General features: G+C 46.9%; 7 protein-coding genes across 7 annotated transcripts; 3 read left to right on the top strand and 4 right to left on the bottom strand.

Annotated features, from left to right (window-relative positions):
• Positions 1-2,155: 2,155 nt before the first annotated feature.
• On the bottom strand, positions 2,156-4,415 carry LOC120952764 (uncharacterized). The gene is made up of 3 exons (XM_040372253.2): positions 4,399-4,415; positions 3,208-3,298; positions 2,156-3,127 (listed from the first exon to the last, which is right to left on the bottom strand). The coding sequence occupies exons 1-3, from the start codon at positions 4,413-4,415 to the stop codon at positions 2,696-2,698; spliced, it is 540 nt and encodes a 179-aa protein (XP_040228187.1). The 3' UTR covers positions 2,156-2,695.
• A 31,648-nt stretch (positions 4,416-36,063) lies between these two features.
• Positions 36,064-41,837, bottom strand: LOC120947842 (uncharacterized). Its single transcript, XM_040363607.2, has 3 exons — positions 41,339-41,837; positions 36,910-36,961; positions 36,064-36,697 (listed from the first exon to the last, which is right to left on the bottom strand). Exons 1-3 carry the CDS (start codon positions 41,687-41,689, stop codon positions 36,483-36,485), a joined length of 618 nt encoding a protein of 205 aa, XP_040219541.2. The 5' UTR covers positions 41,690-41,837; the 3' UTR covers positions 36,064-36,482.
• LOC120947840 (tubulin alpha chain-like) lies at positions 41,830-44,045 on the bottom strand. Its single transcript, XM_040363605.2, has 3 exons — positions 43,394-44,045; positions 42,039-43,257; positions 41,830-41,928 (listed from the first exon to the last, which is right to left on the bottom strand). Exons 1-3 carry the CDS (start codon positions 43,403-43,405, stop codon positions 41,849-41,851), a joined length of 1,311 nt encoding a protein of 436 aa, XP_040219539.1. The 5' UTR covers positions 43,406-44,045; the 3' UTR covers positions 41,830-41,848.
• Positions 44,046-45,845: 1,800 nt separating this feature from the next.
• Positions 45,846-52,520, top strand: LOC120952753 (uncharacterized). The gene is made up of 7 exons (XM_049607247.1): positions 45,846-46,278; positions 46,417-46,592; positions 46,696-47,147; positions 47,246-47,383; positions 47,451-47,500; positions 51,493-51,693; positions 51,880-52,520. Exons 1-7 carry the CDS (start codon positions 46,182-46,184, stop codon positions 52,518-52,520), a joined length of 1,755 nt encoding a protein of 584 aa, XP_049463204.1. The 5' UTR covers positions 45,846-46,181.
• Positions 52,521-54,762: 2,242 nt separating this feature from the next.
• LOC125906471 (fatty acid hydroxylase domain-containing protein 2-like) lies at positions 54,763-61,304 on the top strand. Its single transcript, XM_049605272.1, has 3 exons — positions 54,763-57,711; positions 57,812-58,448; positions 60,484-61,304. The coding sequence occupies exons 1-3, from the start codon at positions 57,597-57,599 to the stop codon at positions 60,623-60,625; spliced, it is 894 nt and encodes a 297-aa protein (XP_049461229.1). The 5' UTR covers positions 54,763-57,596; the 3' UTR covers positions 60,626-61,304.
• A 2,393-nt stretch (positions 61,305-63,697) lies between these two features.
• Positions 63,698-67,060, top strand: LOC120952741 (uncharacterized). The gene is made up of 5 exons (XM_049607244.1): positions 63,698-64,024; positions 64,150-64,786; positions 65,317-65,453; positions 65,919-66,122; positions 66,206-67,060. The coding sequence occupies exons 1-5, from the start codon at positions 63,895-63,897 to the stop codon at positions 66,847-66,849; spliced, it is 1,752 nt and encodes a 583-aa protein (XP_049463201.1). The 5' UTR covers positions 63,698-63,894; the 3' UTR covers positions 66,850-67,060.
• Positions 67,061-68,212: 1,152 nt separating this feature from the next.
• On the bottom strand, positions 68,213-70,008 carry LOC120947839 (uncharacterized). Its single transcript, XM_040363604.2, has 2 exons — positions 69,851-70,008; positions 68,213-69,777 (listed from the first exon to the last, which is right to left on the bottom strand). Exons 1-2 carry the CDS (start codon positions 69,872-69,874, stop codon positions 68,422-68,424), a joined length of 1,380 nt encoding a protein of 459 aa, XP_040219538.2. The 5' UTR covers positions 69,875-70,008; the 3' UTR covers positions 68,213-68,421.
• Positions 70,009-70,386: the final 378 nt, after the last annotated feature.

Here is a 70,386-nt window from a genome sequence, read left to right as displayed (position 1 = left end):
CCTTTCAAAGCTCCTTTATCCTTTCTGATTGAGCTGTATCGGTGGCGATGAGAGCACTCACTCAGAGCAATCTCGGTGCCGATGCACTTCACTCCCCCGCGGAATAACTGTGCGGACAGTGGGAGTCCCCTCTCTTGTGATGGGAATTTGATACCTCGATGGATACCCGAGTTAAGCCGCTGCATTTTCAACCCCGCAAGGCTCGTTGGTGCGTCCCAAGGCTAAGGAACGGCTCTGAGTGACATCCGTCACTAATCTTTGCCTTAAGGTAATCATTTTATTGGCCAATCTTTTCGGGCCACTTCAGGCTACTAACGGACTGTTGTTTTACTGCTTTCCGAACGGTATATGAGATTTGTGGAGTTTTGTGCCCGATCGGTGGCTTATTTTTCTTTCGCTCTCTCTCTGAACCAACAACCGTTTTGATGCGGTCTTGTCGCCATTTGTCTTTGTTCGTTTGTTTTTTTTCGGATGGCTTCGCGAGCTTGATTGACCAATGCAGGGGGAAAGAAAATGGGGAGAAAGAATGGGCTAAGAACACTTCATCGAAAGCGTCGATCGTTGATGTCGGTACCGGAACACATAGTTGGAGATGAATGAAGTAGAATGCATTCGGCGATCAAAAACCCCTAACCCTACCAAAATATCAATGTTTTTTGTGGCCAATGTGTGTTTTAGTTTTTTTTTTTTTTTTTTTCATTGTCTCATGCACCTAAACGCCGAACCACCTTTTTGCTTTGTAGATGCTTCGTTTCTACAAACCATATCAAAGACATTCATTGGAAACAATACCAATGCCTTTTCACTCCAACCTTCCCCCGAAACGTAAGCGATGGGGCTCCAAATTCAACAACGATACAACATCTCAATCACGGTCGTCAAGAAAACTGTTGGCATACACGGGGGTAGAGAAACGGTTCGTTTTGCGTTAAACATGCCTGCATATAACACTCGGAACAGCCGTTCCCGTTCCCCGTTGTTGTTGATCCTTTTTTTTACGTGATGTCATAAATTTTTCTTACGACATAAATGCCTTCCCTTGCCAAGTGAGTGAAGCTGATCGAAACACGACCTTAAACAGCACACACACAAACAGCGGGACAAAAACAAAGCAAACGCTTCACCCAAATGCACTTCCACGATGCACGATGCAGTGTTTATACGCGATTGTAGGAGGGGAAACGAAAGAAAAGGAAAGAAAGCCAGTGTATTTGTGTGTGCAGTGCATATGGGAAGGCAATGTGGTTAAGGTGCGTGATGCTAATTAATTTGCATACAATTGTGGCTTTTGCTTAATTCAATACACATTCGATTCGAAATTGGCTAAGTGGCGTTGTGCAATTGGAGCGCGCAAAGTATAAGGTGCGCAAAAGCGCAATTGTGCACGTGCCGAATGAGGACGCTTTTGCTTTTATTTACAACGACGTTGGATTTTTGTTGTTTGTGGGAATTGAAAACGTTTAATCACTTTGTTTTCTTCCCCCCAAAACGATACTTGAAACAACCTTTACTCTTCTTCAGTCTACATTCACTCAAAACTCCTCGTCAGTGTAAAGTTTAAGCATTTGTTTGTATGATTTATTACATTTTCGGCATGGCGCTGTCACGTTATTTGTACTATTATTTGTAACGTTTCATAACGAACCGTCCATACGGTTGGTCCTTCATTTTCCACCACCAACACCAGCAACAGCATGTTAGGGTGCGTACCAGGGTTAAGAAACCATTACGAACCTTCGACCGGTTACCCTGGGGCCCCCGTGTCGGGGATGTCAGATATCGGAGCAATCGGAGCAGCGCAAGAACGACATTCGATATACAGCAACAGAAACAGTCTTCCCATTCTCGAACGCGAAACCCGAATGTTACGCATCGGACAAAAAACGCACAAAAAAAGGTAAAAAAGGGATGGAAGAGATTAAACCCTTACTCTTTCCACACGACCCGCCGGCACTGCTAAATGCTAAAAATGAGCTTTTCGTCCGTTCGGAGCAAACCAACCCCGATGCGAAGGCACAAACCCGAGTAAAGAGGAAATGCTTTTAAAACGCAAAACGTATAAAACCCCCGCTAACATTGTGCGAGAGGGGTGTGGGGGCTCATTGCGGGCTGCTGCTGAAAACGGGGGGGGAACAATTTTCGTTACTCAGTTTTATGATTATTTATTATTTGCATATACGATGTTGATTTCTGTGTTTAAAATGTGTATAAATAAAAACAGCGTACATAAATAATATTCATTAAAATTCACTTCATCGTGTTTTATTGCGGGCTATCATCTTGCTTTCGGGGCAGAGCCACGAATGTAGCACGCTCCGGGGACGAGGGCACTTTTCAGCTGCTCGGGATTTGCGGATTCCGATTTGCGAGAAGTCGGTGGGTGAAAGAAGGAGGAAGAGGAGGGATTGCAACCAATTCTGTATGTTCTGAGATTGCGGCAAAACCAATCTCGACCGTGGCTACCCTGTTCAGCAAGTGTCCTTTCCGGTCGGTATTTCGATTTCACATTTTCACCGTCCGTGCTGAACGATTACGACCGTGCGTCTGCACCGGTTCCGCCGCGTCCGCAAGAATTCCTGCTGAGTTTTATTTAGATTAGATTACGTACTTTCGGTTTCGGTTATGAGCTTCTGTATTTTTAGGGGAGGCTTTAAATGTTACGTTTTTAATTCAGTTTTTGGTCTGCCGAAAGCGCTTAACCAAACGCGGCAGCCCTGGCTAAGGCACGTTCGATCGCTTGCTGCCGTACTTGATCACGGTATTGGGCTCGTAGTCCGGCCTCAACGCTCGTCGTGCCGGTGCTTGAAGAGTCAGCAGTGGTTTCGGATGCCGCGGTAGTGGTAGCCGCTGCTTCCGTCGTCGTCGAGTTGTCCGAGCTGGAAGTCGTTTGGGCCTCGGTGGTAGTCGTTGCTTCGGCAGTCGTCGTTGTGTTGTCGCTGTCGGAAGCTTGTGTCGTAGATGCAGCAGCAGTAGTAGTAGCCTCACTAGTAGTTGCTGCGCTAGTAGTTGCTGCGGTCGTAGTTGCTGCGCTAGTGGTCGCCACTGTTACGCCGTAACGTTGTTGAATGCGCTGTTGGGCTATTTGGGCCCGCAGCTCCTGAATGGTTAGTGCATCTGCAACAAATGTCTAACGGAGAGATAATCGCTAATATTAGACTGCAATTGTTGGAATAAGAAAATTATCTTCAACTTAGTCCTAATTCGTACCAGGCACAATAGAACCACGACCACTGTAGGTGTCAATTTGCGACGGAACATTTCACCTCTTGTTGTTGTCTGCTTCAATGCTTCAAATAGACTGAATCATTGCTAGCCGGTTTAAATGTATTTTATAGAACACCAACAAAACAACTGAACAAATAAAACGCTTCACAAACGTCACAAAGTGCTCAAACCCATTCGAATAAGGCACTATGAATAATAATGAACAAAACACAACATCTTCTTAAACACGTGCACTGGAATGTGATGAAAAACAACCAACCATGCTAACAAGTGCTCTGAATGCAGCAGAAACGGAATCGTTACTCTTGCAGCCATCAGAACGAGCTGAGCTTATTAGCACCTTTACCGTTGCGCCGTTCATTTACCAAAAAACTACCCAATATTCCAATGTCCCATAAAGTTCGCTGCCATTTTCCGCCACTAAAACAAACAAAGTGCATCGTAAATTTAATCAACCACAATACGGCAATCATTCCCGGCTGCATCGCGAGCTGCTTAATGCCACGATTGCTTCCCCCTTGTGAGACGCGCTGGCCCCAATCCTAAACTAACGAATCTAATGGCCGGGACAGTTTTGGTGCAGCTTTGGCTTCTTCGGTTTGGGGTTAAATTATTCCACAAATAAAACAAATAGCTGCTTCCCCTTTGCGTCGCAGCAAAGGACCCGGTACCCCGTTCCGCCCGCTAAAGACCTGGCGAACAAACGATAACGATAACTTGCAGCATTCAAGCACGACCGAAAACATGCATTTCTGGTCGATTTTGCGTAATTATATCGAAATAAAATACAGCCCCGTTGCCCAAGTTGCAGGACGGTCCAGAACGGAACGCACTAAAGTCGGGGCCGGGCCAGACCGAAGCCGATCGAAATATTTTCGATGATCATCGAAATCCCAATAAAACAACAGACAACAACGGCAGTTATCGCCGGTAACAACCGATAACGCAAGCGCGCGCGGTACGGGTTTGACCGCTTTTTCTCCACTCCTCCTCCTGGCGTTGCGTGAAGGAGGTGCGGGAGGAGGTGCGGTGGCAAGCACCGGAGGAATTCGGATCCCGCGGGGTTCATTAACATTTCGTCATCTAATTACGGCGACGATTAGTATGCAAATTTGGGTGATGTTTTACCCGTCGACGGCACTTTTGCCTTCCAATGGTTACAGCGCAGCTTACCGAGCGGTACGGTGCATCTTCACCCCCTCCACACAAGACAGCGACAATCGACGGATCCGGGAATGCTGGGATCTGCTCCAGAACGGTAAAGCAAACCAAAGTACAAACCTCTGCGTAGACGCGTAGAGCAGCCTGTCAGCATTCGTTTGATGGTCGTTCGACAGCTATTTGGCAGCTTGTCCCTGGGGTAGAGCCACATCAACACCGAGCCTGTGGCCTCAGACAGGCCGGCAGGTGTGTTGATTATTTGAAAACATTGATTGTCTGCCGGTCTGGCTCGCGCCTGCTTGTTTGTTTCTTCTTTTATTTCGTGGCCCGAAGCCATCAAACGGTCGTATTATAAGTGGAGAGGTAGGAATGCATAATGAAAACGAAACACAAACTCACAATCAAACACAGTGCCCGATCGTTCGCTGCAAACCGCAACAAGCCGTAAATTATGTCATAATTAGCCCGGGACGTGCATAACGTGCACCGCAGCACCACACTCTAACACGCCGCCAAAAACGTCGAAATGCTTGTTACGGTTCCAAATTAAAGCCCCATCTCACCTTGAAGGGGACGCATCGTGCCGCAAGAGTCAACGTTGTCACCCTTTCCGGGAGGGCTGCAAGGACTAATCCTTCAGCACAAAATGGGTTGTTTTCGATCAGATCTCTTATCCGAGCAGGCTATCTTGTAACCGCGTCCGATCATCAAACTTAGCCGTGTCGTGCGAGTATTTTATTTTCACTTGTTTCACGGAAACGATTGGGTTTGATCTATAATCGATCATCTTGCGACATCGATGCCCTATCGGGTCGGGTTTTGTTTCATCTTTTTCCCCCCTATCGACCAAAATCAAGGGCTTAATGGGCCCGAAACTACAAACACTCCGTCGCTGTAAGTCTCTTTTATCTTTTTGGAGGGGGGTGGGACCGTTTGCCGCTTGTCCCTAAAAACTGTCCCCGCAAGATCGTTCGCTTACGATAAGCAACAGTTGGCACCGCACGTTCCGTCACGCGATCCATATCTCAATGTGTCGTTTGCTCACCTTCTTTTCCTACCACCAGTTCCATCCCCAGCGATTGCCCAATCCCGTATCGTGAATCAACTGGACTAATAACACAATTTGACTGTTTTTAATTGGCTTTAAATGAGCTGAAATTTTTCATAAAACTGCTGATTCTGGCACTCCGGCACACTGGCAATCCTGGCGGTTAGCTAGCCGTAAAAGGCAGAGAAGGAAAAACGACACCAACGCCGCGGCCCGCTGATAAGCAGATGTTGGATGCGGTTTCGCTTGGATTGCCTCGAAAGTGTCTCCAGGGGGTCTCTTCGGGTCCCCAATGTCCAAGGGACCAATGTTCGCTGCCCATTCAATCGGGAACGGATGTCGGATTGGGGCTTTTTTGGGGTGTATATGTTTTCGTCCCCCCCCCCCCCTGTTTCCAATGCACCCATTGGTTTTATGTCGCAACATTGGTTTGGTTGTTTTTCATTCTTCTTTCATTATTATTATATGAGCTACCTGTGGTGCTAACGAATTGTTTCAAGGCGTCTAGCTGTTTATTGCTTTCGACGTGAAGACCGCAAAAGACGTTCGCGGTTTGTGAACCGCTTGTTTGTTTAGTGGATGCTCATGGTTGGTCCAGTCGAAATTGGAACTTCATAGAAAAACAGGACCAATGCCAACCATTCCAATCAATTGAGTCACAGGTGGTTCAATGTTACATCTTTCCCCAACAAGAGTAAGCTTATAGAGTCCCCCAAAAGCTTTGCCGACCTCTCCACACACTCAATAAACTACATTCAAGCAGCAGAAGAAAACACACATTCACCTGGCGGACTAAAACAAACCAACTCAACCGAGCCATAAAACGATGACAACCATCAACCGGGTCGTCGAGCGGGTGTAAAATGATTTTTAATAAGCACATATACCGACCGGCAGTCGGGCCGGAACTAACGATTTCAGCTCCCAGTAGGACATTTGCCGCTCGTTTCGGCTGTGCGTGCAGAGTTAACCCGTGCCCGTGCATTAATTTGTCTAATCTTTGTTTTTCGCTGCTTTCCTTTAATCAAAACTCGGCCGCTTTACGACACGGCCGCACCAAAGCCACTGCCGGATACCTATCGGGACCTGCTGGACAATCTTCCGCAACGGCGGTGATTGGATGTTTTTGTTGTTTTTTTTTTTTGTTAATTCTATCACACTGGTCCACCGTTTTTATTGGTTGGAATGCATTTTTACCGAAATTATTACTGCACACAGCGCCAGCTAGAGATGGTGCTCGTTAACGCAGGCTCCACAGGACATTGTTATGCGGCCGTTTGACAACTTGTTGGCTCCATGTTGGTTAATCAAAAATACTTTTACCAGCCGTCCGAATAACAGACACATTCCATATTTAATACAGCTCAAAATTATCTCTATTTGACATTTCAGTTCTTTAATTGTATACGTACATGTGGTCTTAACCTTAAATTTGCTGAAAACCTTCAAAGTCATGCAACATTTTGCCATAAATAAAGATATATATTTGTATAAATATAAAGCCACCCGTAAATATAGATAGAACCCCTTAGTATCTTAATGTCTAGAGGAGTGCATTGATAGTTAGATTGTAAAAATAACATTTTCATACTAAATACATGCTATCTTGATATTATAACCCCATTTGGCAGTGTCTAAATTTATGAATGCCCAATATTTGTTTGTGTGCTTACACTATCTCAACCATTATCGTCGACGAGAACTATCAATACTCTTAGAATCTATTCTTTTCCCCCAGTTTCCGCATTTAGCCACTTTTCCGGAATACTATAGCGGTTCCATTTTGAAGAACGATTATCCCTTTAGTTTATTTTTATCCTTCAAACCCCGATCTGACTTACTTCCTGCCTATGGGATGAACTAAGTAATTGCCTCGTAATTACTTACGTCTCGGGTCGAAGCGAAAGGGACATAGGTACTTACGTCACAGGGTAAGCAGATCTACGAATACAGAGCTTTTCCCGGTATAAAGGTACACAGAAACACACGGCTAAACGGCTCAGCAGGCCTACCGGCCGGTCCAGAGTCCCTGGACGTATCCCTGAACTTGAGCCCTTTTGCGCAGTCTCGCCGTCCAGGATTTTGTACATGGTTCACGTACGTGCGTGTGTGCAAGTTCTTGATGGTTCCATATCAACAAGTAGCAATGACCTTGGCAAGCATTGTAGGCCTCTATGTGTTTGTGTTAATGCACAATATGTATGATACGAAAACTCGCAACTCCCCTCAACTCAACGATGTTCGATATGGGACGGGACAGGAGATTAGTGGTAAAAAAGCTACAGAGGGGAAAAATCGATATTTCATTCTTCAATTTCAAGTCGTACGGTTTGACTAGCGAAGACAGCGGACAGCGTGAGTGGTGCGAAAAGGAGCGTAGACGCCTGGTGCTGAAACCCAGTACGTTCTAGAGACGCATGCCTTCGACTGCTCCACCACTACCACCAGCGAATATACTGAACTTTTGGGGTCGGCCATTTTATTGACGTCATTTGGTTCGCCAAACACGGTGCCGCTTACGCTCGTGCTTGTAGTTGTGTGCTTTCGTGTACGCATAGACTTGCGGAGGGGTAAATACGAACCTTCCTAAAGCAAACACTACTCCGCTCCGACACTCACGGTACAGCACACTGATACAAGGGGTATCAGAATTTATGAATGAACCCACACACTACAACACAGCCGGCCGGGATACCCAGACGCGCTCGTTCGGTCCGGAACAGGCCTCTCCCGGTCGCTGCCTTCTCACCCTCGTCACGCCAGGCATAAAAGGTTCTCGAGCCGCGGCGGCCATCACACACAGTTGCACTTGACATGCCCGAAACCCTGACCGTGACGAAGACTACACGTACCTTACCCCTGCTGCCTTCCGGGAAAAGGATGCAATTTAGAAAGTGCTTGCCCGCTCCGCAATCACCGCTCACCGGCCGCACCCCATGTGGGAACGTGTTGCACGATGCAGCGAGAGCATCTTACACGCGAGCCGGCCTGTGGCGGTCGATTGACGTCATCGGGTGGAAAACACACAAGGACTCGTGCCGGATAGTGCGGAAAAACGCCGCCTGATTGCTCTGGACATCGGCACGTTTTGTACCTGCATGGTTGTCGTTCTGGTTGTTATTATTGGCACAAGAGGCAAGATGGAACGCAAGCGCCATTCATCGGTTTTCGAGCGTGTGCTGACGACGATGACGGCGACGACGGAATGGGTAAGTGATTAAACCAGCCACAGCCAGCCTAATGGACCACAGGGGTAAACCGAAAATAAACACACGGAACAAGCTCGCTAAAAACGTGACCGGAGTAAAGATTCGATGGAAGCGATACGGGATGTAATTTGGGCAATCGAGTTTAAGTATTAATAGTACACGTCAGCGTCATTGACCGTGCTCGATTCTATTCCGGCACAACGGCACAACGGCGCTAGACGTAATGGCAAAGTGTAGCAAATGGATATTACTGGCTATTTTGACGTCATCCCTCCGCACTATCACGTGGTGGAGGATCGTTTGTTTTGAATGCATCATGTCTGGTGCCTTTATAAGAATTGACTTCTTTGTATTCGAAATCAATGAAAATAATTACACTTTTTTTTTAAATAAAATAAATCAATAATTTAAAACGCTTCAGGCGCACAACCGCAGCACAACAATTCTTCAATTACTTAAATTTAAACTCAATTAGAGAAAAACTAACACAGCTTTTACCTTCGTGCCGGTAGGCCAAAAGCTCGGCTAAAACTTCACACAACGTTTATTACCTGCATAATATTCAATAATACGTCGAAATTACATCCCTCCGAACATCACCAAAGCGGTCCATAATAAGCTCTTAAGTGTCACTGGTTTATGACGCTTGTTCACTTATCCTTTCCGCACGCCTGCTCCTCCTTCGCCCCATCCTATCCCTTCCTCATTTACATCTGCATTTGCCATGTTCCCCAAACCAGTTCTAAACGATCTCTCCCCATACTCGCTGGAGTGTCGCCCGAGGGACAAATTTTAACACATCATGTGCTCCACTGCCACCACCGCCTCCAGCATTACCCGGGCAGAATCTACCCCTACTGTCCACGTGTCCACGAAATGAAAAGTAATTGACATCCGAAGCGCATGCTCGTCGGGTTGTGGCAACACAGGCCGGCCCGGGCAGCCGGTCGGGACCCGACGGGTAGCAAATGGAATTAAGACAAAAACCCCTTCCTTCTGAACAAAACCCCTAGCCTGTGCTGTAGCGCTGTGAGGAACTTTAAAACGGAGTACAGGGTATGCATCGCCTTCGGCCAGATAAGCTGCACAAGATGCATCGCAACAGTTTCCCCATCGTTGCTCCTACCACCACGGTTGGGCGATCTTCTTCGTCTGCTGCAACCGGGGCAACAGTGACACTTGAAATCGAAGCAAGCCGGAACGAAATTTGTTCCCCCCTCGCGCTTGTGCACAACCAACTCACCAAAGGCATTTGGTAATCAATCTTTCCACTGCCGACCCGCAGGAACTCGATGGTAATAACAGGGAAGGAAGGCAAAAAAAAGGAATCCCGCGTCTCGGGACGCTAACGGAATACTGGCTCGCGTTCCAGCGCCTTCGGCAGCGGCAGTAAAAGTGTCATCTGATGCGCACGGGCACCCGAAAAGATTGAACAGTTCGTTATGAATATTGACAGGTTGATAGATTTACACGCGCAGCTACAAAGTTGTCATTCCTGTACCGCGCCGGACCGCATCATTAACCGGTGCATATTAATGAATGCTAGCACACACACAGGCTGATCGCGGACGTTCAATCGCGATTGCTTGGAAAGCAAACGTCCAGCGATGAGCCGTGGTTTATCTTGCTGCCCAGTAGCCCTTACATCAGCTGCTGCAGTGTACGGCACGGAATGGTCACCACCGGTCACTTTCCCGTGGACCGTAGCAACAAAACAGTGCAGATTGAATTTATTGCCAGCAGGGCCGCTGACCAAAGCGGGGAGAGGGTTAACGGTGGTATGGATGATTTATTGTGTCGATTTTCCAGCCTCAACCCTGATTGCGAGCAGATTAGAATACTATGTTTAACTGACCGGCTTCTCGTGCGTGGCACTTTAACGAACCCGGCCACAAGGTACGCTAACGGGTAGCATTCTTTACATTCTTAGTCGGAAAGATAATGCTGTGTTTGTTACATTATGCACACATTAGCAGAAACGCTAATCCATGCCAAACGGTTGTGTTTTTGCTTCATTACGCAAAGGAATCCAAAGTCTGGTAGTAAACCTGCGGGACTAATTACAATCACGGCTTCCAAACGGGAGATTGAATTTGCTCTAAATCGAGGTGTCAGTTACAATCCGCCACTAATCTAACCTTCTAGGGGAGGGGGGGACTGTGTGGCCGGTTATATTATGCACACATCAGATAAAGCTTTCTAATGCCCTTGTACAGGCATGTAATCCGGTTTTCGTCCCGTGCTACGGGCGACCGTACGACAGGTCCCTCACGGCACACGACATTGGGTGAAATGAGCGACCGACAGAGATAGCAAAACAAGGCCCCAAGCGAAGGGTAGAAATTAATTAAAATTTTTCATCGTACAGCACACCCTCACGCCCAGGTACAACAAATCTCAGCCACCATGCGAGATCCCAACTAGCCCCACTTGTCGTCAGATGGGAGGAACCCAAAATCTAGCCACGGGCCAAAAGCCACGCTTTTCAATTCCTTCTGTGTCTGACGGAACAGAGATGGGGTTGCTTCGAATACCCAAAACGATGATTGATGCCTTTCAAAGCGATCCTCCACGGTATGCTAATTAGCGTTCTTGGCTAACGTGGAGCAGTGGGGGAGAGCAGTGCGGGACCACATCCAGAAAGAGCCCAGTCCCAGTCCAAAAACATCTCGCCGAGGTAGTACGAGGTGATCGATTTAGCAGTTGGCGATAGGTTGCCGTGCGCGTTCGGAAGAGCCTGGGATAGGTCCGTTTTGACGGGAGCGTTAGCTAGCTCGCGCTTTCAGCTACCTTGCTATCAGGTTTCATCTCACGCATGTATTTAAGTCTTCATCTTACCCCCACCCCCGCCCAAGCAGCGACGTCTCGCTGTTGCTAAACCCCGAAGTGAACCCAAAATCACTACCGATCAACTTTACCTACGGACCGCTCTCAGATACATCCCGTTTGTGGTAACCGTCAAAACCCACCGATGGATAGATTGATGTGCTTCGCTGTGTGTGCCGGGCAGGAGGAGGAGGCGACACATACGGGCACCCAACGGACAGGGTGTGGGAATTGACGAGCTCACTCGCAAACAAGTCCATTAGAGCACACGTAGCAGCGGCATGCTTTCGGTTCGGTTTGGGCGGCTCCATCGGAAACGGTTCCACGAAAAAAAAAACACTACCACGAGGTGCTTTTCGACCCAAGCCCTGGGCTGGTAATTATTCATTCCGTGCCCCGTTTGTTGAAATATCATAATTGCGATAATTGATTGATTGATTTCCTAATGAGCGTTTTAAGATCTTTATCCCGAAACGCAACCGTGCGTGCGCTAATCGATCGTGAAACGAGATCTCGGCGTGCCCGGTCGGGGAAAGTGGACAACAGGGGAAGCGTCATGGTTCGCACCTCGGACGAGCGATAGAGCGATCAGCGATAAAGATCTCGTTGCGGTCTTGATCGTCGTTGATTGGATGCAGTTTTACTGCCGCCTGTTGCCCGAACACAAATCGGCGCTTAATGATCGTGTACGTGATTGTACAGGCAATGTTCAGCAATAACAATTTGGCACCACAATGCAGCAAATGAGCAGGGAACGGTGGAAAAAACCCACTAATTGGCAGCATTACTTCGCAAGTTTCGGGCTGCATTCCATCGCATAGTGTTCGGATGCAACTGCACATTCTAGTAGACTGACCGCTTTCCGTAGCTCCCGGCACAAACAGGAAGCCACCGTCTGTACGTACGGGTAGAATAAGATACGACACGCCCCTTCGATTGGTAGCCGACAGCGACATCAAATGTGAAAGATCGCACTCGGCATCTCGGAGATCGTACGAGTTGCAGAACTTATTGATCTCGCTGATCTCGTGCACGGTACGCACGGATAATGGACGCTAAGCAACCAGCGAATCAAGATGGACGTGTGCTATCTCGGGCCCAAGATTCTGAAGACTGACTGATCGATCGGAAGATAGGAAGAGCGGCGTAGAGCGCGAACCCGCTGACTCATCCGAACGCTGCAAGATTTGAGCTTTGCGCAGCAGCATCAAGCGACGAACCGACCGGCTTGTTGCCAATTTCAAACCCTGCTCGACGTACGGCATGAAGTTAGGCTGAAGGAAAAATCATTAATAATTCACCAGTCACACAAACAAACAAAAAACGAAACAACTTCAGCTTATGCTGCCGTACCGTTTGCTGCGGTCGTTTGTGATACGGAGACCGTGAATATTGTGACTTTTGTTCACACATATTTGTTGTTGTTTTTTTTCATTCCTCGCTTTATTCATTCTCGATGAATCGCCTCTCCCATTGCCCCCCCTTGCTCGATGAAGTCCTTGGGTTGCCTGGTTGGACATTTTATTCGTTTCGCACGCGGGGCGTCCTATTTATTCCCGACATCTCACAACCATCATCATCATCATCGCCGTCGTCGTCATTCCTTTACTATCAATTCTTTTTACGCTCGGGTTTTGTCTACAATCTTTGTTGCGCTGCTTCGCGACCGTACGATCGAAACGGAGAAATATCAGACATAAAATATTGTAATTTGATTTGACAACAATTTCCGGTTGATATAATGGCTCGGATCGGGCCCGCATACACCTTTCCCGCACTTTCAGGGTGTGCCCCCGTGACGGGCACGGCACGGAGCCAGCTGAGCTTTTGGAGTTGGAAAGCCATTCCCAGCACAACGGCGCATCATCGGAGAGGGAGATGGGATGCTGCTTCAGTCTGGGGCTGGCAATCATTTGTCGTTTTTATTTATTTATATTGCAGCCCGCGCGGAAGAACATCGCTCCGATCACGCTTTTACACGCTTTGTTTCTTTACTAATTGTCTTCGCGGTGCTTGTGGTTACCATTGTTTAGCGCATAATGCATAATTTGTTTACATTATTAATTGCCGATAGCGAAGCGCTATTAATCAATAAGCATACAATTTACAAACAAAAATGCAGCTATCTTTCAAACTGAAGAAGAATATCAAACGCTTGGAGCTGTGTTTCGCGCTTAAGCGTATCGTTCCCACACTTTAAGTTTGCGTTAAAAGATTAATCCTGCCCAAACTTCATCACTCGTTCATCAGCTTAAGTATTTCCTTCCACACATACAAATTAACCAATTCTGCAACAATCCTTTTCACTGACATTTGGCCTGCCGGTGTCTATCATTATCGCACCCTAATGGTTTGTTTGCTCACGGCGGGAACGGATCTAATTTCACGCCTTTCACACACATCAACGCCTTGCAATCCTTTCTAACGCTGCCAAAATGCTCTAAACTCACATACAAATTACATTTCGGTAAGTGTTCTTGAGCAGAGCAAAACAATCTTAACGTACGTAATGGTACTGCCCTTCCCATGCCCCAATGAAAAAAGGCGCAAATTAAAAAAAAAAAACATGTACCCTTTAATCCCAAAAGCAAATAGCGACAATTGCGGTGTTTGTTTAGGCAACAAAATCACCGAAACAAATAGCACATTATTAACGATGCTTTTGATGCTTTGATGAGGCTGCAGTTCATGTGATCAGTACAACGTTCAAACACATGGTTCATGGTGCGTTTTGGTGTTTTTGCTATCAAGCGTGTTATGTTGCACAATTTGCTGTGCAGTGAATTTAGCTGGTGGTTTACCTTACGCATCAGCGAACGATCGTGATGGATTGATGAGCAAACAAAGCACGATTGCTGGATGGAGCGAGAGCGGAACAGGATAATGCGCGAAAAATAAATGTTATATAATTACACATATGATCTCGTGGCGGTCCCGATCGGTCGTGATGAAGCGGAAGAACGCATTCTGCTTGATCGTTTGCTAAAACCCTGCCCCAAGAATTATGGAATACGAGGCGGACAAAAGGGGTTGTATTTTAAACGATACAAAAAGTGAATCGAAATTTTTAATTCAATTAAGGACAAATTTTGCTAAACAAATCCGCTTGAAACAAATGTGTATCCGGCAATAATTAAAACGTGTGTAATTACAACAACCAAAATGCTTACGCATTATTAAATATTTGTTATCTAAATATGAACAGAAAACATTTTCTTTACATCAACATTCCCGATTCCCATAGTGTCCCAATCGTCTGCACGTTAGAAAGATTATTACCCTGCCTACTCCCTAAGCAAGATCGCGCTTATGGATCATTTTCCTTAAATTGCTTCCCTCCCTCCAACCTACCCCCCTTCCCTATCAGACCCTATGCTCATGTGGTACTGTGTGATATTGAAAAATCACTTCACAGTCTCGTGCCCCATACCCAGTTGCGGGTGGATATATTGCAGACGCATATATGGGCACACGGCACGCAAAACCAGCGCTGTGCGGCGCATCGTTTGCGCAAAAATCGTTTCCCCTCGGTGCGCGGTCGCAGAAAAGTGCAAACAGTCGAGGGAGGATAGGTTGGGAAGGGTGTGCCGGCACACCAGGTAAGGTCATATGTCATATCCGATTCCGATTTCTTGGCTCCGGGCGAAAAGTGGATCGATGTGATGGTGGCGCGCACGAGACAGCGATCGGGGCTCGCGATCCTTGCTTTTCATTTCGATCTCATCGTCCGTGCGCCGCCAGGGTGCGGTGTTTGGGTGAATTATGACTTATCCACAGGGCCGAAACGTAACGTTTCCCGTTTCGCCTCTTCTTTGAGGGTGTCTTTCTATTTATTTTTTTGTGCCGGACTCATTGCCGAAGCCAGTCGATGGAAAGGACTCCACAGCACGACGATGATGACCGTTTGACCGCGTCCATTGTTGCACACACATACGATCGTCCAAAACATAGCGCTGGCTAAAGCTATCCTCCTTTTCCCCTTCTTTTCTTTCCCTCCGTCTGAAATGTAAAGAGCGCCAGGGAGTTGTTGGGGCTCTTTTGCTGGCCTTTTCGCCCCTCCAGAACGCCAGAACAGACGAAGCCAAAGTGCACGCTAATAAAGTGATTCCCGTGGCCAAACGCGTAGAGCGCGGGGCATAAATAAATAATTCAAGCACTCTGCCACACACACACACACACATACACACACAAACAATGGTGAGGGAGTTGTTTGCGCACAAAGTGCGCCTGGGAGTCCTTTCCATCGGGTGGAACCGTGTAACGTGCCTGTTCGGTCGGACGGCTATTTTCTTCCTCCTTAGTTTTGACAGATTACCTTCACGATGGATCGCCGCAGGCTCAGCACATGACGGAAGAATCTCACACACAGCAGAGGCAGAGGGGGAGGAAGTCTGCCATCGCATATGGGGCCGACTGATGAGCAGTTTTATTTATTTGCGCCCTTTTCATTGGCGTTGCAGGCAGAAGGGCACGGTTTGATGAAGTCTTATCAAAGAACATCATTTGATAGAGTTAATTAGTTTTATATTCCAATGTTTATCATGATCGTCTGTATTTCCTTCCATCGTATGCATCTTTTGTATCTTCAAAACTGTATTAACTGATCATATTTCACTTATAACAAGCAGAGGAATAAAACAAACTAGGCCACACCGTTAGCTAGACAAACCCCGTCTGCTCCAGTACGTGTACAATTTATTCTCACCACCATTCCCGCCACCACGATTGATCTTTGCCATTTGTTAACATCCGAAAACAACATTCATACGACTCCATCATTTCAAATCATGCCCGCAAGACGTATCGTACCATTTATCTTTCCACGCCGGGCTGCCCAGCAGTGCCGGCATAAAATATGCAAAACTATATCGACATAAGCCCTATCTGCATAGGCACCGAACAAGTGACCCTTTTCGGTACTATCCCGGTGTACCCGTTGCAGCCCTACCAGCACAGAATTCCATTCCCCCTGGACAAGGGAAAAATATGTTAAAAGTGCACCCCGCGCCAGTATCGCCGAACAGTGACCACGCGTTCGGGACGCGTACCGTATGCCTGCCATCATAATTCACTATCCAACTATGCAAACACAGCCCTCTTCCTCCGTAGCCCACGTCCGTTCCAGCAACGTGTCTAGATGCCTCCACCAACCCATCCTGGTCGGTATGTTGGGCCCATTCAGCTGGCTGGTCGACCGTCCGGACATTGGATACCACCCGATGCTGAAGGCCGACGGATCAAACCCCATCGAACCGAAGCTTAACCTAAAAGTCAATAGGCATCGGCTCAATTTGTCAAACGTGTGCAATTATCAATTAGCTTTCGCAGAATTGAAATCGTGATAAAACATCATTTTTTACAACCAGCCGCAGTAGACCGGACGGTTGTTTGTTTTTGTGACGTCTAAGTAAGGTTTACATCCTCTCACGGGTCGCGCCGTCTTGGTCGGCACAGTGGAGGGTGGTATCGATGCAGCTCTCGGGGTCGCCCACCAGCAAAACGGTACCGTGCACTATTGTACCGTTTAAAGATGCAGATTTTTTTTTTGCACCGGAACATCTTCTTCTGCTGTTGCGACTGAGGGCTTCGAGAGGGGAAAAGCTCAAAAGAAGGAACATGAACGGTTGGAAATTTTCCCCACGAATTCAGATTTTAAACTTTATTGCCCTACACGGCCGGTCCAAGGTTCGAAATGGAAGTCAATTGGGAAAGAGAAACCCATAGCAATGATTGCATGAGACGAAAGGAACGTGTTGTATGATCTTCTTTCAATAACACTAAAACCCATAAGCTTAACATTTCAAGGTTCGGGCAAACGAAACGCACAAAATCGAAACTGGCAGCCCGATAACGTACATAATTATGCAAATAAATAAATAAATAAATAAATAAAAAGCCTCCAACCTTGACGGCTTTGACAATATTTTCTTGTAAAATAATGTTCGTCCGGTAGCGCACTCATACCGTCTGCGGGTCACGACCCCAGCGGCCCGTTCGGTTTGTCTCGGACGCTCTACGGAGTGGTACTGCACGGAGAGAACTGCACAGCACGGACTGCCCCTGAGGAACGACCGTTGAATGGAACATACAACATCAACAACTCCCGATCCTCTTGGCGTGTGGTTGTGTTTCGATCCCGTACCCGGACGGTAACAGATTCTGCAGATTGGTTTCTGATGCCGTACAGCAGCAGCATCATCGGTGTGTTGTGCTCGGGAAGGCTTTGCTGCACACAGTATACGGGCAGCACGAACGATCGTGAAGCAACATGAAAAGTAGACGTGTAGTGAAGGAAAAAGATTTTTTTTGTACATTGCGCAATGACTTATCTTAAGTGAATTATCGCCACAACCATCGAGAGCGTGCCCAAAAGTGAAGCTTCCTCGTTTTAACATGATCTTTCATGAAGTATTTATAAAATTGTAGATATTGTTGAACAAATTTGGTCTCGTTTTCATACACCGTTTTTCGACTCCAATTTCTTTAATCTTTTTGCCGTTTTTGTCTGTTGATAAATGATACTGAAACCTTATGCACATATCTTTTATGTTTAAAAAAATATGTTTATTGCTTTTGCCTGTATGGTCCTATTTGGTCCATTAACTTCAAGTGGATTTTATAAAAGAACACGTTAATAAAACCCATAACAGGCATGATATTTAACCGTTGCCTTGGCGACAAAACTACAAGCCTGATACGTGAACGGGTTTGCTCGATCACAATAAGATCATTTTAATTAAATTTCTCTTATCCTTCATGTTGCTTGTTTCTAGTATAATTTCAGAATAATTACTTCATTCCTTGCACTGCAACTTCCACTGTGCAACCGAAGCACATGTAGATGCCAACATACACTACACTGTACAGTGTGTTTACATCTAGTTTCACACCGGAGCTAATGAATGAAGCACAATGCGTCATCGAAACGCGGTAATATAAAGTGGCGATCAATTTACTGACGCCAGGTCCTTATTTGTCCATTCCTGCTTCGCCGTTCCATTGCCATTACCAGCGCATACAAGCGCACGGGCCAACTTTACATCTAATAGACCACTCCTTCGGCCACTCCTAGGCCCACGTCGAAAGGCAAATGCCTAGCCATCGATACCGAACGAGGCAAATGAATCCTCCCTCTTTACGATACAGACTCTCTCACACACACAGACACACATCCAATGTAAAGTCCTCTTCTCACAAGCCGATCCCCTTATAAGGACGAGCGGGTAAAGTGGTTTTCGGTTGACAAAACCAACAACAGCAACAGTACGGAAACGGCCACTAAACGCCACGTCCCATCATCGGGTCCGGTCATAATTTTGCGCATAAAATTGATACCATACCGCAAAAAGGGGCGAGGGATGGGGGGGCATTTTGTGCTGGATCGCGTATGCTAAAAACCCACCTGCCCCGTAGAGTAAGCTTAATCGGTTGCTACACCTCGAACGTGTTCTTACGTTGGCCGGGTAACAAGTGCACTCGCCGCTACACGCCGTCGTGACCGCCGCCTGCCCGCTAAGTGTGCTGTAGACAAGCGTGTTTAACAACATTTAATTTGCCGCCGCTGAAGACATCCGATCCCGCGACCGAAGTCGAGGCCTCACCTCGCAGTCTCATTACAAGCACACGGAGAGGAAGAAACTGTGGGTAATGACAGAACTTTTTCGACGGACTTCGGGGCGGATCATGTTCTTTTTGCATTGCTGTTCTCATCAGATGGTTCTTCTCCAGTGCGTGTTGATTCAAAGGAACTCCACTTAAGTGACATAAAGCGCACACAAAGTAAGCGAGCGCAACAAGTTGCTGGCAAGGCTACTAGTGGTGCACACTGGTGCGGAGGGATCGATTTCAAGCCGCGTACGCGATCATGCGTAAGCCCTCAGGCCGCCCCGTTTTCACGCTTCATCAGCGTTCGGCCCTGACGCGCACCTCGCTTTTCTCACATAATATTACCATAATCAATTTTCGGGTTCGGGGCCACTTGACATCGGAAATCATCACCCCCAAGCTTGCGCGTGATTTGCGACCCTCCAAAACGAGCGTGGACGTGCTCCAGCCAAGTGGAACGATGTGGCACAAAACAAAGGGAAAAGCAAAGAGTTCACACGCCTTCTGCAAAGCTTAGCTGCATTTTTTTTGTTCAGTGTTTCCTTTTCTTTCCCCCATTTGAAAGCTCCGAACTCCAAAACAGTAACCAAGCGAACGCTCAAGAGACAGTGAGCTCCCCTTTACTCGTAACAGTGGCTGGAAGAGTGGACACCCCCGGGACAGTTAAAAACAAAGACCGAACCTCGTGTCCTTTTGTGCACCACATTCACCGAAGCCACTAATCGGCCTTCTTGATGGCGTCCGAACGTACCGAAGCCTTTCCATCCTCACCGATATACGCCTCAGAGTCAGAGGTCAGGAGTGCTTGACATCGCCGCGCTGGCCGAAAACAGCCGCCACAAGACGGACAAGAGTACACGAGCACGGCAAGGCATAATCTCGGTGATCTTGTCCACCAGCGGGTCCCGGTGATGCCATCATCGGTGGCACCGGCCGTACGGCGCGCGTTAAAACCTGTCCAGCGCCAGCCAGTCCGCTTCTAATGATGCAATTGACAATGATTAATGGCCATCCATAGAACAATTGAAAATTTAAATTATACCAATAAATTTCGAAATTACTCATGTGCGCATAATTTAAAGTTAAACGCTTCAGCGCAGGTCATGCGCACACCCTTGCGGGATGAATGGATGGGCTCGTGGTGCCGACGGGTAAGGTGGCTCAAGATGCGCCCGCTAACAAGTATGGGAGCCTCGTCGAGCGGCGGCGCTCGTGGAACGAGTTTGCTGGGAGAATGTAAATTACCCTGCCCTGTTTATGTGGCTGGGTGCAGATTGCCCTCTACAGGCAGGCTGAACGAGATATCTTTACCACTGAAACATTTCTTTCAGCTTCATTTCACTTTACTGTAAAGTGGGTTTGGGCGTTTTGTAATATATTACCGATTTTTGGCTCTTGTTACAAAATTGTAAGTTAATTCATTTTATGAACATTTAAAATATACATTAAAAATAATATTTAAAATACAAAAACCATTTGCGTTTTCCATTGTTCTGCCTACAAACCATTTGACACCGGACGGCAAAAGCTCAAATAACAAGCTTCACGGTCACTAAAGAGAGGGTTAAGTATACCTGGCCGGTACACAAAAGAGGACACGGCAGCTACGGTCAGATAATAGGAAATAACCTATTAACGGCCACCGATGATGTAAACAGTTTGGGAAATTATCAACAATAACAGTTTTTTACAGTTTTTTTCTCCATTCCTCATTCTCCCTCCAATCTCTTCCCCAGTAGTCAGCGCAATTCTGTCCTGTTGTTCTTGAACTTGAGTCCACTGCACTTAAGACACGCGAGTACGAGTTGATTGAATGGCGGTCTCTTCTAAGCGCGATTTATTCAAGTATAGCTGTTGGTTGGTTCGCCGTTTTCGGCTCGTAGTCCATCGCCAGGGGCACAGTTTCTCATCCCAAAAAACAAAAACGCATTCACTGCGTTGGTTGAGTGTGTAAGCCGACGAGGGCCATTCTCTGCCGAGCGCTGGTGGTTAACCAAATTTTTAAACTTTGTTTATTTTCCCCTTCAGTCTGTTGTCTTCCGGGTACCAGTGGTCCTGCCGGCCACTTCATGGCCGACTGGTAAAGGCAGACTCGATGCCGATGCATCGCCTGTGATGCTGGACGAGCGTGCTACTGCTGTGGTCCCAGCGTCTCCGCCAAGACTCGGCCAGGCTTGAACGTTAGTGCATTGGTTACGCTGTTTTTGCTGCTCGTTTGGTGGTTGCTGGATATTAACAAACCGACTCCCTTCCGCTGGGATGGGGCTGGAAATTTGGGGTGTAAAATGAAGCTACTTACTTAACCGAAAGCTATACGCTCATCATCATCATCAGCAGCATCTTTTAAGGGACGTCATGGGAAACGTTTCCAAACGACACATGTACGCGCTCCCGAGGCCCCGTGAGAGTATCAATGCAACGCAGACACACCCACCCCCTCGGTAACTGCAACGATGAGTCGTTTCAGCTTTAGGCCATTTGTTCGACTTGATGTCGCCAGGCTAAGTGCACACACACACTTGGTGCAGTTTCGAAAACGAGGTTAAGAACCACCATATGAGTGTGTTTGTGTGTAGTTGTCTGTAACCAGTGCTTCCGCAGACATTTAACGTATGTTAATTTACGTGAGAAAAAAAAGCTTCCCGGGCCAGCTTGTCTTTGTTTTACGAGCGTTCGCGGAAGCCCCAAGCCCTAGGAGTGATTCGCTGCTGGTCAAATCAGGGCACAGCGTTGTTTACGGCAGCAACAAACATCGTAATGATTAATAATTTACTTTATGGTGCCCTAAAAAAATGAATTTGAAATAGCCGCATAAAAACCGTTTGTAGAGAGACCCTCTTGATTCATATTTGAAGTGCAATGAAAATCAGCTTTGCAAGTATCCCATATGAAGTCAATACTGACCTCCTTTTTTATATTAACTTCTCAGCTAGTTTTTCTCACCATCACTGAAGTCAGCCAGTCATGATTGCACACATGTAATGCAAATGAAATACAAGACATCCGTTTGCATTGATTTGCTGCTTCATTGCATTGGCTCGATTTGCTCACCGGCCCACCTTAAACCTATCACAATCGAACTGGATTTACTCTCGCATACCCCTGCTGGAAAAAAATGCTATTGCTACAGAAACTAGTGCACCAATGCATAAGCATAAGCGGGAGGGTCGCACCAGGACGGAGCAAAGTTAATTGTCCTTCTTCGTGCATATAATTACAATAAATCTCTGGCAGCGAGCAAACCTTGCACGAGTAACGTACACGCCACCATAGTGACGGCCGTAAATTCAGAAAAAAAGATGAGAGAACGAAATTCACCGCAGCCGCCCGCCGCTTTCCACTCTCCAAAACAAAGGTCCCAAGAAGTACGTGTCATTTCCGGTCGTTTATTTATGTTATTAGCGCACGAAACCGTACGCTTCGTGATCGTCCAATACGAACGGTCGCGCTCATGCAACGAAAGGATACACGCAGTGACACAAAGGCAAGCTGGCCGTAAAAGATGTGCCTGCAGTCAATCGAAATCAGCCAGCAACAACAGCCGCGTCAAACCGGGCGAACATTAAGCAAAACGACTTCAAATCAAACGACTTCAATCATAAGCGACGAACCCGCCAACCAGCAAAGCGTACAGTATCGTACGATTGTACCATCGATGACTGTGTTGCTGTGTGCGATCGCGCTAAGCCAATCCTTCAGGGAAACAACAAACCTTTAGTGTAAAGAAACATACACACACAACACCGGCAGTCACTTTCGTAATAATGCCACTTCATTAATCATGCTACCTAATCCCGCCCGCATCAACATTAGAATAATGCTCGATTCCCTGTCCATTCGCTTCGACATGAAACAGTCAATCCTGTCACGATCCTTTTTGGTGCACAGTCTACGTTCTAAACAATCTCACTACCCCGCTCCACGATTTCGCTGGCAAATCCAGCACACCGGTTACATTAGCAAAAGCTCCCTTGCCCGCTGCTCGTTAGGGGCCGATTTGTGTTATTTGATTTGCCATTTGCTGCCTCATTTACCATATTGGTTCGTGTAACACTGTTTGACAGTAATTGAGCGAAAGAGGAAGAAAACAAAATGCTTTCAGCATAGCGGCCGTAGACAGGGACGGTGATTTGCAAGTCAGGTTCGTCGTTCAGCGTGAATGGATTCGCTCGGTTCATTCATAAGACTTCAGCGCGATAGGGCATGGCTGTCTGCGAATTGTAGTTTGCTGATGGCATACCTTACACTACCCCTATACGAATGTCATAATTTTTAAGGATTCAATATACATTTTCGTAAACACTAATGCAATCTCAACAATAACAAGACTTTGCTCTGCCTGTTGTTGATAAAACGGACCAAAAAATACGAACCATGTATACTTTAAATTGTCATACACTCTGCAGCGGTCTAGATCTCGTACCCTCTTATTTAATGCACCATTAAAAGACGGTTCGATAGTGCGGTTCGAGTGTTCGAAGCAGCGCCAACCACCACCAACATCAAACTCCATTCCTCCCTCAAGGTTAAACATTGTCGTTTTCGATCAACCGATAGGCGCTTAACTGTTGCGCCCGTCAGATAATATTCATGATCCGGAATATTACCCCGATAACGAAAGTCATTTCCCCAGCACCAAGCGACCCATTGCCTTCGCGCTCGCGCAAGCACAAGTGAGTGATAAATATAAACAACCGCGTAGTCGCAAACGTCGCGTCGCGGCAAACGCTTGCACTGAACAGCACCAAACCACATGCTGCTTCCTACCATGGCATTGCATTGCGTCTACTGCTGCATCAGCGCAGGAACCGGGCCACATTTCTGGCCACATCCTTCTTTTTTTCGCGTTTTCACATCGTGACTGCCTCACACTGCCAACCCTTGTCCGTGCAGGAAACCCACCCCGCAAAGGGGAGCACAAGGGTGAACGTGTGTACAATGAATTGTGAATATCAAATCACAGAACCACAAAACCAGACCACCTCCAGCCACCTCATCGTGTGCTGTGTTCTTGCATTCGCTACGACAAATGAATGTTTGTGTGTGTGTGTGTGTGGCTGTATGTTTGCTGGAGCGTGTGGAGCCGTCCCGGCCCGGGCTGCACCACCACACCTGGTGGGCTGGGTGTTGAGAAACACAATAAAGGTGTGTCAAAAAATTATTATTATGTCTGCCTTGAAGGAAGCTCCTCCTTCTTCCGGGTGGGTTTTTGCACCGATGCAACTCACAATGCAGCAACCGGCCCTCTTCTCCCCACCAACTCTCCAGGGGGTTCCTGCGTACTTGTGTGTATGTGTGCGTGCATGTCACTGCCAGCACTAGCCGAGATAAATGTTTTGCACCGAAAAAACATCGGTTAACCAGTTAGCTTCGCACATACACAGGCTACAATGTCTCCAGATGGCTGCATGGCGCGCCACAGATGGTTTGCATATCGGCCCACGCACGTGCCACGCGTTTAAGCAAACGGTTTTTTTGTGGTTTTGTTTTTGGTCGACCAGCCTATTTATACCACTCATAAAACAGTTGCGTTGCATCCAATGACATCGTCCATCCAAAAGGCCGAGCACACAGTATGCCCCAGACTGATTATGACTTTGTTTGTGCATCGAGCCACCTACCGAACCTTGGAGAGTAATAAAACGATATTGTTATAATTAATTTTACCGCACCGTACGGACGCAAAAAAAAAACATTCTGAAATTGGTCAGCACCGCCACAGGCACCAGGAACAGCGCCCGTTCGTCCGTGTCTGCACACCGTGGTAAAAGAGGGCACGATAAATCGGCCCAAGAAATGCAGAAAATCCTCCAAACTTTTGATGCACTAGCCCGGCTGGGCACGCTGCCACTACGCCGGTCAGCGCCATCTGGTGCGTGGCAGGCGTGGGCAGTAATAAACGCCCCCAGTGGCAGTAGCCGTAACTAACAGGGAGGATGCAGGCGTGAGTGTGAAGATTGCCATTTTTAGACAGCTCCTTTTCGCACCATCGGAAACCACCAGGCAGTGAAACGTATTCGCCTGCAAAGGAGAAAGGCGTCAAAAGAATCCACTGAAGGACGGTGTGAAGCGAAATTGGGTGTACATAAAAAAGAGGAAACAAAAGCATTCCCCTCAAAACGAAGATTGAGAGTGATTTTTTTTTTTGCTGTTTTGTGGTAACGTAGAGAGACCTGGAAAAATTAGCATCATCGACACAGGCCATGGCCATTTTTATCCTTCTTCTTCATCACGACCGCTCCGGCACAGGCCGGAACCTTCTGCTACTGTGCTGAGCTGTTGCCGCAGGACATTTCAACGATTCGTCATGCCGCCTATAAGCACGCAGAGTGGTCGCGTCGGCGCAGCAGAAGCGATCGATGTTCCATCGATTGGTCCGATTGCACACCGCCGTGCGGTCCGCGCGCGACGAGCAGGAGGAAAATAAATGATGCACCCCGGCCAGACGACAGTCCCCGACACCCGTGGACACTTTAAATTATGGATCCAATTAAAACACACTTTCCGCCCAAATTGGATTCGATACGCGGCCGCCCTCTGCTGGACCGATCGAGCAGTGGGCCGTGGACCGTCACCGCAGCGCGCCACTCGGGACATTCGGGTTCGGGGCCCGACGCCGAAGCTAAGCCTGAAGAACGACCAGAAACTGAACACACGCTCACACTTTCCGCTCTAGAATCGCCAAACACAAGCGGGCACGGATACGCGAGAGTTGATGCGGCACGCTGCGTGTCTGCGCACTCTGCGCCGTTTCGCTCGTGGGCGTACGTGCGCGTGCCGTCAATCATCTGCTGCTGCGTTCGGGATGGCGCAAGATCCCTGTGACCACCCGGAAAGAGCTGAGCGCAAACTCCGTAGCGTGTATCAAGACAGCGCACTGTTCGCCGATTCCACACCCGCTGCTTTGAATGGTCATCTTGAGAGCGAAGCTTCCCAGTCGGAACAATTCGCAAAGCGGAATACGAACCCGCCCAAAAGGACAAAACAAAAATAGAACTTTTCTCATACTTGTATCTCACACACACACACACACATAATACTAGAAACTGAACAACTGAATGGTTTCCCCCCCCCCTTTGAAACAGTTCAAATGAAATAAAATCCTGCCGTCATTCACCGCTTGGTCCATCGCCGAGTGATGCTTCAATGATTTACGATTATGAACGTACGTGTACATAAATCTTCGCCCCAACAGGCTTTTGTTACACTTGTGAAATACACACGTTCAACATACGCGGATAAAGCAAAAGAAAAAAAAACACACACACAATGATCCTTCAGGTCTCAGTTTTGGGCTCACGCTTTTGTACACACCGTCTTACCGAGAAAACCGGATTACTCAACAAGAGGGGCGAGAGCGCCGGATTGGGCTCGAATGATGAGTCAAGCCCAAAGCTAAGAGCATCAACAGCTGTCAAGTGGTTGCCAATCTAACGCTGTATCTGAATTTATCGCGCCTGGCCCCCTGTGACACAAGGTAACAACAACGCGTCGAAATTAAAGCCGTGCTTCCGGTGGCGTTCTGCTGCCTTCGCCGTTCGCCGAACCGCACGGTGAGCAATCATCGTAGTTCCTCCCATCTGGGGCGAGCTTCCGCGCAGGCATCAATTAAAGTGCGCCCACGTGTATTATGCAAGCGCTCGGTTGTGATTAGTCAGCCCGGTGATGTATCGGATGTGTGTTGCTATTTATTGGCCGCAAAACTGTTGAAGGATCGATGAGAACGATTTAAAACAAAAATTGCCCCAAAATCCATTCGCCAACGATCTTCCAAACGATCGTATCTTGATGGAGTCTATAATTTTCATACATCATTACCTCCTTAATCAAAGCCACACAGCGATGCGAGCGATTCTCCGCCCCACCACACCAGCCTTCTATCACACTGGATGTCTGTTTCGCACCCAGCCGAAGGGACGGCTCACGCCTAGCTTTCCGACCCCGATCCCTACGCTACACGCAACGGAAGCCCCCAGGGGGAGACGGTTCGAGACCGTTTGAGGTACTGCAGCGATTGCATCGCAGTTAATTAATTCCTGCCCCTTGCAAGTAAATCACATTAAAGCGCGAAACGGAGATAAATAGCTGAAATGGTCGCCCGCCAGCGCTAGCGCAGTTTCACGTTGCAGTTTTATCGCTCCACCGTCTCCGGCCGCAGGATTTAAGAATCACCGTGCAAGCTGGCAGGGAGTATCTATCTCTCTCTCTCTCTCTCTCTCTCTCTTGGGAGGCCCTGGCGTGAGTTTGCCATCTGTCCCATCTGCACGGAGACTAATGCAAGCGAACGGGCCACTGATGATGATGAAGATGTGATACTCGTTATAATTCCCAATCATGTTTACGGTTTGTGCCCTAGCTTTCACGAACGCTTCCTTCCGACGGGTTGGATTGCCCTGAAGGCAATCCAACCGTGCTGTCTCCCTAGTGCCGCACCGCCGTAAAGCACTGTGTCATTTCTTAAACATTTCCGTTCTTCGTGTGATATGCGCGAAAACGCGCCCCTGGAAGCAGCAGCAGCAGCAGCAGTTCGAAAAGGGCGATAGAACCTTTTCCTTCATTGCATACTCGTAAGCGGGCGATCGGTGACGGTATCACCCGACAGTATGTAAGCTTTATCCGTACGCTTTCAGCACCACAGCATGTGCGATTCGATGCGCGTCCCGACAAATACACCAACGGCTATTGCTTTTGTCTTCATCTGTCATCTGCATCTGGATGGGGGAGGGAGGGAAGAAACAAGCTACAACAAAACTGATCGAATCGAGCAAACGGACTTGCGCAAGAGAGAAGCAACAAAAAAAAGCCACAATTATCGAGTTTAATAAACGAGCCAGCCGAGCATTATCCAATTACCGGCGGGTGTTTCCGAGTTTCCGTCCGTACATCGTCGATGTCGTCGCGCGCTGTCTCCACGTACGGTCTCAAACCGAATCCGAAGGGACGATAAAACATCCTCGGGGGAAAATCTAACGGGTAAAAAGTGGGGAGGGTAGTGTCGGCCAAAACGGAACCGAGTATCGGGTAAGAAAGCCTCCCGATGAAATCACTACAACTGCAAGCTGTTCGAGAGCGAAACAGGGCTGCGAAAAGTCAGCCCCAAGACAATGTGCTTAAATTAAAACTCCGTCGGGTTTAAGGGTTCACCCCGCGCACTGCAGCGCCCATGCAGGGCAGTAGTGGCATCAGCGGCATTATTGCCGTCATAAAATTGAATTGAATTAAGCAAACTCTCCACCGAGAGAACTGAGAGGGACGACAACGGCGACGAAACGTACACGCGCACACAATCATAACGAGAAGGGAGAGCGGGCGGACTGCGATAATCATAAATTGATGAGGAAATATTTTGGAGCCCTTTGCGCGAATGCTCGTCCCAATGCTCGTGCTACGTGTTGGGTCGTCGCCGTCACAATGCTAGGGCGCGTGTCATGGAAGAAGGCCCTTTAATATTTCTAGATCACTTTGAGGTTGCGTCCAATTTCATTAGAAATCTGTTCAAACTTAAACGCGCTACTCGGTACAATTTATTGTAAAATGAAACAATCTCCATTTCTATTAATCGGACTATATTTTACAACGAAAACACCAACCTATTGCACACTTTATAAGCTTAAAAGCTCTGTCGTTTCACAATTGCATAGGCACGCGTGCCAACCAAAGCCTGGCACAAACGTTCCACTCGTGCGGACCCGTAACAAGGGGCGTACCAGACATTTGACACTTGGAATATTAGAATTTCCATTTGTGGGTCCGAAATGCAAATTTCACCCCCCCTCACAGTCTAGCCACGATCTCGTGCAAGGGGCGGCGCACCGGCGGGAAATCAGTAAATCATCCACAATGGAATAATACTCCTTTTTTTCACCGCCAGGAATGTTTCGCTTCGGCACTGAACAGACATGCCCCTATAAACGGGGTCGGGAAATATGCATCGATGGGCGAATGTGCAACGGAAAGCACCATTTGATGTGTCATTCCAGTCAATGTGAATTTAGTTTGCTCGTTTGCTACAAATATGTTCGGACATCCTTAGCACCAGTTTTGACGCATTTTCGCATTGTAAAGTTGTCAATGGGTCGTAAAACATTGCGGCCTCACCGGCGTCGTATAACTAAACAGGATAATAAAATTGCCCATGTGCCGTCGTATCGGTCGCAAAGTTTTTATTGAATGTGTCCCATTTGAATGCTTTTGGCTTTTGGAGTAAATACTCTTGCGTGCATGTGATTTTGAAACATTTACAAGCGTGTCGAAATGTCATCGGGTTGAAACTGGTCCATCTGGTAGAGTGATGGGAACCTAAAATGCAACTAAAAGAAACCGATCTCCGGTATAGTATTGTTTTGTCGTACCTTGCGACAAGAATCATTAAACAACAACAGAGGGTACCCGTAAGAATTGGAGACGTATGCGTTGTGTTATGGTAGTTTATGAGTTTTAAACTACGCTTTATGGGCGTATGGCGATTGTTTCGACTGACGTGACATTGGTACGGCGTGTGCGAATAGTAGAATGTTTAACTTTATGAAGGAGATAAACTGAAATGAACATGTCGATTGAGGCGTTTATTGCTCTAAATAATTATATATCAAGTATCAGATTGATAACTTACGCAGAGTAGAGTCGCACAGCCTTGAGATTCAGGATCATATCAGCTTACACTACTTAAGTTAAGTAACAAGTTTTGCTATAAATTTATAATAATAGGTCATAATAAGGTCAAACACCTTCTTCTCAGTATCTACCTTTTTCATTTGAAATACTTTCAACTCAACTGCATCAAATAATGGTTGTAGTCTTGCTCAGCCCTTTTGCATGAAACCAGTCAAGCTTTTCATTGTCATCGTACACCCCTCTGCCCAACAAAAATCCCCTTTTTAGCCATTCGTCCTGATTATTGCACCATCATTGACTTTGCCTGCGTCCTCATAAAACCTTTCGGGCGATTTACGAATCCCAAGCCAACAGCTCCACGGCAATAAGATTTAGAGTAAATCGAACGCTCATAACGAGCGACACACGAGGTCGTCAAGTGTAAAACCGAACGGTTTGGTTCATTTTTTTATTTTTGGTCCACAGCTTAACACAGCCCAACACAGCAGAGCCTCACTCGTTCATGACGAGCTGTAGTTCATTAACAAGTTAAGAAAGCGAAAAAAAATGCTGCCACACTATACTGGCAATGTCTGGTAGCGTCTCCGCTTCGAACGCTTCGCCAGGCAACATAATCCGACGACTAACGTGCTTTCGCGCGGGTCAACCATCCTCGCCCTGTGACGTTTCTCCTGCGCACAACTCTTTCCCTCTCCCACATCCACATCCAATGTTCCAATGCTCCGAGGCAGGCTTTTAGGAACTGGTTCTGTGATGTCTCCAACGCGCCGTCCCGCAGCCACCAACGAACGAGCCGAGCGCGCTCGGTTTTATGAATGAAATTATCTCTCTACACAAGAGCGGACCGATCGGTGTGCTTGTGCGACCCCAAAACTCAAAGACAGTGTGGCGAACGGACAGGGCGGGTGGGGAGACATAAACATGAAAAACAGCACACCCCGTCACACACATACAGCAACGGCTTAGGGTTGGAGATGAATGGGCAAATCGGTGGAGTTGTTGTAGGAGAAGTGTATGTGCTTTTTGTTGTATTATACAAATTCCATTAAAATGAACGCACGGAGTAGTTTTACGCTAAAATGGTATAGAAATGAAAAAGAGATCCGCACCATCTACAGATTTATTTCAAAAACCTTATTTCCAGTCCCTTAACAACTTCTGGGAGCTTCTGTGCGAGGATCACAACGAGCTGACTGAAATAAGGTGAACTGGCATTGCAATAAACTACAATCGCACAAGCTTAATTCATTCTACTAATATTCAATTCATTCATAAAACCCCCATCAACCCTGTGCATAATCCAAGCACGAACTAGACTCGTGCTTGAACCCTCCAGCCTATTCCAAAAACCCCACACATTCGTTTTAGTCATCATCGTTCTGCGTTGACGGGGCAGAAGAGGCAAAATCTGACCAAGCGAGCGAGGATGGCTTCAAAAAAAAAGCGCTAGAGTGACTCAAGCTTTCATTCACAAAACTAACCCCCCTTTGCGATAGGGGTGAAGCGGAAGATGGGGAAGCGCATGTGTGACATCAAGGACTGCCTGAAGTGCTAGAGGACGGACGATGGCGCGCGCTCGCGCCCGCTGCTCGTACACGTTCGCGTAGGCGAGCGTGGATATGTCTTTAATTTTTGTTGTGCCGTTTTTTTTTTGCACCCCATTCCTCATCCCCCTTCTGGCTTACAATCCCAAAGCTTGGTTTGAACACACACACAAAGCAACGAACAGAACAGGAGAGACAGAGAGGATATCACAGTACGGCACGGCAAACAAACTTTCAAGCACGACCAGGAGGGGGAAAAAGGCAGTGAAACCGGTGCACCGATGCACGTGAGGCGAAATTACGGTGGCCATGTTGTTGTCTAGAAACAGGACGGCACACACGATGCTTGGGAAAAGGGGGCAGCGGGAGGTGTGTACCATCCCGAGATGGTACACCGGAAGAGCTGAATGGTGAAAAGGTTAAGCTGCAGGGAGGAAGCGGTACGGCGGCTCGTGAGTATGAGCATGTTAATTGAGCGTCGCAATGGAACATAAATCCGCCTGACATTGCATCCGATGTGTACCGATGTGCAGTCCGGGATGGCAGTGTATCGTGCCGTAAGGAGTGCATGGAAAAGGAAAGAAAAGCATTAAAGCGATGCTACGCTTTTCCTTGGCACGCTTATTTATCGATCAAGCTTGGTGCTTTCCAGAGAGATTGAAGCGACTTATGAACGACCTTTAAAGCATCACGCAATTTTAAATAACTAACAAAGCTGAAGTTTTGTTGAAAATCATATTGCTGTTGGAGGACATTATAGTTGAGCAATAGGATTGTAAAAATAATAACCCAATATAGTCTCGCATTTTATTTTATACTTATAATCATTATGTTTCCTTACGACAAAAATAGATATTTCAAAACAAAACCACGACTTTGGGTCCTAGTAAATTGTCGTCCAATACATCAATAAGCTGACACTTTATCCATTACTTTATTACTTCTCTCTCTCTCTCTCTCTTTTTCCCTAGCGTTCGGCTTCGATCGTACCGTCGCTTATAAACATGTGATTGATACGCCATTCGATTAGCGTATCCTGGGCCTGTTAGCCCACTTCCCTCTTCGCCTTTCACTCCCTACTGCCTACTGCCCACCTGCCCTCGCAGCGTGCGTGTTGAACTACCCGGCGGATAATGACAATCATTACCGTCCGTTACCGATCGTTCGTTCGGCACTTTTGCTCCCCTTTTGCGCACCATAATGATAAGTCGGACAGTAACACAAACCAACCCCATCCCCATCCCCATCCATCCTCCACCAACCATGCTGCTGCCCTCATGCTGCTCTTCATCCTTGCGCTTCCCCACCTGGTGCGTTATCAAACAAACTGGTTGAATCCCCGTCGCTGCGTGGTGGCGACGAGCGACGACCAGAACCCACAAAGTGGTCCGCGTTGACTAAATTACATACCCTGGCGTTGCATAATGAACGGGGCTGTGATCAAACGAATTACCCGGACCCGGTATCCCCTTCCCGCACTCTCACCATCCCGCTCCAACAGCCTCACAAATGATATGATATTATGTGCAAGTGCGCGCTTCGGGGAGAAAATTCATTATAATTTTCCGCTTAAATAACGCTTACAAAAATGTGACTGCACACAACCGGCGGGCATGTTTCATTGATAGTGCCAGTGCAATGATGATATCGCCCAATCTTCTCCCCTCCATTTCCTGCCCGCACACATCCGTTTGATGATCCTTTTCGGCGCATAAGCCTCCGCAAGGACCGGTGCATGGCGCCATTTAAACGAAGCAAAACAGATTTTATCCCCTCCCAACGCTTTCTGGCAACCTTTCCTGCAGGTTGATAGTAATCATACACACACTCAGTTTTAAATGAAGCCAGAAAAATAAATATCGTTACAGGGTGAGGCTAAAAAGGGCGTTTGATGTTGGTCTGCCTAATCGGTACGCCATTCCTGGAACTGCAGGTTTTATGTCTTCATTAAGCCGTTGCACGCTGGATGATGTGCTTGTTGACCTTTGGCTTTGCGTGTGGTCAAAAGGGAGGGCAGGGTTTGCACAGAACAAATTAAGTTATTTTGTGTGCTCAATCTACCTCACTGGGGGGGGGGGGGTGATTTTGTGGTATTATACAAATTATACTCGCCAGGTATTTAGGTGAATACATTTAATTAATACAATAATTATACGTTTCTTTTCGCAATGGATTTAAATGGAGCATTTGTATGGAGTATGCTCCATTGTATCAATTTGAACATGTTTTTAATCAGAATTCGCTCCGATTCATGACTTTCATTCATGGCACACTCTGCTCAATACGTGCTGAACTGTGCTGAACGAAAATAACAACTGGCCGTTAAACAAATGCCATCGTTTCCATACGAGCCACAGTCAAACCACGCCGATCTTGCCTGGATCATTAAGAATGAAACCTTTTGCATTCATAATTCAAATCCGTGAAGGAAGATCGACAATTGTAAAACCAGCCAAGAAAGACGGTACTCCACAGCGGTACACGGTACGGCAGACGTTCAAGTACCGAATAATTTTGCCACTCGAAAGAAAGGAGAAAGGGCAAATAAACCCTTCCTCTGCTGATCGGGCCTTAAGAAAGAAAAACATCACCTATCGCGTACCGCAAGCCTCTGCCGCCTAACCTTTCCTTTCATGCGCGTTACAAACATCAAAACAGTCAACGAGCTATTCGAGTGGAACACAGCGCAAAGGTACTTCAAAGTGCAACGGGAAGAGAACAGAGGAAGATTTGAACGAAACGAAGCAACACACACACGCACTCAAGGAAAACTGAGCGAAGGAGCATGATTTTTCTGTTTTGGAGCGTTTGACGAACGGCGTCGTAGCGATGAAGCGGCGCGCCTCAAGATGCGGCTGAAGAGGCCGATGGGGTCCTTCGTTTATGGGTTAGCCGTGCTAATTACGCACCGGTCGCTTACTCATCCGGTAGCAAACGTATCAGGACCGATCAGCAGTTTTGACAAGTGCTGGGGGAGCACGTTTATGACGAGCGGCTGGTAAATGTGCGCGTCGAGCTTATCAGCAGGTTGCCAATCGCGCACCATAAAAACCCACTCCACATTAGCGGTGTTAATGTGCTCTATGGGATCGTTTTTTTTTCTCTTTTTCTTCGCCTGAAGCGGCTTAGTGCTCCGGAAAGCTTGCGAATTCTTGACGATGACAAGGCGCCAGGCTTTGGATAGCACATAAATCCGACTGTATGTACAGGGTTAAGCTTTTATGGTTAAGCGAGTTAAGCGCAAAGGCACACTATTTTACGATCATGCTCAGTCCCAATCGTGAAGGTTATCTTGTGGCGTATAGTTAGCGTAGGTTTCATGTGATGAATCATGCTAATACACAACTATACACAGTTTAAGATTGTCATTGATAATGTATATAATTAAATTTGAGGAGCAAACCCTAGTTTATAAAAAAGCAACTTTACCAAAAAAAAAAAAAAAACCCAATGAGCATGTCTTCGTGACAAAGCTGACTGCACGTAACATAAATACTTTCTCGATCATCTTCTTATCACAAGCAATGCACAAACAATGCCCATAAACAATAAGAAAACAGAGAAAGGTGTCAAGCATCCGTTCCATGCTGATGGTATGCATAAAAATCATACACACGCACCGTTCGAGCATACCTGCCACTCCATGCTCAATAAAACCACACACAAAACGCCATCACTTCACGCAACGGATATTTCGCGATAAGCAATCCGATCGTCGATACCGCGAACAGCGAACAGCTCTTTTGCTCCCTTCTCCCTTCGTGTATCGCTTTGCACTGTTTGTGTTTGTGTGTTTTTTTTTGCTAATCATCAATTACGTCAAATCGCACGACACCAGCCAAGCCGGGGAGGCTTTCCGCAAAATTGCCCTGATGCCTTATTAACTCTTCGACCACAGTGGATCGTCGCTTCGTTTCGCACCTTTCCAACGCACAGCTTCACTGGGCAAGCAGCATCCGATAATCCGGACTGAACGATGCAGAGGCCAAGGCTGGATCCAAGGAATCTCCCCAGACTTCCGAGCACGTGCTTCAAAATGGAAATGACTTCATTGCGACCGCTCACGCAATTACTGTCACTCTGGACCCGCGGGACGACCGCTGGCCGGGCCACTGGCCACCGCCCGTACCACGGGAAGCGAACGCGAGTTCGATTCTGGCCAAGATTTAATGGCATTGTTTGAACATGCGCCCGATTGCACCGACGCACCGACCGAATGGGTTGACCATTTCGAAATCGAAATCTTATCTACGCTGTCCAAGTTTTTATGCGACAACTCGATGACAACGGCCGGCCAGCTGCATTGTGCCCCACGCCGGTCGGCCCCACCAAGCCGGGATGCTGGACCGTGCAAAAAACAAAAAAACAAGAACAGCGCCGCCGAGCCCACCGCCGACTAGGCACGAAAATAATGTTGACAACTGTTATTGCGCACGATCGGGGCAAGTAACGCGAGTGAGCCGTAGGAGCAAAAAAGAAGCCCCAAATCGCGACCCAAACCCCGGCCCGATACATGCGCAGGCCAAACGGTTTGGGGGCCCGAGCCTGGTTTTCATGCTTTTGTTTTCCATTTGCTTTCCGCACCCGGCGATATCTGATGAACACATCGAGAGGCAAGCAGGGTCGCGATAAAGACCAGAAGGGTGACGACAACATGGTTGCGCCTGTCGTCTACGGTGTTGCGATGCGACATGCGGAGAACGCACATAAAATGTGCACGAAACTGCCCAAACCTACACAGCCAATCTGAACTATCCGCATCTTCCGCTTGCTTTCTGCACTGTGCTTGTGTGGCGGGTGAAGGCTGAACATATTTTCGGACAGTGTGGAATTTTGTGATCGCATTTTGCACTCGTATATTTGCTGCCGCTAGCCATCGCTCCACCCGACCCGGATCTTACACACACACGTGTGCGGTGTGTCCGGTACTACTTGTGCCTAAATTATGCTACAGTTGATCTTATAAATTGCTCCTATCGAGATCGATAGTGGCGAGCGGAGCGTACAGTGTCCAGCGCCCACCATATCTTGGCGTTACCATTTCTTTCACCTGCAGTACTAAATTAAAACCACCGAATCTGGACCAGCGGTACACTTTCCTGGTGCTTCTGGGTACATGGGATTACTTCCAACAACACGATCTACATCATGCGACAGTAAGTGGCACGTGGGGGCCCCTTCACAGATGTTTGCCGTACCGACTTGGGCGCTTATTTACGTACCGGCTCGTCTGGCGATGCCGCACGCCCCCTAAACTCCGAACCCGATCGATGCAACCGGACCGCAGACTGCAGCCTCGGGATAGATTGTGCTGATCCAGCCGTCCAAATTGAAGTACTCCCTAGTGCTCGGTGTCGGAGGATAGATCGCACCGTAAACCTGTTCATAAAGATAGAATCCGTAGCGTGTCGGGTGCCCATCATCCTCATCAGCGTTGGCCGATCGTGGACCGGGGGATAGATAATCTATGCACATACACATACACACATACAGACACACATGCACACGGAAAAAAGAACATAAAACGGAAACAAGTTCAAGCATTAGCAAAGCAGCGCAGGAGGACGCGGTTCGAATCGATCGTGCTACCGCAACAATGTAGTCAAGTGGATGGCGTGCGATCGGTGAATTAAAAGCTGAAGATGAAGAGTTTTGGCAGGAAAGTGAATCCACTTACCCACGATTGTGTCACCGTCCATGTATGTCATGCCGTGTGCGAGGGACGATTCCTATAACAGAAAGGGATGTAGTATAGAGGTGTTTACAACACAGCGGCGAGTTAATGCAAATTATAAAAATACAACCGATTAAATCTGAGCAATATATTGAACATAATCAGCTCCTGTTATCAATAGTTTTTTTTGTCTAATTACTCGTGATAATTTTGGTTATAAAAACACATATCGAAAAACCAGTGAGTGTAAAAAGAAATTGAAATAATAGTATTTAAGTATCAGGAAAGCTCAGTGTACAATACATAAAAACATATATAGAACCACTGCTATCCCTAAAACGTGTAAATGTAAAATAAAAATAGTTTTCAATTAATCCTATCAAACGCACAAAATGTTTTACTCGCACTAGCATGGCAGCAAGTAACTAGTGATGGGCAAAACGGCTCCGAAGCCGAAGCCGGCTCCGACCGGCTCCAGACAATTTCGGAGCCGGCTCCGCTCCGACGGCTCTGGAGCCGGCTCTGCTCCGACGGCTCCGGAGCCGGCTCCTTACTAACGGCTCCGGAGCCGAATCCGCACCCACGGCTCCGGAGCCGAATCCGCACCCATGGCTCCGGAGCCGGCTCCGCACCAACGGCTCCGCAACCGGTTTTAACACAAAGGACCAAAATAACTTTTTCAATGAAGTTTCAATCGAGAAAATCCGTAAATAGCGGAGTAGGTCATGTTTAAAAGAATTTATCAAAAAAAACATCGATGACTTTTGAATATTGTTAAGAAAGGCGAGACCAACGAATGCTACACAACGTCATGCATGTCAATACTGCAATCACATCGTGTATTGGTTTCCACACGTGCGAGAAGATGTATTCGTTTTTTTATTACGCTATCATACAATGATGTCTCTATTGAACCGTTAGTTCGGAGCCGTTGGTCTGGAGCCGTTGATTCGTCGCTGGCCCGGAACGGTGGGCCTGAAGCTGGCTCCGCAGCCGTTGGAACGGAGCCGTGAGTGCAGAGCCGTTAGTCCGGAGTCGGCTCCGGAGCCGTTGGTGCGCTCCGAAACGCCCATCACTACAAGTAACGCCATCTAACGCGGCATCCATATTGCATACATTGCGGCGTTTATCTTTTTAGTACACGCACAGTGGAATGCGCTATGGAAAGGACATGCGCAACATGTCGTTTGAATTTTGTAACGGCAAGCATCACGTTGTACTAAACAATCAAAATGTTGGTAATGTGAAAAAATTTCTCGGTTTGCAAATGCAACGGTAACATTGAATAAAAGTCCACTACACTTTTTCGTTATTTCAATATCGATTGCAGCTTTGCTTGAAAGTCTTGATGCAAAGGTAGGATTGTAACTGCTTTGTTTGAATACTCTCGTGTTTTTTTTAAGTCTATCAAACTCCAACCGTCACATTAATTGTAGTAACTTTGGATATTAATGTGTTTAAGCGTACAGAATAAAAAAAAACATGAATTCCAGTACAAGATCCAGTACACCATCATCATCAGATTCATCAGTGCGATACGAAGTGTACGAGATTTTTATGTTAGCCTGCTAACCTCAGTACATAGGGATTTTTGTTGGTATTGTTGATTTGGCTGGTATTCTGGTATTGTTGAAACTAATAATCTATTATATTTTATGGAATAGTCTGGTTAAATGGTATACCACACTTCGATCGTATACAAACGTAGCCCCTAGGACCGACTTACTTTCTCTCATTTTGTATAGATCTTCATATAGTGTAGAGAACTAATACTTTAGTAGGTACTTAAAAAATGGCAATTGAAAATAAAACCAATTCAATTCATCATTAGCAACCTAGACATTTGCTTCAAATACCGCTGCATACAATGAAAATCTGCACAGACGAATAATTTGTTCCAACACGCGATTAGCTAGAGGCCATCCATGCAAGGAAACGGTATGTCAATAAAAAATGAATTATTTATTACGATTTAATTCTGTAGTTTGTGTTTTTCGCCATACAAGGTGATATCAAACTTTAACTCATTCATATTTTGATACCAGTGTTTACATATTTAGGTTTTAAAAAACTCATAAATATTTCATAAACATGTGTAATGTTCAAACTCCATCACTGCAAACAAATATATTTCTAAAGATAAAAGTACAGCCAAAGTGCGCAACACAAGATAGCAACGACAACCTATCGCGAAATCTGTGCCATTTACACTCTCACTCACGGACGATCGTCATTCGATCAGCTTGAAATTGCTTTCCCCCCACCCTACTAGTCAACCTAGCGATAAAGTCAACCCCGTACCGTGGAAGAAACAAGTGGTGCAGAAACAAATATTGACACACATCGCATTTGTACTCGATGTTCTCGCGCGCATACATACATTGGCCAAAGTTTGCTGATCGTCGTTGAACGAGGCGCTCCTACCCGTGCCGTCAAAACAAAACAAAAAGCTCCAGTGCCAAAGTGTCACGGAAGCTTCGTGCGACCGGAAGTTGCCGGAGGTAAAGGTGAGGCCGCAGGGCCGGCGCGCTGACGCCATACGAATGACGACAATCGGGCGGAATGGCTCGAGTGGCGGCGCGGCTCGAGTGGTTGCGCAGAAAACAAATGCTTCGAAAATAATAAGTTCCTTGAGCGGTTCCACCACAAAACCCTTGCTTCGCCGACCAGCATCCAAACGAAAACAGCTCAGCATCACGGTCTATAATCAAAGAGCGAGGTGTTGTGTGGCCCTCCGTTTCGCGTATTGCCAGTGCGTGAACGGGTCCATGCGTCCAAAATTCTTGCGCTCTTGGCCTTACAGACAGAAACAGTGGCTATGTTCGAGTACTATAATTACTTGATCGATCTTACGATCGAGATGTACAGTTTTTTTTTTTTCATACTGCATTTGTTGCTTACATCCATTCACAATGCTTCCACCGAAGTAAACTCGATTCAGCGGTGCTTAATGTAATTTCATCTATTGACCACATTTCACATCTCCTTCGGTGAAACGTTGTTTGGGGCCAAGTTGAAGGTCATTACGCAGTAAAATTGCTCAGCATTCAAACATCGCTTCCCGTACACTTTCGCTTCCATCCATACACGTGGCGGCAGCGTAACGTTTGCGCAGAAGAAAATTATATTTTCCTCTAACTTCAACGGCAAATAGCGTGTGTGTGGCATTTTCCGCACGCTGAACATACATGATGTGAGCTACCATCACCGTGTGCTCCTGCCGATTGTGTTTGTTCTCGTGCCATTATTTGGACAGTGTGATCCATTGGCTGGATTTTTAACGATTTGCGTCGTACCGTATATCCATTTACGATGATGACGCGATCATTGCGGTGAGAACCGCAACAAAAACGATCTGTCCAGGCAGGCGTTTCCTGGAAAACGTACTTAACACCCGATAATCGGCTGGGAGTTGGAGAATAGAATTTTGCTTTTTTAATTACAATTTACACATTCGCCAAAAACTTACTCGCAAAAAAAAACCTGAACAGACTAATGCGTCACATTAGATAAAAGCAGCTAATTAACACTTGTCCACTAGCGGAAGCGCATTAGCGTCACACGAACAAACTATGCAAAGTATTACGAATAATCAATTGCTTTTCGTTGCGTAATTTTGTTTGCTGCTGGAAAATACTTTTGCTTTGCGTATTGTAATGCAACAGCCAACTGTCATTGTAAAAGGGTACAAATGCAAAAGCAGCGTCGACTGGTGGCCTGTAAATTGAATCGTTTATGATACCACCCATAATCAGCGACTATGCACATGCACACACACAAACACAAACATAAGCAAAACATTAAACACAAAAACAAAAGCCAGCGCATTGTTGCTAGCTAAATGTTTCGGCAAATGTTTACCCCTCGTCCGAGCGGCAACCAACGGCGACCGAGCATAATGCCCTCGGTCAACAGCGATAGGACAGTTACACAAGCATAGAGCCGCACAGTCTGGACGGGGGGCAGGGGAAAGACAGGGAGCGACACTTTCCAGTTTTAATGATCTGTTCGGTGCGATGCACTTAACACATTGTGATTCGGGCAGGTTACGAGCGTGGCCGGGCGGGCAATGACATCGGGCCAGCGTCCGATCCGGGTTGCGATGCCCGATAGCACTGCGGATGGTGCGCAACATTCGGCGGTTCATTAAAGGCGATGATGATGGAATACGGTAAAACCCTCCGAACGGCACACGGTAGAATGTCTCAATTTTCTGGCATGCCCTCGCGGTGCTTTAAACTAATACCGACGACGTGTGTTTGTGTGTGTTTTTGTGATCCAACCCCTTTTCATGTTTTGCGCAATTTTATCCAACGGAAATAAAAGGAAAAAAAGCCCTTAAGCAGCTATTTTCTCTCTAGCGCCAATGACGCAAATCAATCGCTTTTATCGCGCTTTTTCGGCCGTGTGTGTGTCATTTGTTAGTACTCACAGGAATATTCACCACCAGCCACTGCAGATAGAACCGTCGCTCACCGCCGTCGAACGGATCGGGATGGCCACTTTCCTTCGCCACAAACACAACCGTGTAGAGATGGTCCGGCTCCGTGTAGTCGTAGTACAGGACGGGTGGTACGGTGAACGCTTCCGGCCCGATCGTTTCGCCACAGTTCTGCTTCGACAGTACCCAGCCGGAACGTTCCACCAGCAGCAGCAGCGGATTGAAGGCACAGGCTGCGACCCGGTCGGCCGATACCGACGCAGTACAGATGGCCCGGACCGACGGCATCAAGGGTAAGGCCATGCCGACGAGCACGGTAAACAGCAGCACGCACCGCACCATTGCCGATGATGATGATGATGGGTTGGGTTGCGTCTCGCAAAAGCTTCGAAGTGGCAATGCAGCCTTGGTTGGACAGTGGTCAACACATTTAAAGCGGTTGCTTTCGTGTCCAAGACTACTTAAGCGACCGGCGCTCGTGCCGATAACGAGATGTACCGCTTATTTTTCAATTTCCTCGTAATCTTTGATAAGCGTGCGAATGTTTTCGATAGCCTCGGTGAGATCTTGCTCCTCCAAACCTATCGTGGGGAGAAACAGGGTAGAAAAAACGTTTAACTCACATCTATCAAATTATCGTGCGTGATGCATCTGTTCTTCCAAAAAAACCAAAAATAAAAACAACAATTACCTTCACTCAGATAATGGTAGAAAAAAGCTTTCCGATCGTACATCCGCTGAAACTTGTCGGCCACCCTTGTCCATGCCGTCCGGATGGCGGTATTGTTCGCGAGCATGCAGCACGCCAAATCGGACCGTGCCAGATCGGCCCCCGGCACCGCGATCGGCGGCTGAAAGTTGATGCCAATCTTGAACCCGGTCGGGCACCAGTCCACGAACTGGATCGAGCGATTCGAGCGCATTTCGAGCAGCGCCCGATTGATCTCGATCGGTGCAATGTTTCCCCGGTACAGCAGACAGCACGACATGTACCGGCCCGCCCGGGGATCACACTTGACCAGCTGGTTGCCCGGCTCGAAGCACTCGTACGTGAGCTGGGCCGTCGTCGGCTGCTCGTGCCGGGCCGTACTGCCCGGCGCCAGCGGTGCGTACGTCACCAGCGGATAGTGTATGCGCGGGAACGGTACCAGGTTCGTCTGGAACTCGAGCAGATCCACATTAATCGCGCCGGAAAAGCGCAGCGACGCGGTAACGCACGACACGGCCTGCGCGACCAGCCGGTTCAGATTGGTGTAGGTCGGTTCGCGCACGCTCAGGCTGCGATCGCACACATCGTACAGTGCCTCGTTGTCTAGCACGAACGTGCAGTCGCTGTGCTCCATCGCGACGTGCGAGGCCAGTATCGCGTTGTACGGTTCCACGATGACCGGCGATATCTTCGGCGACGGAAAGATGTCAAACTCCATGCGCGACGCCTTGCCAAAGTCCTCACCGAGCCGTTCGAGCAGCAGCGTCCCCAGGCCGGCCCCCGTACCGCCGCCCACGCTGTGAAACATCATGAAGCCCTGCAGCGAGGAGCAGTGTTCGCACAGCTTGCGCAACCGATCCATCGCCGGTTCGATCATCGTCTGGCCGAGCCGATAGTGGCCCCGGCCGAAGTTACTGGCCGCATCTTCACACCCGGTTAGCAGCGAGCTCGGATGAAACAGATCCCGGTACGTGCCGATCCGTATCTCGTCCACCACGGACGGTTCCAGATCGACTAGCAGCACGCGCGGCACACACTGCCCCGACCGGTCACAGCTAAAGAACGCACTGCAGTCCTCGTTGATCGAACAGTCGCAAAACAGCCCGTCCGGATAGATGCCGTGCTCGAGACAGTACAGCTCCCAGCAGGCACTGGCCATCTGTACGCCCGCCTGCCCAACGTGCAGCTGAATGATTTCGCGCTGCGAACGGAAAGAAAGGATGCGAAAAGATGAGTCAAAACGACAAACTTCCTGCAGACCTCTTTGCCAGTTGCAAATTGTTTCATTTTGTTTGCACAAATACACCACCGTTAACGAAACTCATCAAATGCCGTACATTTTTAGCCATTGCAGATTGTGGCGGTAATGGAGGTTTGCACTGTTCTTTTCCTCTTTTTTTTTCTTGTTTTCACAAACACTTTTCAAATTTGATTCTCTCACGCACTACATCAAAAATTTGGAAACCGGTTTCACGCAACGCCAAAAAGTCAACCACGAATACGTCACTGTCGGTGCCATCGTTGATTGTTACCGTCTAGCCATAGCAGCGTTACCATGTGCGTGTGTGCGTGTGTGTGCGCGAGCACGTTTGGCTGGGTCAATGTGTACTAGGATGCGCACGGTACTGGGCGGGCACAGGTGGTTTCAAAGCTTGGCTATAAAAATATTGATGTTCGACTACGCGGTACAAACGACCGAAAAAGGGTAAAGACGCAGAGCAGCGAAGAGGCAATAGTCAATAGTGAGTACAAAGCGGGTTCGTCTCTTTCGCGTTACCTGAACATTTTGGCGGGCATTGAAATCTTTTGATGATTTTTTCCTTTTCGGTCAAACTTTGATGCTGGCTTTGAATGAAGGGGCTTTAATGATGGGGCGATGGTCGAAAACGTGTATTACAAGCGGGTTACAACAACTGGTGTTAGAATGATGAAGGTACGTACAGCTTTACGCCAGAACCTGTTCTGCGACTCTGCGAGGTAATTCATGGTCCAACAATTGCTTCATGTGTGAAGTTGCCTGTTTTTATGTTCCCATAATTTGTCAGATAACAATGATACCTCATCGGCAAGGTTAGGTAAAGTTATCGTTTGAAGGTGTAACAAAAAGCTGTAAAATTAAACACAATTAACCCGGAAACTTGTGATTCCTTACAACGCAACAAGAGCTTTAAAATGGGATTTGAGACCATTTTTTAAACTACATTTATTATCGTCGTTTCCCTAGCTTTTACCCGCACTAAACTCAACTACGCAGAGAACGCGGATACAGCAAATACTCATAATGAGCTCAAGGCTGCCGGTGCAAATAATCTAACATAATGCAAATTTTGTATATTTATATCACCTTCCCACCACATCTACCGCAGTCTCCGGGCAGGGTGAAGTATTTTTAGATCTAAGGCAACGAAAGAAAAAACCAGTTCTGAACTCTTTTACATAACCAGAAATCGAAAGCACGTGGTGAAGCATCGGCGGTGGATGTTTTCGTTTTCAATATTAATAAAGCTGACAATCACCTTTAATCCGTCCACTCCTCTGGCATGAAGTTATTGGTTTTGGAAAGCGTTTGTAAGGTGCTGTGAGTAATAAAGCATACAAGAAATAAAGAAGGATCTATTAAAGAACATAGTTAATGATTTTGGCTAAGCAAAGCTAGCTCTTGATACTGAACCAAAGACAATATTATGCCTACAATACAATAGATACCATAATTAACTTCTTTCGTTATTTCTACAGCCCATAGTAATCTGTCCATCCTTCCATTCATTAATCATGTTTGTCAACCTCGTGACGCGTGTGGAACGCAGCTGGGTACACTCTCACTAATGCGAAGGTACTGGCTCTCTAACAAAATCTACAACACACGTAATCGCATACAGTTCGACCTGAAATGTTACATGGCTGGCAAAACTTGCTACCATTTCCACCCACCAAGCCGCTAATCAACGGAATAAAGAAAGAAATCCTCCTCCAATCGGTAACTGTGAGGTGCCGTGATGGTGACGCGTCGGCTGACCTAATGGATGGAAATTTGCACCTAAATATTATCCACCTGACAATGCGAACCGTAAACATGAGTGACTCCCACCTCCGAAAATATCGTTTTCCTAAACTCCGAAGCGTGTGGACGCCAAACAAACGCGCCCCCCATTCGCGTTGGCCAACTGTGTGCAACTTTCACACTGACGAGCGTGTACTGGAGTTATTAAATTCAAAGCTGTGTTGCGGTTTCGGGCCAGGTTATTGTTGTGCCGCGCTATTTTACAATGGTAAACATGCTGGTAAGCCCCCCCTAAACCATACGAATTGTTTACGGTCGTGTTCAGGAGATCACCGAAACATGGCACGGGAGCCAGACCGCACTCACACACACACACACAGATCTAAGAGTACCATGTTCCGATCCTTACCACACTCGCATACACATCTCCTCCGCGTCGATGTTCCGATCTGACTCGCGCAGTGAGACCTTCACCGCGCGTGTTGATGATGCGCAATCTCTCACACATGGCGAATTGCGACGACTGTACCTGGCGTAATGGTCGTTACATATGCCCACCACACCCCTCCCCGTAGACACACACACAGCCACAGGGATGGGCTGGTGGACGGGCGCGTTCGTCATCATTCAATTGCCTCATTATACGAGTGCCTCCTCGCCGAGATCGCTCATAGGTGTGAACTTCATTATTCTCCCACCGCGATAATTTCAACGTCCGGTGGTGTCCACCAGCCCCAGTACCCAACCGTAGTGGTAAGGGGTTACGGTAGAATTCGACAACTCGTTACGGCTCCTGCGCAACGGAGAGGGCAACGCAGGACGCCTATACTACACGTGCGTCTGTGTGCGCAGATTGCGTACCGCGCCACAATAGATATTCACCATTTCACCAGAATAGGCCGGTAGTTCTCGTTGAACCGCGCCACGAACAGCACGGCACGGCGTGGCAACGCGGCCGCTTATTTGTTCACCCCATCCCCTACAGGATCTCCAACTCACACCTGCAAAAAACACACACAGTTGGACCTTAACCCGACAGCTCCTCCTCGAGCAGCAGTTGACGAGAGCCGTCGACCGATCAGCGCAACACAAGCGCTCAGTACCGCCACGCAATCCGACCCGGGATGGACTTCTACGAGCCCGCTCCGCTAGCGCTGGGCTACGGTAATGGTACCCGCGAATGGTTTGTGGACCGTTGGGACGCACTGCTAGACACGATCGGTAAGTTCGCTAAAGGGACTAGTGCGTGTGATTTAGATGAGGGACTGTTGAACGAGTTTGTGCTCTGTGAAGTGATTATGCGGATGATCGTGTTATGGAAATGTGGTGCTAAATGGTGATGTTTTCTGCTCGCTACAGGAGATGATCAGGAAACGCTGTACGTGTGGGTGCTAACGTTCTACACCAACGCCATCTACTGGATACTGGGCGGGCTGTTCGTGGTGATGGATCTGACCGAGTGGCCCAAGTTTATGCGCAAGTACAAAAACCAGCCCGGCATGAACGAGCCGCTGGATTGGGAAAAGTTCAAAAAGGTATGCGCGATGCGACTACTAGACGTGCGTGATCCTTTACTAAACCAGTGTATACGTGTGTGGTTGTCTGTGTGTGTGTGTATGTTTTTTTCCTTCTTTGTAGCTGGTGAAAACGCTACTATTCAACCAAACCGTCGTCGGTATCCCGACGGCCTACATTGCGTTCAATCTCAGCCGAAACGGTGTGCCACCGCCGCGTGCCCTACCGTCGGCGTTCACGGTCGTGCGCGACTTTGCCGTCTGCATCACGCTGTGGGAGATCACGTTCTACTACAGCCACCGGTTGCTGCACTCGCGCTTCTTCTACAAGTACGTGCACAAGAAGCACCACGAATGGACGTCCCCGGTGGCCCTGGCCGCCATGTACGCGCACCCGTTCGAGTACGTCATCAGCGATCTGCTGCCGGTGTTTGCCGGCCCGGCCGTCATGAAGTGTCACGTTGCGACGACCGCCATCTGGTTCGCGTTCGTCATGGTGGACACGGTGCTGGATCACTGCGGCTACCATCTGCCGTTCCTTTCCAGCCCGGAATCGCACGACTACCATCATCTCAAGTGAGCAGATCCTTGGCATTGGGGTTCTCGAGTGCCTCCCAGGTTTCGATGTTGTATGTGGATGACCTTCTATCGTTTTCTGTGTTTTTTATTTACAGATTCAACCAGTGCTTTGGGCTGTACGGATGGATGGATTGGTTCCATGGTACCGATTCCGAGTTCCGGAAGAAGAAACAGTTCCAGCGGCATCACCGCATCGTCGGATTCCAGTCAGCGCGAGAGCTAGTGCCGGACAAGTGAGCGTCCTCGGTAGGATGGGACGCACTTCTTGTTTACTACTTTTGTGCTCGTCTGACTGTACAGTGATCAAGACCTGAGATGTCTCGGCCAGTGCGAGGGAGTTACTATTTTGTGTAAGGGTTATAGTTTTATTCCACAATAGTCAAGTTATTTATAGCATTAATGTCTTCAACTTAGCCAAAGTGGCTCGTGGTTGCAATTCTTCAACCAAGTGAATAAAATCTTGCGGCCTAACATGTTGCATAGTACAAATCAATCACTGTGTGTGTATACAAAATGAGCACTTTCAGCTTATTCTTCTTCTTTTTTCTTATGGAGTTTTCTCCGAAATTTTGACGATCATTAACGCTACCCAAACTCCAAACGCAAACTGTCCGGACGGTGGAACGCAGCTTAGAAAGGTGCATTTGTAAGACCTCGGGCGGGGGCTAGTCCGTTGGTGTCTGCCATTGGTGCTGTGGGACGGCATTCTGTCGTGGTGGTGGCACGAAAACATCGTTGCAAAATGCCAAAATACCCAACCTGCTTCGATGATGGATGATTGGAAAGAAATTACTAATGACATTGCTATTTTTCTCTCGACTCGTGATGATGTTCACCTGCACCAGGGCAATGGTGGGTGTAGCGTTCAAGGTGACACTTGTCGGGGTGTTGCAATGTTAACAAAAATGGAATATACATACTTCAAAGAACGTTGATGGGATCTAATGGGATCTAATTCAGTTGGTTGAGTTGTGACTATGGCTTCGGTTGAGTTATTAAATAGTTGTTTTAAATATTAAAATGTAGACTTTACATAGATCCACTAAAAAGACAAGATACGAGTCACAAGAAAAATACAAGAAATTGTAACAACAGTTAAACAGTTTATGGTTTTCAAAAAAAAATCCCATGAAGTGTTCCCCCTTTGCACCGTGGATTTGTGTCTTCCTTTTTCTCTTTTCTTCTCTTCGTAGCCAAGGCCAGCATCCGTATGAACATGAGCTTTTCTTAGATGCTGACCCTCCTTTCGTAATAATCAAGCCCATGGTACACCAATACGTGAAGCCTAATCTGATCGAAAAGCGATCTCTCGTTAACTTGGAGGTTGTAATGCAGCCTGTCGTTTAAGCTTTGTGCTGGACTGAGTTGTCTTTGATGCTTCTGATGGATTAGAAATGTTACAACGGCTTGGATACACACACGGATTTAGACCTTTTTTTGCTTGTTTATATTTATTGTTGGAAAGTTTAACCATAAAAAGAAAGACATTTTACCCATATAGTTTTGCCGAAAAAAACATACTAAAAACTTAATGGTTCTTTACCAAATTTATTGCGTTTTTATGTACTATTTAGATAAAACCAACTTAATAATATTACAAGAGCTCTTACCACTTCATTCATTCCAGCCAATGATTATAACGATAGGGATGCATTTCGAAAAGACTGATCTATTTTTAATAACTTCATTCTGCGAGTTTCAATCATCTGTGACCTAGATATCTTGTGCGCGATAGGAATGATTCGATACGCGGTTTATGTCCACTTTATCGAACGATGTGTGGTCTTGATTACCCATCATTAGCAGTGACGGATAAGCCATCAGACACTCAGCTGGAGTCTGACCGGTTGCACATAATTTATTCTAGCTAATGACCGGTATCATAGCGCGAATTAAAGCAAGGTGCGACTTTTATAGGTGACAGTTTGACCCTGAGTTTGCACATTGTTGCCATTTTGTTTGATTGATTGATTGATTAATGCTGTATTTCCAAATTTCAAAGGCTTTGGAGCGCGTTTGTCTTAAAATTGCATTAAATGATTCATATCTTTACGTTTCATTGCATGCTACAGCTTATGGCGTTTACTTTCTGGATCGATTATTTCATGATCGATCGAGTAAAGTATACACATAGATCAAAATAAAATGTTTCTCCTCATGGAACTAACTACCCCGTGGAAGCATTTTATTCAAAGAATACACATATCTGTAAACGAAGAGTTTGACTGAGTTTAAGAAGCTGCGTATCGGAGTACTCAGGTTCGACCTAGAGTTTAAGAGCAGCATTATATCGTTCCTTACAAATGCACTTAGCGTGGCAATAATACATTTCAAATGTCACACACTTATTTTCTTTAACAACACTCCAAAATAGAACACCCGGAAAAGTGTTTCTAAAAGCATACTTCAAATTATTTTCAAAACAAAACGCATCGCTCTCCGTTCTGCCATAGGATGAAAATAAAATGAATTGCAAAATATGAATTTGATTGATTCGAGCACCCGTGATGACTCGAATTTTTACGTTCGACATGCTTAAGTCAATTTAAAAATGCTCCAAATAGCTTCAATCATGTTATAGAATTAGTTAGACAAATTTTTGAGTAGTTTTTGTTTCGCAATCTTGTTGCCATGACCTAGAAAAAAAATGACCACCGAAAAAGACATACGCAACCGCCCAATCGAGCAAAGCCAGTTTAACCTCACGACCTCGTATTTTTAGCACAAAATCGAAGTGTGTAGAAACTTCCACGCAAAACTCAGAGTCACGTCCCTTAAATAGCCACGGCGAAATAAAGGGTTATGTGCGGCAGGAAACACGAACGAAAAATGTAGCCAAGCACCAAGCACCAAGTTCGAGAGCAATTAAGGAGCTTCGGTGGCCCAACGGAGATCGATGAAACAACATCAAATCATTTCAAATGACGGATCAAAATGGCCCATCAATCGAAATTCTCAGGCCACAGTGCTAGCAGGTAAAACAACAGCCGCACCAGCCGCTTAAAGAGATAAAACCGTATCTGCTTTACCGGTACACGCAACGTATATTGCGCCAGGAAGGGGTCTAGGCATTTATTGCGATTAGTACGCGCAACCCGATACTGATCGGCGCCATTACTCATCCCTCCGGATGACCTTCGACGGTCCGATCGCATCACACAAAACATTCGGCGACATTTCTTAGTCGTCAGTCAAAAAACGCAATCGATCTGTAGACCTACTCGCTCGCCGATCATAAATTTCACCGCCGAAACAGCATCCAGCATGTGTTCCCACCCTAAGCCACCCTAAGCAGGTGTATAGACGACCTGGGGCGAGGTTTAACTCCGAGTCAGAGTGGGGTCAGAGGCCCTCTCTGTGTGTGTGTGTATGCAAACTGCTGAACTTTCCATCATTCAACACAACCGACCGGGTACATAGAAAACACAATCAGCGCAGTGGACTTGTTTTGTTTTGCCCGTCACACACGCACGTTGATCTTTGACGATATTTGGAGAAGTAAATATTATCTCACCAAACAGTCGCCAAAGTCAACAGCTGGAGAGGCTCGCTTTTTCCGCATTTCGTTACGATTCGCGATTCTCGTTTGTTCGCTTTGCTTTTGCATAAACAGTGCGATCTTCCGTTTGTATGTATGTATGTATAACACAGCCACCAGACATCTCAGTGGCTGGAAGATCGTGTCCTTTAGCTGACTCCCAAAAGCCAAGCTGCTCAACCCCAATTTTTGCGGTGAAGCAAGTCATTGATATTCCATATGTTGGGTATGCAAATATATGCTTCGACTGACTGAAGATTCGAGGATCGCTGCGCTGGCGAAGATGACGAACCGAAGATGGGTAGTCGCAGTCACTTGCACGACCGCTGTTCGAAAAACTTCCGAAACATGCTCAAGAAGGAAGAAAGAGTGGGCGAGAGAGAGAGATATATATAGAGAGACAGTGAAAGAGACAGATCAGGCCTGGTGGGTGGTAAACAAAGGGGTACTACGAAAGAACACATCCCCGTGTAAGTCATGTTTGTCTCCACGCCACAGTCCACCAGCAATAAGTGATGAGTATATTTTGGCAGACCACTTAGCCGCAGCCGGCACAGCACAGTGACGCGAACGTGCACACACACCCACCCCGTCCTGGGGGTGATCTGCGCTGGAACGGTGGTTGCGAGCGTTCGATACACACACGCTCCCTACTAGAAGCCTTTTATCGTCCCCAGATCGACGGCGCGCAGTCAGTTAACCGCCGATCGTCCTAGGCGTTGGACGTGCAAAGCCCAAAATCGAGGAGGAGCTTCGACATCTTCTACAGGCCGGCTACAGGCTACCGAAGGACGGACTGATTAGCGTGCCCCTCCACTGCTGCTGGCACCCAGACGCGCAGCAGCTCCCCTACGATGAACCATTCGTTCGTCCCGCCCTGGATGGCCACCGCCGGCGACGGTAACGTGTCGTTCGCGGGTGTCCACCAGCTTCCCGACAGCGATAACGATGGACCGCTCGTGCTGTGGTTCAACCAGACGTGGAACAGCTTGCTCGATCGCATCGGTAGGGTTGGGCGCATCCGTGGCGATGTGGCGTCATCCGAACGTTACCTAATCGTCACCCGGGCAACCTGGGCTTGACCCGGTTGATAGATATCGACCTCCGCTCTAACGTTTTATCTGCTCTCTATTTCCCTCTCTCTCTCTCCCTCTCTTACGCTTTCTCTTTGTCCCGGTGGCGACCTTCAAGGTGATGACAACGTGACGCTCTACGTCGGATTCCTGACCGTCTACACGTACTCCTTCTTCTGGCTGGTCGGTGGGCTGTTCGTGCTGATGGACCTGACCAACTGGCCCGCCGCCCTGCGCAAGTACAAAAATCAACCGGGCGCAAACGAACCGCTCGAGTGGAGCCGGTGCAAATATCTCATCAAAGTGGTGCTGCGCAATCAATTCCTGTACGGCATCCCGACGACCTACTTCGGATTTGCGCTGCGCAAGCTCGTCTTTTTCGAGCCACCGAATCCGCGCATCCTGCCCACGCTGCCGATCGTGTTTCGCGATCTGCTGTTCTGCATCGTGTTCTGGGAGATTACGTTCTACTACAGCCACCGGTTGCTGCACTCGAGCTACTTCTACAAGCGCGTGCACAAGAAGCACCACCAATGGTCGGCCCCGGTCGCCTGGGCGGCCATGTACGCCCATCCGTTCGAGTTCATCATCAGCGACCTGCTGCCGGTGTACGTTGGACCGGCCATTATGAGCAGCCACGTGCTTACGTTTGTGGTGTGGTTCACGTTCGTCATGATGGACACGCTGGTGGACCATTCCGGGTATCATCTGCCGGTGCTGGGCAGCTCCGAGATGCACGACTACCATCATCTCAAGTAAGTGGGCGCGGGTGCTCCAGTGACCGTTTCACGGTGGTGTGTTAACAGTGCGAGCTTGTGTGCGTGTGTGTGTGTGCGGGATAGGTGCGGGATATCGCAGCTATCGTTCAGTGAGTTTTCGTGGCACCGTGTCCTTGGGTTGGCATACCGGTCTCCAAAGTGTCGATTAGGCGCGGTCGCCAATGGGGAAACCAACGGGCGCACACAATGTGACCTAGAGATCAATATTTGCAGCCCCGTGAAACCGTGCCCGTAAACAGTGGTTCGTGGAGTGACAGTGTGTTTAGTGTGCGGGCAGAGAATTCACACTTTACACTGCGATTCTAGTCACATGCTAAATGGTTGTACTAGTCAAACGCTTCTCCGTCGTACAATAGGGAACGATGGGGCAGAGCGAGACGAACGAAACTTAAGTATATTTAATTTATTGCCATTTTATCGCATCATAATTGAGCGGGGTGATGTGTCATTTGCCTACATTCACGCAGATGACGCAAAACCGATGTGCATCTTCGAGGTACGGAATTATATTTGATTAATTGCAGTTGCTTTGCCAATTTCGTGAGACAAATTTATTCATCCGTATGAAAAGTGGACAGTTATTGATTTTTAAATTTGTTTTGTGATTCCCTTCCCTATCCCAGTGAAGTTCCGGTGAAACGTGCAGTGTGCCAAACAGTGTCAAACAGTCAGTGACCATGCAGAGTAAAACTTGGGTTTGACCTTACCATAACCCTGGCGTGTTTAAATTATGTTAAAAGTGTGCTTTTGCAATCATTAATTTATTCCTCTAGCCTTTGCATAGTTAAAATTGTTTCCAGTTTTCACTATCTCATGCCATACGCTACAACGCATAGTTTTGTATTGCCCCTCTCCTGGCAAAGCGGGAAAAGATTTTCGACCCAAGGCACACCGTGGGAAGGGGACGACTAATTTTGGTCCATGCTACATTTGAACTCAAACGAGTTATGTGCCAATCCTTAAGGCTTACACTACTACTAAGAAGCTCTTCGAATACATACCTTTTTACGTACCTTATAATACAAAAACATTGTGAAATATCTGCTTAGTTGAATACTTTGCTTGTAAATACTCAACATTTCATTCAATTCAAATGTTTGATGTATATTTTTTGTCAACGATAGATAGTGCCAGTTTCTCAAGAAAATGCAAATTATGTTGTAAAATTGATTAGAAATATTATTTTATTGCATTTTAGACAAGTTAATAAGGTTTACAACCTTACAATATGTTTTATTGTGCAATCTATTTTAGTGCAAATATGCGTGCAGAGAAAAGCTGATCGTTCCATAGTGTTGCGCCATGCGTTTGATCTAGCATGCCTTATGAGCCGAAACTAGTTTAGACCGTCGTATGAATTTTCTCGGCCTGTGCTTTTTATCGTTTCCTATTTGCATTCCTTTCTATCAAATAGTTTGCCAAATTGCCCCTTTCTGTCTCTCTCTCTCTCTCTCTCTCTCTCTCTCTCTCTCTCTCTATCTATCTCTTTATTTCTCTTTTTCTATTCCTTTTTCACGTAGAAGTGTTACTTGGTATAGCCTATGTTGTTATACCTTAGAAAAATTGGTACAATTTAGATTTTTTTTATGTTAAGATTTTATTTCAAATCAACATGTTCTGAATGAAAACAACGAACTTTGACATTTTCTTCAAAGGCAAGGTAACACAAGCCGAACAAGCCTACACATTATTCATCAATATTCATTATAAAATGATCCAACTTGTTTTTTTTTCTAGAAGCCTATTTTTCAAATCGGTCTCCAAATTCTTTAAAACCTGTGATCGTCAATTTACATATATTTTCGTATTTTCCAAAATATCAGCAGATAACGCAATATTGTAAATCTACGTATAGTGCTCTAAACAAATTTTACTGATTTCTTAATAATTCCTTTTACGGGCAATTTTAAAAACTGATATTGTCTTTTTAAAACAAATTTAAACTGTTATCTGTTTTTGGTTCATCCTAACATGGCTGCTGCTCTTACAAACCTGTTCTTAATTCTATTTCCCCTTTCCAGTCTTTTGCATCGAATGTTCTACAACATCGCTCATTATCAATGATCTCTCTTCTCTTTTGAACTCTTTATAACCTTATCGTGGATTGGGTTGCGCATACGCTAAACAAACTTGAGGCCAATTTCCATTGTTTTATCAATTTTAACACAATATTCTTTCAATCAGATAGTATCTTCATAAACGATAAAAAAAGGAAAAATAATGTACTAAACTTGCGAGAAAAGGCAACAAAAGTAAACACGGAAACGAGCACCTGCATTCATGGCAAAGCAGGAGAAGATCTTGGACTAATCCCGGTTGACACATTCTCCGCCACGGAACCTGTTTCGAACGAAAATGACAGCCCGACGGTTGCGGCTATTCCAATTCACTTTTATCTTTACCCTCCGGCCGGTCCGCTGTTGCGCTTTATCTCCGATGCTAGATCGCTCACCGAGCGGCCAAACTAACGCCCGGGCGATGGAGAGAGTCAATATTAGGGGTGCTAATATGCTGAGAATCGCCGAAAAGGCCACTCGTTTACGAGGAAGTAGTAACGCTAATTAACACCTGCTACGCGCTGCACCATGTAACGGGGAGAGAGGGTGTCACAGTAACAGGAATGTAAACCCGTCAGTATGGCACAATCGTTCATCGACTGTCAACCTTCTCCAAAGGGTGGATTAGTTTACGACCGATCGTCCCTTGAGCTGTTGATTGATTCAGGTCATTGCATCATATTGTATGTTTGTCTGTGTGTGTGTTTTTGTTTTAACTCCAAACACTCGGCGATTCACAAAATTTCACAATCCTACTACGGCTGTGTTGATTTGTTCATTCACCTGTCGCTTTCCCTACGAGTTAAAAAGATTAATAGATGTTGTGGCAGGTTTTTTTTCCGAAGGCACCGAATTCGCCCTCGAAATGCCTTAGTTTTGCAAACACGCACTAAAGCCGCCGGCTTAGTATAGCCGTACTGCTAACCGTGATCTTCCGGTGGGTAAACCTTGAGCAAACCGTTGGCAGGAATGGTCAGCAACGAAGCGAACACGCTGCGCAGTTTTCGCCAAGCGAATTGCACGCCCTCTACCGGCGACTAGCCGTAGCTGTATCAAGCGAGTTATCTTGATACTATAGCCCCCCAAGAGCGTTTAAGGTCGAACGGATCATTTTCGTTGCTGAGATACAGATAACGAGAGAGCGAGAAAGAAAGAGAGAGAAATAGCGAAAGAGAGAGAGAGAAATCTAAAACACAATTCACCTTTCCCCTTTTCAAAAATAGAGCAAACCGTGGGCAAGGGTGACACTGAATCAGTCATTTTAAACATGCTTTTGTTTTCCATCGCCGTTTTCGGATGCCTTCCAGAGTTCAAACCACAAACCACAAACAAGATCAGTGCGAGATGAACATGCACCCATGGAGCTTTGAGGTCCGCACTGTAAGCGAAGAGCAGTATTTCAACAGAGCTTTGTCACGAAACGCGTTCCACGTCGGTCGCACGTAACGCACTGCTCAAAGGTCTCCCGGTCTTTGTTTCCAGCGTAGGTCGCCCCGGCCGGGGGAGATTTATCAAATTCAAAGCATGCCTAAGCAAAGCAAAACATCATGTAATGGAAGCTTCCTTATGACGGATGCTACCGTAATGGGCTATAAAAACGGAATGGGCACGGTCCGGCCCACCCCGACGATGACACACACCGTCCGTGGTGAAGCGGTGATGCCAATTACATATCGATCAACCGCCTGGGTCTGGGTGGGTGCAAAAAAGCGCCTTGCTGTTTTTCGAACACAATTGACTCGCGTCATCCTCGGGCTGATAATTAAACAGCGCCACTATGTTGCAATCCTGAAACACCGCACGAATTTGCAAAAAAAAAACGAAGAGATGGACCAATTAAGCATTCGCACATCCTAACTGTGGAATGATCGCGGTTTGAACTGCCCCAACCGTTACGGTCCGATAATTCAATCGGAAATGAGCCGAAGTGTCTTGCACAAGACGGCGCGGCAAGATCTTGACCTATGGCAAACGGTAGATTTGAGAGGGCTATCCGCCAAATCCGCCACTCTCCAACCGCTCAATCTTCTAACGTACCTCTCTTCTTCCCTACTTCCGATTCGTATCGATATCTATCTCTATGCTTTCGGGGACGGGGGGGGGATCGGTTAGGCTTACTAGGTCGTTTAGACTAGGTCGTTACTAATGGCGAATTTTGGAAAGGATTTTCCTCTCCGCAACAGTTTTATCGCTCTACCTTCATGCCAAAATGGTCATTAGCGTGATGGATCAACACTGTGCCAGAAAACAGTTTTTTTACGCATTTCAAATTCGCGAACTTCAAATTTTGTTTCTTTCTATCAACTTTTGACAACTTTTTTCTCCCGGCTGCCTTAGGCTACGAAAAATTCTAAACAAATAATTAAACATTTTTGGAAAAAAGCAAAAAGGACCCTAAGACCAAGGCATAGAAAATGGCACAAGTAATATTTGGTCAAGGCTACTAAACAAGTAGATAGCAGATCTGATGGGACTAAGTTCCACTCTAAACCTCAATGTGTCTTAACTTCCAAAAAGCTTCCGAGGAAAAGTTCCAAAATGCACAACCTTGCATCCGTACTGTCGCACACCGATTTGAATGGTTCCACTCGCACATTAAAAGGGCAGCCGGAGCCTACTAGGTGCGCGAGAACGTCCTGCAGAAAGGAAAAAGAGCAAACACAAAAACCCGAACTGTTCACGAAACGGATCGAGCCACCACACCGCCGCCTGCTTCGATCGACGAGCGTTCGTTGACCATACGCACCGCGCCTGTACAAGGCAGTGCGGCGAGTCGGCTAACCACCACTTAGCTGTACCCCGCACATGCGCGCGCGCGCACATGCGTCACAAATTGACGCGTCGGTTACTGTTCGGTCGGCGGTGCGTCGAGTACGGTTCACGCCGGAAGGCTTCAGTTGAGCGCAAGACGCCAACAGCAGCGCACCGGCCTGTCTAGTGGTTAAGGAACGAACTTGTGTGTTTTTGGTCGAAAAGCCATTCCCTACCAAAGTGCAACGATGGAAACGCTACTAGAGCTAGCGGCTAACGTGACGCTGCTCCCGGTGGAGGAGTTTGCCGGACCGCAAGTTAGTTGGTTCGAGCGAAAGTGGAACGGTTTTTTGGACGTAATCGGTACGACACATGCGACGAATGTCTCGGAAGTGCCCGGGAGCAGGAAAGTGTGTAACTGCATTGTCTAACGCCCAATTCTCTTATCCAATCGGTGCATAAGGTGACGATGTCGATACGCTCTACATGTGGTTCCTGACCGCGTACACGTACGGGTTCTTCTGGCTCGTCGGCGGGCTGTTCGTGCTGATGGACGTGACCAACAAACCGTCGTTCTTGCGCAAGTTCAAAAATCAACCCGGCGCTAACGAACCGCTCCCGTGGGCCAAGCTTAAAAATCTGGTCAAAACGGTCGCCTACAACCAGCTGGTGTACGGGTTGCCGACGTCCTACCTGTCCTTCCGGGTGGGCAAGCTGATTGCCGCCAGCATTCCCGATCCGCGCATCCTACCATCGCCGTACATCATTGTACGGGACGTGATGGTGTGCATTGTGGCGTGGGAAATCACCTTCTACTACAGCCACCGGCTGCTGCACTCCAGCTTCTTCTACAAGCGCATCCACAAGAAGCACCACGAGTGGTCGGCCCCAGTTGCCTGGGCGGCCATGTACGCCCATCCGTTCGAGTTCATCATCAGCGATCTGCTGCCGGTGTATGTGGGGCCCGCCCTCATGACCAGCCACGTGTTCACGATCGTCATCTGGTTCACGTTCGTCATGATGGACACGCTGGTGGACCATTCAGGGTATCATCTGCCGGTGCTCGGCAGCTCCGAGATGCACGATTACCACCATCTCAAGTAAGTCGGTGTGGAAGCTTGACCCTGCCCCGATTATGGGGTTACTTCGGGACCAAAACGTCCAGCATAACCCGTCCTGCTGTAGGACCGGTATGCCAGGCGACCGTCGAAAGTGAATGGTACCTTTTTTTTGGTTTTGGAGTCTTCCATTGACCTTCTTTTTAAAATCGTGTTTTCGGTAACTTTCTCACTGTGGTGGGCAGGCATACTGCTAGGTTCATTGCATGGACACAACAACAACAACAACGAAAAATCGCGCACAAACGAGAAGTGTTGTGAATTTGTACATCAAACAATCTCAAATGACCTTGAACGAAACGACGGTGCCAATCTTGGGCTATCAGGTGATAAGCGTTATAGATCACGTCACCAACACGTAACGTACACGCGCTAGTGATCGGGCAAACTGTAAGTGGTATCCTGCCAATATCCCCTTTTGGATACGGCGACACGTTGTGCCAACTCCGCTCAGTATTCTTCCCAGTGCACGTTGCGGTCTGACAAAGGTAACGAGCGCTGAATATCAATGTCTAGCGACTAATGCTGTTTAAAAATTGAAAGTTCTTATTCATTTTTTTTTCTGTGCCACTCAAAACACAATTTGCATAAACATGACAATGCTCGATCGGTTTGAAGGTTTGCAAACTTAAGAAAAAAACTATATCACGATCGTATCGAAGTTCCACTGCGATCGCTGAATGTATTGACCAAAGCCATTTCGTTCTCCCAAAAGCACTACAGGAAACGGTTGTCTACACTTGAGACAATCCAAGCCAATCAAGTGGCGCACATCCATCCAAAAACATACTCACCATCAACGGTCGCAAGCGGAAGTGACACTCTCCTGTGAGAGTGAATCACATCATCAACAAAGCCTCTATACAAAACCGTATCACTCGATGTGTTCTAATCGTTTCAGGTTGGATGTTTTGCTTCATCCGAATGAAATGGATTCTATAATTACACTTAATTGTTTACTATTTGTCATCATCTACATAGTGGTTGCGTGTGAGTGTTTTGTTGTCCCCCAGTGTCTCAGTGTCTGCTTCCGAAGATCGGTACCTTTCCGGTCCACTCAACCTTGGCCGCCCGCAACTCAGTGTCACATCAGCGGTGAAGTGATTTCTATTTTCCCTGGCAAAGGCAAAGTAGGAAAAACAAAACATAAAACGCACACCGGTTGCGTGCCACAAGCAGGGCCCCAAACTAAGGCCAACGAACAACATTCGACTGCTTTTTTTATTAAATATTTGAAACTACATCGCGGTACGATTATGTTGATGCAGGCCCTTACAGATGTAGCATCGGATTTTGGGTAATTTATTATACCACCCGTTTCGATGCCCCGACCAGATGTCCAAACCGCCCGTTGCTAGGTTTCCAACGTGCAAGCTTCTCTGGCCAACTCTCTTGGCCTGGCCTAGCCCTAGCCTGGCGTTGGACCAGTTAACCTCCAGAAGGGTTGCCGGAGGAGAGTTAGAAAAAAAACACGCCTCCGTAAGGTCAGTTCCAGCGGGTGAGGGAACGAATGTAGAGTCGTACACCGATCGTTTCACAACACGCTGTAGCTGTGCGTGCAGGAATGATCGACAGCCTCCCTGCACTGTCCTTTGAACTCTTTGGTTGGTGGTTCATGGGAATGTATAAACATCCGAAAAGGTCGAATAATTGGAAATCGGGCCTTTTAGCAGTGTGATGACACTCACGCTAAAATCGAGCCGTGAGTAGGATTTGATGAACCTTTAACGCCGAGAGAAGAGATCGAAAATCACCGTGACGCCGTGACACAGTAGCCAAACGCCATCGTTTGTGCGTTTGTGCGGCATACGCAACACGCATACGCGCTTAACTCATCGAACGATGCGCCTCTCCGCGGTCGTGTGAAATACTTTCTAATTAACGTATTTTTGTTTTTTTGGACTCCGTTTTAATTGTCCCCACTTCTTTCTTTTCTTTTCTCCATGTACACCCGGATTCTGCTCGTACCAAAATAATCACGGTGGCGTCACACCGTTACGGACGGATCTGTACCCAGGTTCAACCAGTGCTACGGTTTGTTCGGCTGGTGGGACGGACTGCACGGCACGGACAGTGAGTTCCGCAAGAAGAAGCAGTACCAGCGGCACCATCGCATCTTCAGCCTCAAATCGGCCCGCGAGCTCGTCCCGGAGCATTAGCCGCCCGTTAGGATAAGGCTATAGGCATAGAAGGAGCGCAGGAGTTTGCCAACCGAACCGAACCCACCAAGCCATCCCTTCAAGGTTCAAAACGCAAGGTTTTGGGGTGGGACAGACCCTGCGAAACCTCTCCGGTGAGCTGAGCGGAATTTAAATGGACATAATTTAAAAACAAATAACCAATCGGCATCACAGAGCGTGCTTTGAAAGGCGCTAGAGTGTGCTTGCGTGTGGTTTTGCGCGTCTGTGGTGCGTAGTCTAGCAGCGTCCCGTTTGGTACGCGCCAACTGTATTATTTACGGCATAGTATTATCGTTATACATTATACCTTTTTCTCCAGCTCCTCGTGGGGGTATTTTTTGTTTTCCTTTGGAGGAACTGATTTTTAAGTAACTTTTAGAGGAGATGGGCTGGCATCTTTACTGCTAACCAACAACCACAATGTCTCGTGGGCTCGTGGGTAAACACAATGTTCAGCAATAGCGGTGGTACAATACACAAAACACTGAAACCGCACCAAAACAAACCCTAACTCAAACCGGTGCAGCCCGACATTTCCTGTCTGGGCGTGTGTTTTGTTCTTTTTGCTTTGCTGGTCATCAATAAAAATTCATACAAATATACACACATCCTTCGAAAACAACTCTCCCAAGTGGGGTGATAGGATGCTAATCGGAAATCGTTCTGCTTTGTTTTGTTTTGTTTTTGTTCTCATCCTCCCCACCTAATGAATTCATCAAAAGCGACACGAATTTTCATTAATCACAAACATGATGACAATTTCAAACGATGGCGAATAACAGGCCCTCTACCCTCTCTTATTAGTACGTTCCAACTAACCGTGGTTTTTGGCGTTGTGGTGTTGTCGAGCGATTTGTTCGCACATTTACAAGAAGTGTAGCCCTAAACAAGTCAAGTGCTGCCCGCGGTTAATAAAGTGCGATGACTGGCGACTTTTAGGGTAGAGCTTTTTATTTACTTCCGAAACGTGGTGTGTATGGTGCGTGTGTGTAGGTCCTTTTTTATTGCTGGATCGTAGCCTACCATTACCCGGTCATAAGATCAACGCCAGGAGGGGGGGCAAGCGGTCAAAAGAATGCGAACGGTAAGTAGTACAGATGGGTTAAGATGTGATGATTATATTTTTTGTGATAGCTATTTTAATGCTTTCTATGTTCTTTCATGGAAGCTCTTTCATGGAAGCTACGAGAATAGTTGCGAAGGCGATTTGGGAATGGAAATTCTTTCGTTCTGCTTAAATTTGTCCCACACGCAGTTAAGTAGCCTAAAAAAATAATATTTGGTATTTTCCCACCAAACGAATGACTTGTTTATTCTTCAAAACCCATTTCTATGTCTTTGACTCTAACGGCACAAATGGAGCAAAACCAAAAAAGAATTGACAAAATTAATAGGGCCATATAGCAAGAAGCAGCTTTGCTCAAAAAGCATTAAGTTTTTAATTCTCTTACGGAACAATCTTTTTGCTCGCATCCATTGGAAATCATGCGCTACAATTTATTTTTTGCTTATGTCAGTTTTGCTAAAGCACTTGCTCAGTTAAATTATGTCCTCATCATACATCCGGGTGGCAGGTTGAGTGATATCTATCCTGTCAGCATTTCACTCTAGTGCCAGTTTTTAAAAGTGATATGCAGAGCATCTTTCGAGTAAGCAGAATAAATGTAGGATAGCGAAGTGCAAACCACTCTATTCATTTGCAGATTTTGTTTTCCTTTCTTTTGAGATTACTGTTTAAGAGTTGCAATATTGTCGTCTACTATTCCGTCCCGTCTAGCCAACCGGCAAGTCAACCAAGGTTAAGAGTTCAAACATAATACGAATAGATGGTATGTCTCTTCATTAAAGCCTGTTTCTTCACTAAACCAATCGAACAGGGTCACAAGGCAAAAGGCAAACTATAATACATAATCCATAATAATATTAATTGATGTAGACGAAAAACAATTCATAGTACACAGTCAATCAAATATCGTAAATGGTGTCATATTTAGTTGCAGCAGTTTAGCAGCGTAAAGCAATATTCAACCTTCAAACCGATTCAAACCGTTGAATTGTATCACAAAGCGTTACAGCGTGGCAGGCGTTAGATCGCCCGATGCGTTACATTAGAAGCGCAAGAGCTTTTCGGCCGAAAGCTCAGTGATCAGGGGTGGTAAACCACATCGATTCAATGGAAACTTTTTTTTAATACAACTTAATTCGTAAGTAAACTATAAATTTAATTTTTATTTGATGTTAATGTTTTATTTACAACAATACGCTCACGCCGACCCTTTTGTGTGCAAAAATGTGTATATTTATGTTAACATACAGTAGGGCGTCGATTATCCGGGCAGCTCGGGACCGGACGGTTGCAGGTTAATCGATTTGCACGGATAATGGTCCAAGAAATGTCAAACGCATATAAAACATATGAAATTCACTAGTTTTATTATTAATTCACCTAGAACTAATCGATTAATCGTTAGTAGAATATTTTTTAATCAATAAGTGTAGGTTTAACAACTGTTCATGAATAAAAATGAATTTCGTATACGTTTCCGAACATATAAAATCCATCTCTAACCCCAACGACACTATCGTCATAGATGCATTCATTATCATCGAACCAATTCCAGTGCCAGCACATCGCTATCACAAGTGAAAGGGGTGACAGACCTAACGCCCAACTTATTGTGGTAGGTTTGGACGATGTGACCGCGAAAATGCCAAAAGCTCGAAAACGCATTCACCGTGAGCCGTGTGCCATTCGATCGACGGCGACGACGGCGAAGAGCACGCTGATCAGACAAGGTCGAATGCTGTAATATAATGGTCCTAATTATAATGCTTTCGTCAAATGCTTTCATCTCGCGCACGACACATCGAAACACAAGCGAAGCAAAAGACATAACAACGGCCGAAAAGCGTCCGATCTCTCACATGCACCTTCGGGGCAACGGAGGATTGTTTTTTGTTCCTTCTCTCTCGTTTGTTCATTATGTTCGACAGCATCTGCATCAAAACCTGCCCGTTGAAGATATTCAAATTGAAGTTATTCCTCAACCACCGTTGGAGCAGCATCGCTTTGGCGAGCACGGTCACGTTTTTAAAACCGTTTGACTTTAAACTATTGTGAGACACGAGATTGATTTTTTTTTTGTGGAAATCGATACAGTGTAATGCGAATAGGAGACAAGATAAAATCACTTACATTTTTACATGTTTTGTAAAGATAGACAGTGTGTATATTGACAGTGTACAAAATGAACATAACGCTAACGGAGGTGAATTTTACCGTAGAAACTCGGTTTGAAGAATTTACAACGCCTGAGCTCGGTGGCGTTACTGATGGATTTATCGAACGCAAATGGAATGCATTGCTAGATGTTATCGGTATGATTGGTGATAAAGAGTGTATTTTATTTCCTTACTTAAAATCTATCATTTAATCTAGAAAGCAAAGTGTAAATGAAAATTGTGCATATTTTAAAGCATTGCTTCGCTTCACTGTCCAACAGGGGATAATCCCGACAACCTGTACGTCTGGTACTCGATGCTGTACTCGTACGGTCTGTTCTGGCTGCTCGGTGGACTGTTTGTGCTGATGGACCTGACGAATCGGCCGCACTGCATGCGCAAGTACAAGACGCAACCCGGCACGAACGAGCCGCTCAGCTGGGCACGGTGCAAACAGCTCATCCGCACCGTCGCCTACAACCAGCTAGTGTACGGTGTCCCGATGACCTACTGTTCCTATCACGCCCGCAAGCTCATCTCCGACGAGGTGCCGAACGTACGGATCCTGCCGACGCTGGACGTTATCCTGCGCGATATGCTGGTTTGCATCGTTGCCTGGGAGGTGGCCTTCTACTACACGCACCGGCTGTTGCACACCAGCTTCTTCTACAAGCGCATCCACAAGCAGCACCACGAGTGGCCGGCCCCGGTTGCCTGGTCCGCCATGTACGCCCATCCGTTCGAGTTCATCATCAGCGACCTGTTCCCGGTGTACCTCGGGCCGGCCCTTATGAAGTGTCACATATTTACGCTCACGCTCTGGCTGACGTTCGTAATGTGGGACACGCTCGGCGACCATTCCGGCTACCATCTGCCATTTCTGGGCAGCTCGGAATCGCACGACTACCATCATATGACGTAAGTTTTACAGCTATTCACAATACCACAAGTTTTACAGCTGTTACGCTTTATCGTATTAACGTTGGGAAAGGGTGTCATTAGATAGCCCACTAAGCCACCGAAAGCCGCCACTGAATAGTGCGGTATCGATGGTCCATTTGCATCATCAGTCATTTGCATTCATATCTGGGAGAGCTAAAATAGCTTTTTCGGCTAGCTTGAGCTTATTACAAGATAAAGGCACCCTTGGGTAGGATTTGATGTTGTAACAGCTCGTTTGATTGAGCGGTTGGGCACAAAACACTGACTTGTACATCTAAAAAAGCTTTTTAGTAGGGGCTAGTAAGAACCAACACGATCATAGCACTGACTCTGGGTACCGGTTTATGGAACTCCATGTCCCTGTCATTTGGTTGAATTTCACCAAAGAAACTTTATTTATTTTCTGACATGAATTTTTCGTTGGATTTGAGCATACATACTAATGCTAATGCACGTCACTCACATAGTATATTGCATTCTTAAATTTCTTTCCGCTTTGCTTTCAGCTTCAACCAATGCTACGGCAACTACGGTTGGTGCGATCGGCTGCACGGTACGAATGACGAGTTTCGGAAGAAGAAGCAATACCAAAGGCACTATCGAATTTTTAGTCTCAAATCGGCCCGGGAGCTAGTCCCGGCTAAATAAAGCCCAAACGGCACATTTATAGTTTAACTTTGAGGTAGTATAATTTATTTTATGTGTAATTAATACCCCCCAAAAACATGGCGATCACTATCAAAACACGATCTAATCTTTCGTCGGAACGATATAAAGCAATTTTACGATGCCTTTCAAACAAACCATAAAGTTGTAGCGGGGAAAAACCCCTCACGATCATGGATTTTTGGAGCTCTTGGTTTCTGTGTGATCTTTTCTCCTTTTTCTTTGTAATCGAGCAGAGCACTTTCATTAAGGCAGGTCAATATTACACACAATCGAGACCTTCAGCGTTTCTGCGAACGCGGAGGAAAGGATTTGCGACAAATGTTTCGATTATATCAATTTGTCTCCACTGTCGGCAGTCAGTCATTCAGTCAGTAAAGCCCCAGACGTACGATCGTGCAGCTGGCCGGCTGGCTAGTAGGTGAATTAGTCTAATCTGTAGTGCGACAAACGTTGGGATCAGCTGCTGCACCGCGAAATATTGGAGTTTTGGCGACTAGCAACAGCATGGAGTACGCAACAAACCTTTCGGACACGCATCTGCAGGTGGCCCCGTTGACGCTGGCAAACATGTCAACGAGTGGATCACCGACGATCGCTTTCAACTACCTCGAACGAACGTGGAACAGCCTGCTTGATTTGATAGGTAAATCGTGCACGAAACTGGGAGATGGGATGATTCGCTGTTAATTCAATGTTTGTGCTATGTCGCTGTCCGCGCAACACCAGGTGATGATCCCGATGTGCTGTACGTATGGTTTCTTACCGCCTACGTGTACGGTCTGTTCTGGATCGTGGGCCTGGCGTTCGTCACGATGGACCTAACCGGGCGGCCACAGTGCCTGCGGAGGTACAAAATACAGCCGGGCAAGAATGAGCCTCTGCCGTGGAATCGGTTCAAGCAGCTCGTCCTGACCGTGCTGCGCAATCAGCTCCTGTACGGCATACCGACCAGCTACTTAGTGTTTCACAGTCGCAAACTGTGGATGGCCGACGATATACCCCCGGTGCGGATACTTCCTCCGCTCTGCACCATCGCACAGGACCTGCTCGTGTGTATCCTGTGCTGGGAGATCGGTTACTACTACACGCACCGATTGCTGCACAGCCGGCTGCTGTACCGGCACTTCCACAAGCAGCACCACGAGTGGGGTGCACCGGTTGCGCTGGCCGCGATGTACTCCCATCCGGTGGAGTTTGTCCTAAGCGACCTGCTGCCCGTGTATGCCGGGCCGGCAATAATGCGCAGTCACGTCTTTACGATCCTGATTTGGTTCACGTACGTAACGATCGACACCCTGGCCGACCATTCCGACTACCATCTGCCGTTTCTGGCCAGCTCCGAGTTTCATGACTACCATCATCTGAAGTAAGTAGTGTGGTCAAAACAAATCACAATTAAAAAATCGGTCGAAGAAGAATTCACTTTACGAGCGACAGCGACTCGTCGATGGGCGGCTTTTAACCTTCCTGGGACATTTTTTTTTTTAATTTTCGCCTCTAATAGCTTTAACCAGTGTTACGGCAACTTTGGACTGTGGGACATCGTGCACGGTACGGCGGACGAGTTTCTGAAGAAAAAACAATTCCGACGACACCGTCGGCTGTTAACCCTACGGTCGGCCCGGGAATGGATTCCGGATAAGGAGACGTAGCATCAGCTTAGCTTGTCCACCATGCCAAATTTAAACGAGTTTTTTTTAGTAATAAAAAACTTAATTATGTGTTATAAAAACAGAACAAACGATACACGCTGTGTAAGCTTGCTTATGCGCCTTAACTTATTCCATCTATTCACACATATTTCAAGATCATCCAGAAGGCATTCACGCCTCATATAAATGTCCTTACCGGAATGTCAACAAACAAAGAAATCAAAGTATGATGGCCAAAAAAGGTGTGATAAACGGAGATCGAATGCCATTCGTAGTGTGTTAATTTCACACATTTTTTTAGTTTACTTTTAACAGATAAATACTTACCCACTCCTGAAACAAATAGACAGTTTTATCGTTGTCAAGTACATTTTAGTCATTGCAGAAACTGTGTTGTAATAAAAAGACGAATTTTGTTGTGTAATAGCATGCCCGAATACTACGCCAGCCAACGATGGATTAATGAGCGTGCCAAAAGTGCTCAGCATCATCAACGGTAGGCGCCCCAAGCAATAGCCGATGATCAGCTGAGCGACTACCAATTAGCTATGCTGTATGCTACAAGCTAAACGATGACTAAAAAAACCCATCCCACATTGGTCACGTTGTTCAGCTCAGTTGGGATGCTGGTTTAGAGTGCGACTTAGGTACAAAGTGCTTGCTTTACATCTTGCTTAACCGTCACTGAAACTGAGTTGTACTTTTATCGAGTGTTTTGTATGTAACAAATCTTTCTCTTCCATGATGCATCACAAAACGATTTGAAATGGCTACCAGCTTCGTTGGCGTTTGTGGCTGTAGCAATTTGTTTACCTTGACACTCCATAAATTAGTACCAAAATGTTCTACGTCTGCACAGTTCGCTCTTGGGTACATAATTACCCACCAAAGTTTAACATACTTCGAACTGTTGCTTTCAACCTTAATTGCAGACCTACAGCGAATGGGAAAGTGACCTTCGAGCATGGAATGCATGGAGCAAGGAGGAGGTAAATGCTGCATCATAATGTAAACTTTTGCGATTGCTTCCTATGTCGTATCTTTTTTCTTTGCTAATAGAAAATGGCTCAAAATTAAGCGATTATTCGTATAAAACAATAACACTTTATTCAAAGATTCAAACGAATGGTTTCCTGTTAAGAACGATATTGGCATTTAATATGGGAAAAGCTAGAACCCTTTCAAAGTGAGAGTGCCCTTTACTTACTTGGAATGACATCGTTCGTTAAAGTCGTACTGAAATATCATGGAATTTTCAAAAACATGCCCCGCTTCCACAAAGAAGGGGGTTCAGTTACCAAACGTAACACCGTACGGAATGCAAACGACTTTGCGCTGATTGTGGACCGTATCCAACAGCAGATGACGGTCGGACGCATTCAGCGACACGTACGTGTCCCAGAAGTTTTCCACCACGCACAGGCGATGCCCTTCACCGTAAGCTTCCAGCTCGGCCGGTGAACAGTGCGTTTCGTAGCGAATGCCGAACTTCACCAGCAGCGTGCTACCACGGTAGTTGCGCTTGTTTGCCACGTACGTGCCCAAGCTCTTGATCGCGGTACGATTCTTCTCCGCGTCGTTCGTTGGTGTGGCAACCGTGGGTGCAAAAACGGTCTTTACCTTCTTTTCGCACACGGCATACTCCGAGCCGTAGCAGAAATCCTCCGCCCGGAACGTGTACGGACATTCCGGATTGAACTCGGCGTAACTGTTCACCCACAACGTCTGGCTGCGCAATCCATACACAGCTTCGAGCGTTGTCGACAGCTCTTCGGTCCAGAGCGATACGGAGCCTCCGTTGTTGCTGTTGGCGAGCGTAAGGGCTTCCTTCACAGTACGGAAAGCGTTTACTGCCACTATCGGGCTGGGCTGTACGGCAGTGGGATTGTTCGACAGCAGGTACTGCACGCCCGGGACGAATGCCAGTACTGGTTTAACGTCATTCGCATCGGAGTCACTTTGTACCAGCTGGGCCCCGTAGCTTTTGGCCGCAGCGAGCGCTTGTTCGAACGGTGCGCGCAGGTATTGCTTTTGGCTGTCGCTAAAAGGCTTCAGCTTCGCCTTAACGAGCTGTACGAACTCGTCCTTTACGTTTTCCTGCACCAGCACATTCCGGATGGCCCACGGTACCGCGTTGGTATTCCACGCCAGCGCCAAACGATCGCTGGCCGATTCGAGATCGCACGAATCAAACACAACCATGGTACAGTAGGCCATGTGCAGTGGAATTTCTGCGGTCAGCGACAGCTGCTCGCCATCCACGGTAGAAAAGAGGGGGTACTGAAGCAGCAGCTGTATAAATTCGCTTGTAACCGGGTTTTCTCCGTAGAAGAACAGTTTGAAGCCGACACATGTCGCACGCATGGACGAGTGCAGGTCCAGCAGTATCTCGAACAGCGACTTGCGCCGATCGATCAGCACCCGGTGCTGGGCATTGGGCTGATCGAGCAGCCCGTCATCTTCCAGGTGCATGTAGTGCTGCATAAAGTGGAGAGCCAGCTCTATCTCCTGCGTTGCTTCCTCTTTCGGCAGCAGCTGAACCGCGCTGATAAGGTCGGCTTTATGCTTGGTCACATAGCTCATGAACGTTTCTTCGCCCGATTGAACCGAGTAGCAGTAGCAGTCCAACAGCAACGATCCGGCATTCTGGGGAGAAAGTTTTATTAGTTTACATTGTGGGAAAATATTTCCACTCTGCGAATTAAAGTGCTCAACTTACATTAGTTCCGACACTGGCACTCATTTTCTTTAACGTGTAACACGAAATAAGCAATAACCTTTGCTGAACTGATAGTGGAAAAGGAGATAATCTAATGGAAAGCAATCAAGAAGCCGGTGGCTCGAAAGAAAGCGCGCAGAAAAGGCGGCTGGACCCAGTGTGGCCAGATTATTTTGGCGGTTTTCGGTAGGCGCATCAAAATTTTATCGGTAGTTTTCGGTAGGTTAAAACTCGAAACTTTAAAGAAGTAAAAGCGAAAGAAGTGTTAAGCGAGATAGGGGGGGTGCTAATGCGCATAAAGAAAGTTCCATCTCACGAGAATATGCATCCTTTATTAAGGATATGGATTAGATTTGGTTCATCGATTACACAAATGAAGATTTTTCTGAAGTGTCGATCTGAAAATTGGAATTCTAAGCCAAAGAAGGACTACGATGCACATTTTTTTTCTCAGTGGTGACAAGTTCTTTTTCTCGGGGCTCCACGCGACCACTCAGGGCCGCAGCAGTGCTCCATTGGATACGATTTTATCGTAC

This window comes from Anopheles coluzzii, chromosome 2 (genome assembly GCF_943734685.1).
Source record: "Anopheles coluzzii chromosome 2, AcolN3, whole genome shotgun sequence".
NCBI lineage: Eukaryota > Metazoa > Arthropoda > Insecta > Diptera > Culicidae > Anopheles > Anopheles coluzzii.
Note: the sequence above shows the minus strand (reverse complement) of the source record. Positions and strands in the feature narration are given on the sequence as shown.

Coding starts and splice junctions, on each gene's coding strand:
- LOC120952764 (XM_040372253.2), bottom strand. Junction 3,128..3,207: donor TCGTGGTTCTATTGTGCCTG/GTACGAATTAGG, acceptor TCTCTCCGTTAG/ACATTTGTTGCAGATGCACT.
- LOC120947842 (XM_040363607.2), bottom strand. CDS start 41,689: ATGGTGCGGTGCGTGCTGCTGTTTACCGTGCTCGTCGGCATGGCCTTA. Junction 36,962..41,338: donor GGCTGGTGGTGAATATTCCT/GTGAGTACTAAC, acceptor TTTCTGTTATAG/GAATCGTCCCTCGCACACGG. Junction 36,698..36,909: donor GGACGGTGACACAATCGTGG/GTAAGTGGATTC, acceptor GTATGTGCATAG/ATTATCTATCCCCCGGTCCA.
- LOC120947840 (XM_040363605.2), bottom strand. Junction 41,929..42,038: donor CTACCATTATCTGAGTGAAG/GTAATTGTTGTT, acceptor TCCCCACGATAG/GTTTGGAGGAGCAAGATCTC.
- LOC120952753 (XM_049607247.1), top strand. CDS start 46,182: ATGGACTTCTACGAGCCCGCTCCGCTAGCGCTGGGCTACGGTAATGGT. Junction 47,384..47,450: donor CGAGAGCTAGTGCCGGACAA/GTGAGCGTCCTC, acceptor CTGACTGTACAG/TGATCAAGACCTGAGATGTC. Junction 47,501..51,492: donor CGAGGGAGTTACTATTTTGT/GTAAGGGTTATA, acceptor CGGACTGATTAG/CGTGCCCCTCCACTGCTGCT.
- LOC125906471 (XM_049605272.1), top strand. CDS start 57,597: ATGGAAACGCTACTAGAGCTAGCGGCTAACGTGACGCTGCTCCCGGTG. Junction 57,712..57,811: donor CGGTTTTTTGGACGTAATCG/GTACGACACATG, acceptor TCGGTGCATAAG/GTGACGATGTCGATACGCTC. Junction 58,449..60,483: donor CACGATTACCACCATCTCAA/GTAAGTCGGTGT, acceptor ATCTGTACCCAG/GTTCAACCAGTGCTACGGTT.
- LOC120952741 (XM_049607244.1), top strand. CDS start 63,895: ATGAACATAACGCTAACGGAGGTGAATTTTACCGTAGAAACTCGGTTT. Junction 64,025..64,149: donor TGCATTGCTAGATGTTATCG/GTATGATTGGTG, acceptor ACTGTCCAACAG/GGGATAATCCCGACAACCTG. Junction 66,123..66,205: donor CAGCCTGCTTGATTTGATAG/GTAAATCGTGCA, acceptor GCGCAACACCAG/GTGATGATCCCGATGTGCTG.
- LOC120947839 (XM_040363604.2), bottom strand. CDS start 69,874: ATGAGTGCCAGTGTCGGAACTAAT. Junction 69,778..69,850: donor GTGCCAGTGTCGGAACTAAT/GTAAGTTGAGCA, acceptor CTTTCTCCCCAG/AATGCCGGATCGTTGCTGTT.